Consider the following 72,089-nt stretch of genomic DNA (forward strand, 5'->3'; position numbering starts at 1 on the left):
GGTGAACAAACTTAGGCGGTGACACGTTTTAACCTTCCTTGAATAGGGTGGCCGAAAACGTGTGGACGCGGCGGCGGCGGTGGCACGGTCTAACCTTCCCTGAATAGGGTGGCCGAGAACGTGTGGACGCGGCGGCGGTTTAACGAGGGCGATCGTATAGTCTTCACTAATCTAGACCGAATGCTTGGTGATTCTAGCCTTCCGTAGAGGTGGCCGAGAAACACTTCGCACTAGCCATGCACTAGTGAAAACTAGTGGACTGTGTTTTCTGGGGACTGCCTAGCCCCCTTATATGTACCATGTCGGTTCTCCGTGCGTGTAGATTCGGTGGTACCTACTTATCATTTATCTTCATGGCCTTCGTGTAGGTCCGTATATTACTGTGTCGCTACAGCGCGCTCTATTGACCGCGAGTAGTGACTAGTATCGTGTTTTTAGTACAATGTTTAGTGGTTGGCGGGCGCGTCGATAGTCTGTTATTGTTGACGGGTCGTATTTGTTACAAGCGTAACTTCAACAACCTGGCAAACTCTCTAAAAAAATTCTTTCTAGTCACAAGCCAACTACCTTGCAAATTTGTCATCGAAAGACGGTAGCCTTTGGCTAGCCACAAAAAAGTCCCTGCAACATCAAGCTCCGAATACTAAGCTAATAAACCCGTCCGGTGGATTAGCATCTACAGACGCTGACAAAGCTGAATTGTTAAAAAATCACCTAGCAAAAATTTTCACGCCACATTCTGATATACTAATTCCTCAACACACAGCTTTAGTGCCAGGTCGGGGACCGAATGTGTTCACTGTTCAAGGGCAGGGATATTGGACAATAAGTAATGACTTGATCGGGAACGATCCTATCCAACGCAGATTCTGCCAGCTGTATTTCGTCGAATCCGGCGAGGCAAACCGGATTCGTAGGGACCAGCAGCAATTACTGCCTGCCGCACACCGTCTATTGCCAAGTGTACTCGAAGACTTAGACGGGCTGTTACGGGACATCAATCCATTCGCACAGGCTTTTGAGTAATATATTTAATTAATTTTACTGAACAATTCACATTTGCATTACACTACACTATAGACAAATCATGTTCACATTGACATTTAGTTTCTCAAAATCGGCTAGCAAGTACGCATGTCATTATTCCAATTACCAATTGTTATAATTAATTACACTATTTGATTAACCTTATGACAGTGTAGATTTACCTGCCTACTTAAACTATTAATTTATACATTTTTTACTTTGTTTGCATTCATACATTTTCAATTAGTTACAAATACTTACTTTAATAAGTAACTAGAAAGAGATAAATTCTTATTCGCAATCACAACACATTATTTCCTAAATATATTAACAATGTTCACAAATTAAAAGTTAATTTTATTTTGTTCATATTCAGTTACGGATACAGATTTATTTCTCTTAAAAGTATTGATATACTTGGTAGGTACACGCAAAATTCTTTACATACACTGCTTTTTAATATATACTATGCTACATAAGTTTCTGATTGATGTCAAGTGCTGGTTCTCTATCCCAATAATTGTTGGTCAGCAATTACATATACTAGCGTCATTACGCTTCAATGTATGACAAAACGTTGGTGTTATACACTACACTATTTGCATTGTCACAACTCATTTTTAACTAATCACTAACTTACAATTAACTTACTCGCTCATGCCACACTTACTTTATACTACATACTTACCATAGACACTACACTTTACATAATGTATAACTTATTTCAATTGCGTTACTGCTGTCTCTGATTAGATATTGGTTTTTTTCTATTTCATTTATAATACCTATGCTTACAGCTAATAATGTCTATACATTATTTTTATTTTTTTTTTTTTGTGCATTATGTGCGTACACTACTCCTATGTACAAAACTCAACTTCTACTTGAATATTTCTCATTTCATTTCAATTGAACACAAACACACGTACCTAGAGTTAGAGTTAATGAATTCTACGGATTACTTTTGTTTGTGTTTCTTATGTACTTAAATACACTTCAACTCAATGTATTTAAACAAAACACTTTGTATTCTACATTGTAATACATTTTGCATTATGCTACTCTTTTTCATTTTTTTACACCACCACATCACTCTTTGTTGACATTATGTGTGAGCATCAATTAAATAGGACTCTGTTGTTGACACTTCTGAGAACATCAACAATACACCAATATATGCGCTATAAACATGTACCTACACAAGGATTAATCAATTTCAATTTTGTAAAATAAATCATAAAACCGTGTTACTTTGTTACAGAACAATGCGAGAAGTGTGGGCTGCAGAAAACGCTCCCGGCAGAGATCCTCAGTTGCTTCCAATGAGAGTGAGAATGCATTTTGTCGCCGACGGAAATGTGGACAGGAGACGATACAACCCACCGCCTGAAAACGGTTAACGAAGTCGCAGTAGTGTTTGTCGGTGATGACGGTCAACCGCCAACAAACGTCGATCTGGTCATTCACGACCGGAATCCGATTGACCCACAACATCGTCGGCTACAGACCATACCAGCCGGCTCTTCAAACGCGGATCCAATGCTGTATCCCCTACTCTTTCCACGAGGAGAGCTCGGTTGGCATCAACGCTTGCTACAAGAGGGCCCTCGCCGTACCCCTGTTCGCAATCGGAACTGTATCAGGGAGTATACTTGCTATCGTCTTACTATTCGTTACAATGGCAACAACGACACAATCAACGATACTATGAGTTTATTACATAATGGTCGATTTCTGTTGCAACAGTTTGTGGGTGATCATTACGTTCGAATGGAAGCGAACAACTTACAGTACATTAGATGGCATCAAGCTGAGCTTTTCGCCGAATCGTATCAGGGACTTGTGGATCACATCAACCAACAGCTCCAACTCGACGCACCCATGGCGGGTGTCAGTCTTAGGATGATTTTGCCATCGTCGTTCACAGGCGGTCCCCGTTTCATGAAACAGTGTTATCATGACGCGATGGGCATTGTGTGTAAGTGTGGAAAGCCTAATCTTTTTATTACGTTTACGTGTAATCCTACCTGGCCGGAGATCACACAGAACCTACCGAGATGGGCCACGGCAAGCGACAGACCGGACCTGGTGTCCAGAGTGTTCAACGCGAAACTCAAGCAGCTGATGCGCGACATAACGGTGAACAATATATTTGGTAATGTCGATGCATATGTTTATACTGTCGAGTTTCAGAAACGAGGACTGCCGCACGCCCACATACTGATCATTCTGAGTGAGGGTAGCAAGTTGCTAACCGCTGACGATGTTGACAATGTAGTGTGCGCCTTTTTACCAGACCCGGTGATTGATCCGCGTCTATTCGATTGTGTGACGAGACACATGGTCCACGGGCCGTGTGGCACGCTAAACCCAAACAGCCCATGTATGGTGGACAACAGTTGTTCGAAAAAGTTTCCAAAAGAATTCAGCGAAGAGACTGTATACATTTCTGACGGTGGTTACCCGAAGTACCGCCGGCCAAACAACGGACCTGTGACCAGGGTCAGAAATCAAGAGGTCAGCAACGAGTTTGTCGTGCCTTACAATCCGTACCTGTTAGCAAAATATGATGCACACATTAACGTAGAGGTATGCTCTTCTGTGAAGAGTGTTCAGTATTTGTATAAATACGTATATAAAGGGCACGATGCTGCGACCATGGAAGTATGGAACGGAAATGAAATAGACAGGTATGTTATCAAAATTCATTTTTCTATAAGTTAACACATTTTATTCTTTCAACTATTGCATTTGTAAAGTTTTTTGGTGTCCTGGCCTCACTGTGACTTCCTAACCTAACGTACATTGTACTTGCAACTTATGTAAACTTCAATTATTGTACACAAACACAGCATAGAACAGGAGAGTATAAACTACTGGTGTTCATTAATTTAGAGTTGTTGGATATAACTTGATATTATGTTTAAAAAAAATTGTTTAGAGTATTAGCTTAAAACAACTGCCCACATAGTGCATGATTTCTATTATTTGATAGTCACTACAGTAGTATCAGCATGGCCAGTTGACAACTGTATATCACAATCATCATTCATATAATAATATTTACTCTTCAACCAATAACTGTATTCATTTAAAATTATTTTTCATTATTTCAATGCGCAAAATTACATATAATACTCAATCATCTCTATCTCATTTCAATAGTAAAGACATTTTAGGAAAGCCGTTCAGCATAATATAAATTATTAAAACCGGTATTTTGTATATTAGAAATTTCATATATATGTTATTCATTTGTTTCATTTGACAAGCATTTCTCTGTTCACACTACAATAACTTAACACTAACAGTATATTATTAAGAAATTAATTACATCATATTATTAACATTTGTAATACATTAAAGAAATAAATTAGATTTTTGAAAGCCATTTAACATTTATTAGACTAAGTCTTAATGTCTTAAGTTATGTACACAGAATATAATTGAAGGGGTGAGTGGATAAAGGTGTTAATTGACATTTTTCGAAAAGTGGTTTTTATTTTGTGGATGAAAGTGTTTGACTATTTTACACATTATAGCAAAATATTATATCAATTGGATCATTATTTACGTGGATTCACAATTGATGAAGGTGTTATCTAAACATTTTTATTACTGTGTAAAATGAATAAAAGTGTTAATGTCTTTTAACCCATTTTATGAAATATCATCAAAATATTTTACCAGATATTTTGTGTTATTGATACTTAACACTTTTATGCACTAAAATTAGTTTATTTTTAGGTAATTTATTTATAATTTTTTAGTCCTCAGAATACTTAGATACAGTGTTTTAATAAAATATAATATTATTGTGATATCAGTATGATAATTGATAATATCTAGATTTACTCTAGCTTTTAATTTATTATCTTTCTTTTCAGTTATCATGTTATCATGCTTGTATTTTAAAACAGAATATTATTTGTAATATTTTATTTTATTTGTTTAAAACTTAAACTTCACGTTAAGTTTATATTGTTAGTTGTTATTGTATAATAATATGATTTAATTTTAAAGTGTTGAAACATTTCGTCTCGTCCTAAATTAATAATAAATAGAGCTGTTAATAATAATTTGGCTGACCACACTACCAGTAAGATTAGTACCAGAAAACGAAAATGTACATTTTATGTGCCTGACTATGGTTTCAGTGATTCCGGTAATAATTTATCATGAAATAATATTACATATTATATTTTGGCAAGCATATACATCAATTCGTTATAATACTATGTTAAATATAACTTTAGGTTCATCTATTGACTATGCAAGTGATGAATCCTACAATCCAAATATAGATACTATTTTAAGTGGTATGTATTTAAACATAAAATATTAAATCTTATACATTTTATTGCATAGTAAAAAGTAAAATGTTATGATTAGGTATAAATAATACTGTTATAAAATACTATTTTATTTTAAAAGATTATTTTTTTTACAATTTAAAGATGACATTTTGGTACCTGATACCCCAGAACATAGGTATGATACCAATATTATAATTGAAGATGAGATCACTTTGATTCCTGAAAGCTCACAGACAGAAGCAAATTCTCATATTAGTACAGATATTTTTTATAAATCTTGTTCTACTGCACGGAAATTAAATTTTGATATCAATGAAATAATTAATCATTTAGGTAAAACCTATACTTTTAAATATAATATTATATATTATTATTAGGTTTAACAACCTAATATTTAAATGTAATATTGTATGAAAATTATACACCAATTTATGTTAAATTAATAATATTATTACAGATGAACTAGATTATACTAATTTAGTAGCAAGTTGCTTTGAAGAAGATGAAGTTGTTATTACAAACAATAATAATAGCATAGGTAAAAATATTTTAATTTATTAAGAAAAAATAAAGAATATTAATACCTACATACATATTTTTTTTTTAATATCTTAGTGTAATATAATAATATATTATAATATGTATACACCTACCTACTACCTATAGGTATTATTTTTTTTTTACAAATATTGAAATACAACTATACATATTATTTTAGAATTTATTTTATGAAATTGTATAATATTTATTACAGAAATTTTAAATGATACTGATTTAGCTGCTAGTCCAAATACTGATGGTCCATTTGCACAATATGAAATAATAACTCTTGACCAGCATAGTATTGATAATAATTCTCAGAATGAAAGTATAGGTAAAATAATAAAATACAATATCTGTTGCTTATAAATATTAAAATAATTATACTAATGATCAAATCTTTAAAAATAAAATATTTTCAAAAAATAGTGAAGTTTTTAATAATAATTGTAAAAAAAAGAAAAGTAGGAAAAAAAAAAAGAAATACAGAACAGTGGAAAAGAAATAAAGCAGCTGCACTAAGATCTAGGGGTAAAGAATATATGTCACAAAAAGGAGTGATTGTTCCAGCCAAATCAGTTAATTTAGGCCTACTATGTACAAAATCATGTCGTTTTAAATGTAGTACAACCAAGGTCATATCTGGGGGGGGGTCCAGGGTGTCTGGACCCCCCCACCCCCGAAATTTCTTCAATATTTTACAAATGTTTAAAATAATTATTTATTTTTATTACCAACATAAAAATATTTTCAGTAAAAAATGACTTAAGCTCCAATTAATCATTGACTGTTTTTAGTTTTATATCATAATATCATATGAAAATGTTATAGCGTCTAATAATAATAATCACAGACTTCTATACCAACGCGCGTATTCCATAGAAATCTGACGTCTATGCTAATAATAGATTGTTTATTATTGATGGACAACGACCGCTGTCGATGCCGGTCGGGGGTCAGCGACGATTAACAACAACAATATTAGATCTGTGTAAATTATAAATTATATTACTATTTATTATACCATTTTGTCGTCTGCAAGTTTGTGACAAACACGTCGAATCGTTTTCTAAATTCATCACAATGAGTAAACGAGAAAACAAAAATGTACTGTCAAATTATTTTTCTAAACTTCCAAAGGTACGTTATATTATTTCATGTGTTATGTATATTAATAATTTAATTACCAAAATGTTAATTCATAAACTTTATTTTAGACTGATAATGTTCCTATTATTCTACCACAAATAGACACGCCAGAGCCATCATGTAGTCATTCAACCACATATTTGCAAACAACCGAAAATAATATATTAAATTCGGACGCTGAGCAAATAGTTGAAGACAACGATATTGGCTACTGTTTTTGTAAAAATGTATGTGGTGAAATAAAATTTAAATTATTAACTGATCATTGGTCACCAGATGAAAATTACGAATTTCCAATACTACAAATCTAAAAAAAAATTTAAAGTTTCAATTAGGATGGATTAAGCGTTTTCCTTGGGTTGTTTATTCGAGAATTGATGAACAAGGTGCAGTTTGTAAATATTGTGCGATATTTGGTCGCGAATTTGGTGGCAAAGGCAGTCACCAGAAACTTAATACATTAGTTGTAAAACCTTTTAATAACTGGAAAAAAGTGATTGAGAAATTTAATGAACATAGTAAAACTGAATTTCACAAATGTAATGCCATGCGCGCAGATAATTTTGTAGCTGTTTATTCCAAAAACTGTCAAAATATTATTCAAAAATTAGATTCAGCGCGTGCTATTCAAATTGATCAAAATAGAAAGAGATTAATTCCTATTATTCAAACAATTATTATTTGTGGGCGTCAAGAAATAGCTTTACGCGGTACTAGCGATTACGGACCTCTCTCTTTAGACAATTCTGAACCTACTTACAATGATGGTAACTTCCGAGCATTATTGAGAATGCGCATTTCGTGTGAAGATAAAAATCTAACATATCACATTGAGAATCAAGCGTTAAATGCTTCGTATATAAGTCCTATGATTCAAAATAATTTTATAAATATATGTGGAAAAATTATACAAGACCAGTTGGTTAACAAAATTAATCAGGCAAAATGTTTTTCTGTATTAGTCGACGAGACAACTGACGTATAACGTGTTGAACAACTGTCATTGTGTGTACGTTATTTAGACAATAATTTAAATATTGAAAAAAATGAAATCAACAATTATGTATTGAAAGAAGACTTCTTACAATTTGTACCAGTAAATTCTACCAATGGTCAAAATTTGGCCTTTAAAATAATTGATCACAAGTTTCCTGAAGTGGGACATTCATATTTGGATTCTGATAGAGATTTTGGAAGAATTGAGAAAATTTTAAGAAAAAATCCGGTGCACCTAGAAAACTACGTGTACTTTGCGCGTGGACAAAAACTACAGGGGGTACAAAACCACGCTCTACCTCAAACAAAACACAGCGTTCTTCGCGCTCAACGAGGGAAACGTTGATGCCCGACAGTATCTGTACCACGAGATACCGATACATTACACTTGGCAAGCATCGTCAAAAGAGTGGAGACTGCGGTGTAAACAGGCACCTCGCGAGACGTTAGCTCGGATGTAGGTCGTCAACCCACTAGATAGAGACCGTTTTCATCTACGACTGCTACTCTTAAACAGAAGAGGCCCGCGGTCTTTCCGAGACTTGAAGACGGTAAACAGGGTCGTACATGCCACATACGCGGCCGCAGCCGTTGCGTTGGGATTGTTGGAAGACGACGAAGCGTGGCGGGCGTGCTTGACAGAATCATCGTCGTTGGACACAGCCACTCAACAGCGTTATCTATACGTCACGATACTATTGTTTTGCCATCCCGCGGACCCCACGGACCTGTACCGGCGGTTCGAAATTAAAATGATGGAAGACTTCAATCAGCGCTTCCAAAACGTCGGCCGCGCGAGGGCGGCATGTCTCAAAGCAATCGGAGACCTACTTCGTGCACGCGGAAAATCACTTAACGACTACGGTCTACCCAATCCAGACGACGATCTACTGGAACCGGATCAAGACGACCAAATGTTCGGTGCAATAGACGCGGTTGTTGCTTGGCAACAACGATTGCGGGACTTGAACGACGAACAGCGAACGGTGTACGATCGAGTGATGGCGGCCGTTGACGACAACCGCAACATCCAGAAAATGTTCTACGTCGACTGGCCAGGAGGCACGGGAAAAACGACTCTATACGGATGCCTAATATCGTCGCTTCGTAATAGACAACAAACGGTGTTGAGCGTGGCATACACTGGGATCGCCGCATCCCTCATGGAGGGCGGCATGACGGTGCGCCCGACTTTCGGATTGCCATTGGGAACACTGACCGAACAATCTACTTCGAGCATCATCATGCAGTCTTTGCGGGCGCAAAGGATACGTGAGGCTTCGCTGATTGTCTGGGACGAAGCGCCCATGTCCCCGGGCCTACAATTCACGGTGGTCGATCGTTTGCTCAAGGACATCATGGGATCGGCACTACCGTTTGGTGGTAAACCAATACTGTTAGCTGGCGACTTCAGGCAGATATTGCCCGTCGTTCGTCGGGGGAACAGGAGCTCCATCGTCATGTCATCTATCAAACGCCACTCATTGTGGAGAGAGTTTGAACAGTTTCGGCTGACGCGGAACATGCGCGCTGACAACGACGCCGACTTCGCTGCTTGGCTACTTCAGCTCGGCAACGGACAACTGCCGTCGGTCGACGGTATTCCGGACACTATCAACATCCTACCGCAACTGGTTTGCGACGTTGTGGATTTGACCGATTTCGTCTATCCGCAGCAAATGTTGTTGGCCAACGTCGACGAGTTCGCTCGGAGAATCATACACTGTGTCCCCGCAACGAGGAATGCCACCAAATTAATTCCACAGTGCTACGACGCGTAACGGGCACCGTAAGAACGTACTACGCCATAGACACAGTGATGATCGACGACGCCGATGAAGCGGCAAACTACCAGACAGAGTTCCTCTACGCTCTGCATCCGAACGGGCTTCCGCCGCACGAGTTGACGCTCAAGGTCGGTTCGATCGTCATGTTGCTGAGAAACATTGATCCGAAGCGACAACTGTGCAACGGGACGAGGTTGGTGGTCACCGAACTGCGGAGACACAACTTCAAGGCGAGGAGGTTGTCCGGCGCTGACGACGCGCAGGAGGACATCATCTTACCCGCTGTTTCGATGACTTCCGGTGAGGAAGACGATTTGCCTTTTCGAATGAAGCGGATTCAATTCCCGGTACGGTTGTCGTTTGCCATGACAATCAACAAGTCTCAGGGTCAAACGTTCGACCGAGTCGGTTTGCTCCTGCCGTCACCCGTCTTCAGCCATGGACAGTTGTACGTTGCGTTTTCAAGATTGAGGGACGCGCAATCAGTTAAAGTCGACATGTACTGCGATGGAAATGGTCGATTCGTCACCAAGAATATCGTGTATGCAGAAGTTCTCTGATGCGATTACAGGTAGCTATATAATTAATGTAATTATACAATATTCACCCAGGGAAAAATGTTATCCCCAAGGGGTCTATGTGACCTCCTCCGAATCTTTGTGAGCCCCCCCCCCCCCGGGTCTTTGTGACCCCCTTGGGGCTATGTGACTCTGTGCGGATAGAAAGTTTGACAACCTCCACGTGGTTTCTCTGGATGCGATTACACTCAACAGTGTATTCGTAACTAATGTCAAACGTTTGGTCAAAATTTTTGAAAAAATAAAAAAATTAGAATACTTAGGGCCTAGATTTTTGTATGTATTATTCTATACAACACACGTAGTGTTGCTTGTATTCCACCAGTTATTGCTATATACCATGTTACAAAATTGCCATTTGATTTGTAATTATAATCCTAATAATAATCAAAATACCTGTTAATTTATTTACACTTACACTGCCACAGCAATTCCATATAATATGATTTGTAACAATTTGTTTTTATATAGTAATTTAATTTGTATTCATTTTTTTTTCTATACATAAAAAATATACGCTACACACCCGTTTATATTCGTTATACAGTTTTATATTATAAAAAGTGTCATTCCAATATCTTTCTTAAACATTATATCCACAAGAATAACTTTAAAACACAATTCAACATGTAATAAATTAAATTTACACCTTTGTACTGTTAAGACAACTCATTAATTGTTTCTTTATTTACTATATACTACTAAAATATCAATAATATTTATATCTTTGTACAATTTAGATCCTATGCTATGCTAAGTAACATTTATTTGTATTCAGTTTGTATTTATTTTATTCTATACATTATACACTATATATACATGTAATGTGTTGTTTGTATTTAACTACCGACTATTGTTACATACATGTATCATACAATTAACATTGGATTTGTAATAAGTAACATTTTGTATATCTGTAATAATGTTATATAAATATGCATCAAATAACAAATACCTGGTAATTTATGTATTTATTTATTATTTATTATTATTATTATTATTATTATTATTCATATATTTATTTATTTATATGAGTATTTTAAACACAGATTTTAATGCCAGAACAATCTAAATAGTTTTTACTTTATCTACACTACTACTATACTACATCAGTAATAAATGTAATAATTCTATTACTCAGCTTTAGGTTTTTTTTTTTTTTAAAAGAGAACAATAAAGTTCACATAGTTTTCTACCACTTATTTTTACATTCAACTGTTGTGTGATTTAATAACTTCTTGACCACTTTATTGCAATGTTCTAAACCTCAATATCACCAATACCGAATCAGATATTACCGTCAAACGGGCCAACTTGGGACGTGTGTTTAACTCGGGCCAAAAATATTATCTTTTAGTTTTACCTCCATAACGGTATCTTATCAATTAATTAATGTAGTACAAAAATTCTGTTCAAAATCTTAACAATTTTAACAATATTAAAAATCACTTTGGCAGTGTTGCAGCATCAAATTTTGTACATAAGTATTCATTTTTATTAATTAGTTTTGTGTTTAATGTCTATCGTTTTGAAAAGGTCCGAAAACTTACACTAATACTCATTGATTTAGACGTTTTACATACAAATTGATAATAAAAAATATGTTCCGACATCTGTTAAATTTACTACTCTATATTGTAAATTATTAATTATAATCCTGCATACATTTCTGTAAATTACGTTTTACTTATTTAGTCCAACTTGAGCCACTGTTATTCAAACCCAGGTATTTTAATATTATTTACATATATAATTGGACAACCAACATTTTTTATTTATTTTTTAATGTTAATATTATAATATTAATAATATTTGAAAATTTAAAATATACCTATATATATATATTATATATATATAAATTATAAAATAGGTTTTTCATAAGAAAAACATTAGTGTCCCATGTTGTTGAAATTCAGTACAACCAGGGACATGCAGAAAAAAACAAAATAACATAGAAGGAATAATTTGTATGGTTCAAATGCAACAGAAATTAATAAATCAAACCTTAACTAAAAAAAAATGTTACATTGAAAATACCTCTAGATTCTTAGATTCTAGAATCTTAAAGTTATTTACAATAGAATTTCAAAACTGACCCAAGTTGGCCTGTTTGACGGTATACATTTCAAAACTTCACCATTTAAGTAGAGATATATCACCCATTATGTTATTGTATCTGTGTATAACCTGTTGTACCTTAGACTAGTGATGGGCAAAAGTGACTAATTACTACCGACTTAGTCGGTAGTACCATATGACTAATTTAGTTACTCGAACATTTTTATTATTCGACTGATTATTATTATTCGACTTATTTTATTATTCGACCTATTTTTATTATTCGAATGATTATTATTATTCGACTTATTTTTACTATTCGACTTATTTTTATTATTCGACTGATTATTATTATTCGACTTATTTTTATTATTCGACTGATTATTATTATTCGACTAATTATTATTATTCGATTTTTATTATTTAACTTATTATCGTTATTCAATTCGACTTTTTTTTATTATTCAACTGATTGCAAACTAGCATGAGTTACTAAAGTATTCAACAATATAACAAAAATAATAATAATATAACAAGAAACATAAACATTACTAGGAAAAATAAATACAAATTTACAACTGTTTTAAATTTTTGTTTAAAAATATTAACATATCTAAATTTTTTGGATGTGTTCTATTTCTTTTTGCTGACATGATTTCACCTGCTTTTGAAAAAATTCTCTCTGAAGGTACTGAGGTAGCAGGGATCACTAAATACTTCAATGCTAAGTTGAATAATTCGCCCAATAGTATTTTGTGTTTGATCCAAAAATCGATTGGCTTTGATTTCCTATTGGAGTGTGGTAGACTGAAATATTGTTTTAAAATGTTATCCGCAGTGCTTACTGATGTAACTTGAGTTCGTTCTGTATTCAGTTTATCATCCAAGAAACTCCATAAATCGACGGCTTCATTATTAGAGATGGTTTGAATTTCAGGGGTTTCAGAAATATTAGAATTTTTTTCTGTAATGTTAAAAAACATTTATTTTTATAATTAATCAAAATTTTTTATGTAAAAAAAATGTATTAATATTATTAATTCCTTACCATTCAAATTTTCACTGATAAGTAAAGATAGTTCATCTGTAATACTCTTTTCTACGTTTTCAGCATTAATTGTATGCTGAAATGCCAATTTTTTAAAACGAGGGTCAAGTAGAGTCGCTCTTGAAAACTCAGGTTTAGGATTTTGCTCTTCAATGAGTTTAAAATGACTGTTTAAATTTCCCAACAATTTTTGCTTGAGTAGCTGACCTAAGTATGTTCTCATTTGTTTTGATACTAGAGAAATGTGTAAACCTAAAAATATTTCTTTAATTATTTATTATTTATTTAATTTTTTTGAATTTCTTACTTACCTCTTACTAATGGAATAACCATTGCCAATGTCGGATAGTTCTCTCCTGATAACTCAGTAGTCATTACTTCAAATGGTTTTAATATGGGGATAACATCTTCTATTACTTCCCATTCTTGCGCATTTAACATTACAGGTCCATCCTTTAAGGAAAGCATAGCATAGGTCAATGGTTCTTTTAATTCGACCAGTCTTTCCAACATCAATAGGCTACTGTTCCATCTAGTTGACACGTCTTGTTTAAGTTTTAATTTTAAAGCTCCTAACTGTGTTAATTTTTCGGCTAATTTTCTATTTGCAACTTCACTTCTTTTAAAATATGTCACAATGGAACGACACTTCTTTAATAAATCATTTAGATTTTGACATTCATTAGGTTCTAAAGTATTATTGTCAGTATTGTCACCATATGGACTTATAAATACTAAAGCTTGGGTAACAATTAAATTTAATATGGTATGTGTGGTATTCGTAATTTGTTTACGGCAGATTTAATATTAGCCCCCGAATCTGTTACAATTGCTACAATTTTGTGTCTAATTCCCCATTCATTAAATATATTTTCCAACGTTTGACTAAGATATTCCCCTGTATGACTATTTTCCAATTTTAAAGTGCATAATACAAATGTTTTAAGAACGAAAGCACTATCAAACGTGTGGACAGTAATAGTCATAAACGAATCTGTATTTAATGATGTCCAAATATCCGAAGTAATGGAAATATAGCTTGATTTGTTCAAAATATCTTGTAGTTTATTTTTGGTAGTAGAGTATAGTTCAGGTAAGATGCTTCTTATTAGTGTTCGGCGACTTGGTTACTAAGTACCTCGAATCAAGCAATCGAATAACGTTTTGAAATCCACTATTTTCAACAAACGATAGTGGTTGCAAATCATCAGTTATCATTTCAACAATCGATCTTACAAAGTCTGTCTTTTGTTTTTCTGATGGAATACCAAATCTATAAAAATAATATTAATTAAAATGGGCAATATATAAAGAACTATCCGTTCTGTAGTTAAAAATGTATAAACAATTTTTTATTAAAAGATAAGAATTGAAAATTTAATACTAGGTTGTCTATAAGTTTAGCTTAGAATAATTATAAAAAAAATTGATGATTATTCAATTAAAAAAATTTTACGAGTGTTTAAATTTTCACGAAATCAAAATTCACTCGTTAAAATATAATAATAACAATATTTAAATATAATATATTATCCTAGACTGACAAATCATCTCCGTTCAGAATCGTTTTTCGTATACAATGAAACCTATTACCCACATAGCAATTTGAAAATATATAGATTTCCAAAATATTTGAAAAAGGTTTTACAGCCAATATTTGTTTTAAAATATTGTATCAATATTTTGTAAATATTTAATCTACAAATATTTTTACCCAAATATGATGAACGCATTTTGAAAACATGATACACCAAATGTTTTAAAATAGTGTTCCATTCAATGTTTTGAAAATGTTTTATTTGCAAATATGTACCCCCAAATATATTGAATGCATTTTGAAAACATGATATACCAAATATGTAAAAACAGTATTTCATTTAATGTTTTGAAAATGTTTAATTTACAAATATGTATTCCCAAATATAATTAAGCCATTTTGAAAACATGATATACCAAATATTTTAAAACAGTATTCCATTCTATGATTTTAAAAATGCCTAAAAATGTTAGTAGTGATGTACATACTAGGTACGACGTCGTATGCCATCTACCAGAAATCCCAAAATTAAAATAAAATGTATTATATCTGGATTCAGATTTGCATAATAATATAATATATGTTTATATTTATAGATAAGTAATAAAATATTTTTGTAATATAGATTAGAAACTTTGGGTACTTATTAAATTCATAAAATAAAAGTTTCGAAGGGTATAACCTTGGCTTGTCAAGGATTAATCTCAATAGATTATTTAAAGTGGTAATCAGAGCTTTTCATAAGTGCCACCAATATGGCAATATAAAAATTCCATAGGAGGAGATTGATTGAATTATAACGAAATAAATAGTTCTCATTAAATTGACATTTACAACATAAACATTTACAGTTAAAATATTAAAATATATTATATTTTAAATTTGTAATGTAGCTTCCTCAGTATCAATGATGATAATTCATTGTATATGTGTAGATCCCATTTAAGTCCTTTATCAATAACTATAAACCCAAGTATATATTTAACATGATCTACTTATGGATTTAGTATTGAATACAGTCACAGTTTTAGGTTTTGGTTATACAATTACAAGAATGAGTACATATATATGAACTTTATCAGAATTATCAACATAATATATAATTGTGTTTTTATTAAATTTAAAATATATATTATATAATTAGATTCATTTAAATTTAAATTTAAATTAGCGTATAATATATTAAATTATGAATTATAAATTAATTTATACTAAGGAAATTATTATCATACCATGATTTAACCATATAACTAGGCAAGTATTGGCATTTTCATATAACATGTGTGTTATTTTAAGAGCACACTAACTATAGAATAACAGTGTCATCTGCAAATATGTATATTTTTTCAGGTAGATTTGGAATATTTAGTAAACCATATTAACATACATATTAAATAAAATTGGGCCCAATACAGTTCCTTGATTAACACACCATATGTGATAATATATATTATAATATATTCAATGAGTTTATTATTTATTCTAACTTTGTGTATTCCATTTGTTATATAATATGATTTAAATAGTACAGCAAATGGAATATCTCTTAAAACCGCCAAGTCTTTTTTTTAAGCAGTATACATTTTGATTAATAGAGTCAATAAATATAGAAATAACTTTAATTTTGGTATCCATATATTTTCTATACATATATAAATATAGTTAACTAATTTTTAATTTAGTAACATATTGAATAATGCATCACTATGTATATATATATTTATAGTGGACAGTCCTGGTCGGAAACTAAATTGATTTGATGAACAAATTTATGTTTGTTCAAAAATATTGAAATAGTTCAATTAAAGCATAATTGCATGTATTATCTATACTAGCTGTTTACAGTTTTTCACCATGATTAAGTTAGCCGGTTGATTAAAATCGTTTTTGAGGAATCAACAAGGAAATGTTGGATGGTCAGGACTTGCTTTGATGACTTATAATAAATTGACTTTGATATTAAATTCTTAGTAAGATATAACATTACAATATATAAATAACACTATCAATATTTTTTACAAAAGAATCAAAAAATTAATTTTACATAATAATTAAATTGCGTAATTTTTATTTTTACTGTGTATGTCATAATTATAACCACCCAGCTCCCTAAAAAATGTATAGTTATAGCTATGTTAGTACCTACTTAGATCGTGCTATTCTTGACTATAGTGATAACTGATAATTTGGCCCATAGTTATTATAATAACAATTCATATGTACGCCACTGGGTATAGTTATAACTTTCTTTTTTTTTACCACAATTTTATTGATGGAATGATAATAGATTTTGAAATTGAGAAGGATATATATATACCAGCTTTAGTTAAAATGTTATTGAATATAATACTTATTATAGTGGGTAAGAAATGTCGTACCTACTGTGTATTTTAGGAACTTATTTGTTATCTTGTTTGTATAGAATGAGGATAATGATGATCTTTAAGTTTTATAATATAATTAGAAATTACGGTTTCAATTATTTGTAAGAAGGTGTAATTATTCTTAGGTGTAAGAAAAATTGATTACCTCATGTGACATTATAAGAATTTAAAAAATTCTCATCTTTTATAAAAAAATTTCTTTAAGGGTATTCGATACCGTGATTTCCTGTCTTTGTCTAACACACGCGCAACATATGAATTCAGACGTGTTTTTTGGCAAACGTACCGAATGATTATATATAGTATAATAGAATATGAATACATTAACAATTAATTGTTTAGAATAATATTCTACAATCTAAATCAATAACAATGCTAACTAATACGCGATTAATACGAACATTCAACATGCTTGTATTTTTGTTGGCTGGGCAATAACACGTAATGAGAAATCGTATAATAGACCTTATAAGTTATAGTACATATTATATTATATTATATAGCCCCGCCGTTCCAGCCAAGTCAAGAAAGTGATCGCCGCTAAAAATAGTTCACATATTGGTATAATTCCGTGAAATTACGTAATAATGTTATTTATCAGTGAATCCAAAGCGATAACGACCGCGCTTTTCAACGCCACCGCGCGCTGCTATCGCCACCGGGCCACCGCGGCATCCTACATTCCTACACTACACGACTACATACCGACATCGAATATTCGAATCGACCTGACTAAAATATTTAAATACTGATGTGAACAATTAATACGGGTCCTATAGAATTGCTAACATTATTATTATATATATTTATATTGCACACAATACGAATAGCGGCTGTTGTTTGTGACTTACTGCCTCGAAGTCAAAACTTTTGGAGAGCACGCTAGAGCAGATTAATAAAACGCGTAAGTACCTATTATAATTGTATTATACTTGTTCATTTTATTATAATCATCTACCTTCACATTACCTATTGTCTATTGACAATATTACAGTCTATCTAAATATTTAAATACTGATGTGAACAATTTAAACCGCGTGTTATATAACTGCTAACATTGTTATATATATTTATGTTGCACAGTGCACACATTACGAATAATTGCTGTTGCTTGTGACTGTGCCTTACTGCCTCGAAGTCTTTTGGAGAGCACGCTAGAGCAGAATAATAAAACGCGTAAGTGCCTGTATTTTATCATGATATACCGTTTTTATGATCTACCTAGGACCTAGCTATTAAAATGGTGTTTTTCCACCTTTGTCTCATGCTCAACAAAGGAATAAAAATACAAGTAGACCTAAAAGACTTAAATATAGAACTTAATTTATAGTTAGTATTAATATTTAGTCAAGAATTTTATATATTTACCTTACTAAATTAGGTTAATAAAATAACTTATTTGAATTAAACCTAAACAAAACCAATTATAATATGTATTATGAAATACAAAATAATTAGAATGATATAAATATTATAATGATCAATATAAACTACCTATATGTATATTTGTGCCTCGCTATAAAAAGTTTAATAACTGCTGTAAGTCCTTAACTGTTATTTATTAGAAAAAGTAAACAATATCAAAGATCTTGGGCTGTATTATGATAACAAATTTAAATGGAATAAACATAGGTATAAATGTTTTGTTAAAACCTATAAGAAAATTATTTTATATTTTGGAAAAAGTTAGATAAATATGTAATATTAAACTCAAACATACCTACTAGGTATTTATTTATCATTAATACAAACTAGGTATTAAATTTTGGCATTGCACTTCTACTAGTCACTTTAACATTATATTAAAAAGAATACTCAATAGACTAACAAATACATTGCAAATGATCCACCAATTAAATAATTATTTAATATTTAAGTACTATTATTGTGTTTTTTTGAATACATTCCAAACCGAACTCACGTCCACGCATTACAAGCAATAGCTATAGCTTACAGGGTATTAATTAATTTAAAAAATGTTTGTATATATATGTCATTGTTGGTTAGTAATTATTATATTGTTATTATTATTATTGTTATATTATAACTAGGTATATCATTCTAAATGTAAAATATTATGATTTATGACCATTACTTATATTTTTTATAAATAAAAATATTAATTTAACATTTTTTCTTTTTTAATTTATTGTTTACCTATATATTTTTAAATTTGATTAATGTTTTCAGTTTGTTTAAAATGAAAAAAGTATTTTGTACTAGAACAAAAAAAAGAAAAGTGCAAAGAGAGTTGGATGCTTTGGGTGATTGGTATACAGGTCATTTACCAGATGATTTAAATAGTACTTATGACATTTTACCCGTACAAGAAATATTACCTAACGCAACTCCTATTTCAAGTACTGTTAAAAGTACATTAAACATTTTTAACTCAGTTATGGGCCAGTCTGATCAGCTAATAGTAGAACGTAATAATATTTCAATTCCAAATATAGTTATTGAAAATGTACTAAAATCCAGCAATGATGAGTTTATAAATATTTATAAAAGTAAATATAACCGCCAGGAAGATATTTTACAATCATTGGCTCATTGGGCTGTAGATTATAATGTCCCTCAAAATACAATTAATAAACTTTTAGAAATTTTGAAATATAAAGCAGAACTTTCATTTGTACCTAGAGATTGTCGAACACTTCTTCATTCTAACTCTACAAAAGTATTGCATTTAAGAGAAGTACACCCAAATGGTATGTATTATCATTTTGGCTTACGTAATGGAATACTAAGGTTTTCATCAATTTTACCTTTGCAAGAGTCTATTCAAATTGCAGTTGGGATCGATGGGTTACCAATATCGAAAAGTAGCTCCAGTCAATTTTGGCCTATTTTGGCCTATATTATGCCCTATCATAAATATGTTTTTCCCGTTGGAATATTTCATGGAAATAAAAAACCATCAGATAGTAATAACTATCTTTCTGATTTTATTGCTGAAGTGTTAGAATTAAGTAGAAGTGGATTAATGGTGAACAATCAGCTTAGAAAAATTGAAATTAAAATGATTTGTTGTGATTCCCCTGCTAAGGCCTATATATTAAGAGTAAAAGGACATTCAGGTTACTTTTCGTGCACTAAATGTTTACATGAAGGTGAATATTGCATAAATCATGTTTGTTTTCCTTACAATGAAAATAGCAATGAAAAAAGAAATCATGAAGATTATGTTATGATGAAGAATGAGCAGTATCATGTTTCACCCACAATTTCATGTCTTGCATTGATTCCCAACATTAACATTGTTGATTTGTTTCCGTTGGATTATATGCACTTGGTGTGTCTAGGTGTCACAAAACGACTAATAACCTTATGGTTAAATAAGGGGCCATCTAATGTATGCTTACCAAGTTGGAAATCAAAAAAAATTACAACCAATCTTTTAAAAATAAAGACATGTATCACAAATGACTTTGCTAGAAAACCCAGGGGACTTGAAGAAGTGGGACGATTCAAAGCAACAGAATTCAGACAATTTTTATTATACACTGGTCCTATAGTATTAAAAAATGTTATATCTGAAGACTGTTACCTCAATTTTATGACCCTCAGTATTGCAATGAGAATTTTATTGAGTTCAGATCACTGTAAATATTTGGAGTATGCTCATCAACTTCTTGATTATTTTGTTAAAACTTTTCAACAAATTTATGGTATTGAATTTATGTCACACAATGTTCATGGATTACTGCATTTAGCTGATGACTATAAGATATATGGACCTCTAGATAGTTGCAGCTGCTTTTATTTTGAAAACTATATGAAATATTTGAAACGGATGCTACGAAAACATGATAAGCCTTTACAACAGGTGGTTAAACGATACAAAGAAATTTGTGATAGTGAAAATATCACATACGACAATCATCACGATCAATTAAATTTTTCAACACATGAGCCAGATTGTTTTATTCTTACAACAGGAGGGGAAATAGTTAAAATAATTGATATATTATCGCATATTAATATAATTATTGGTAGGAATTTTTTATATAAAGAAAATTTGTTCATTAAACCCTTAAAGTCATCGAAGTTAGATATTTGGATTGTTAAAAGTCTCTCAGAAACGACAAAAGAGTGGAAGATAACTGAAATAAAAAAAAAAGTTGTTATGATCAACTTTGATGATAATTTTATATCTATACCCATAATTAGATAAGTTATGATACATTTATTATGTAATTATGTAGATATCATATTTATATGTATAATATTTATTAAGTATTAGATTTAGTGCAGTAGAATGTGTAAAAAAATAAAACAACAGGTATTTTAAATTTGTATAAACATAATGTAAATAGTTTCTATATTTTATCATGTATATATTGTATATGTATTGTTTGTTTTGAAGGATGTGGATAGTTGTACTATTTGAAGCCGACAGCACATTAGCTGCTGTACCTGCATTTTGGTATAAAGATGGCCTCTGTGCATGGCCCAACAGCAAAATTAGTAGAAACATAGAAAAAAGAACTGCACCAAATGAGTTAGAATTCTCCAGTTATAAGGCAAAAATATTATATGAGCATGTTGGTAAGTATACAAAATAGTAAATAATAATAATATTCATGTAAATATCAAAATATGAAATGTTACCATAATTGCAATTACAATACCTATTTATGTTGCATTTAATATTTTTACTAAAAAAAGTACTATGTATTTAGGAAGTTATTTAGAAGCTCGTACCTTGGCTCAAGATAATTCAGAGGCATCATCATGCGATAACTTATTTGAAGATATGCGCTTAAAAAAGAAGAAAAACTCAAGATTTGTATCGTCTAAAAACCAAACAAGGCTTCTTTCTCCACCACTAATCGATTCTGAAGGTAAAATATTCTAACATTAGTAAAAGTTTGGTGTATGTATATTGTATATTGTATATTGTATATATCACTATAATAATGTTAAACATATTTTTGATAGTTATTACTAGTACCTACCTATAGTTATTACTTATTACAAGTACCTATATTTATCAAATATGTGGTAAAATTGGTAAATTTCTATTAAAAATTGATGTATAGTTGAATTTTAATACATTATTTAAAGAATATAAGTAATACATATTTTATTGTGTACTTAAATTAATTAATAATAAAATATCATGCCCAGAGCTCTTAAAAATAAGATAAACTTCAAACTTCCTGCTTTCAACTCTAGAAATAATCACTCACTTTCAGCGCCACAATGTTCTAATATAATAAGATTTAGTTCAGAGTACTTTATTCTAAATGCATTTAATATGGTGCCAAATTTTGATTTGTTCATTGATTCAAAACACTTTTAATAATAAATTAATTTCTGTTACAGATTCTGAGAATGATGTTGATAAAAATTATAAGCCTTTTTCAAATGATGATTTTACTCGTGAAATTTCATCTAGTTCATCAAAAAACAAAAAATTGAAAGTCTTTCACAAAACTGGATCATTTACAACTCATGACCAAAGTTCAACTTCCAAACTATCGCAGCATCAAACAACACCAACATATTATGTAAACCACTCACCTGAATCAAGATCGTATCAGTCTACACCAAAAGCTCAGTTAACTGAACCATTTAAAAATAAAGACAAACGTCATCAGGCATCTAATTTTGAATATGATAATGACCAAGGTAAATATAAAAATGTTGTTTTGAACATTTTATTTTAGTATTAAATATTACTTAAACATTTTGTTAAGGATTCAAAAAGTTTATATCGAGATCTATGACCAACATGAAGTACGAAATTGAATCTGTTAACAAGCGTCTTGATTCTTTTTACTCATTATTAGAAACAATTAATGATAAACTGAATAGCAATAATGCATTTTCTAATTTGGATAATGTATTTGATAATTATGAAAATGACATAATATGCATTGATAACAATGATGACCTAGAAAAAATGGAAGATAAATTAACCAATGACCGACAATATAAAGCTTATGTGGTAATTAAAATATTTTGAATCAACATAATAATATACTGCAGCAAGTTATTTATTTAATTATTTTATTACTTACAATATCTTCTATACTCTGTCTCAAAGTAGAATACACCGGTTTCGCGCATCGCGACTGACGGCCGCGGAAGCTCGTTGCCCGATTTTCCCCCACTATGAGACGAAATCGACAGCCGACGTAAACCGAATAGTCGACAACTTCCGACGGCAATACGAAAGCGGTAGCATACACCGAGTACAAATAATAAATAGAAAAATAATAAAACTATCGACGTCGGCCTGCATACGCCATACGTTGACAATGTGTGTACATAGAAGTACAAATATGAAGTTTCATAATTTATTTTTTCATTAAAAGGTATTTATAAAAATTGTTGTATAATGTTTAAAAATGCATAACTGTGTAATTTTTATATTTTTTCTGTAAAGTAACCTATAATATTTGAATTATTTCGAGAAAATATTTTTTCTTCAAATTCTACCATGTTCTGAACCATGTTGAAATACATTTTGTCGTCAAAAAATAACACTACAAGTATCAATAAATAAAAAAAAACAAAAAATTTGTGGTTTAAAAATGAATAAGAAACTTTATTATAGTTTTTTACCATAATTTTTATATTTAAACACCAGGTATAAAAAAAACATTTTTAGTGCAATTCATTTTAAATATACGTCTATATAAAATTATGCAACAAAAAATTGGTATTTTATTTACATTTATATTCACATGATTAATCAGAAAACAGTCTTTAAAAATTATACGTTATGCAAAAAAATAAATCTGAATAACATCTTCGTCAAATATAAATAAAAAAAAATTTACAGTTACTATATACACAATTAATCCAAATCAGAAAATGAATCATCGTCGTCGTCATCGCTCTGGCCGATCGTCATAACTAAATCTTGTCGTTCAGCCATTAACTCGTCCACAATCATATCGATGTTCCAAAATTTGTCCTCTTCATTTTCAGTGTGGCTTATAAAATTTCTCCACATTTCTTCAGTGACTTTATTTACGCCTTCAATCAAGAGCTTTTGGACATCTTTAAGCTTGAAAGTCTTGTTATTCGATTTTACGTGGTTTTTGATTACCGACCAAGCCATTTCAATCGGATTGAGTTCGCAGTGGTATGGAGGTAATCGTAGCACTGTTTTATTGTGTTGTGAAACTAGTTCATCGATTTCGTATTTGTCGTACAATGGTTTTAGTTGTTTCACAATATCCAATAATTCTGGTATAATCATAGTGCTATCAATTACCTCCCCTTTGCTTTGAAGCCATTCAATAATGTTCGCTTTCTTCCAATTTGTTGTTGGACATTTCTCTAATTTTACCGAATGGTAAGGAGCGTTATCCATAACGATTACCGCGTTATCTTTTAATTTCGGCAAAACACATAGTAACCAATCACGGAAACTTTGCCCATTCATTTCGTCATGATAGTCACTAGTGTTCTTTTTCGACTCGAACGACAATAATCCTCCAGGAACAAATCCATCTTCAGAGCCAATATGAACGACTATTAATCGTTTCCCCTTACCACTCGGATTTACGGGACCAGTTGAAAGGCCCTGGGAAAACGCATGTTGACTAGATTGGACAGTTTTGTCGACCCACACTTTGGTATTGACGTCTCCAGCATTAACCCACGTTTCGTCCAGATAGTAAATTGGACGACCTTCCTCACGATATTTTTTGATATTTCGCAAATATCTCCTCCGCCAAAGAATAAGTTCATTGGAGTCTAAAAGCGCACTGTTTCGTCCTCTTTTGGTGTAAACGAAATCCATCGATTTTAAAAGTCGATGTAATGTCGCTCGGGAAAAAGATGGTAGACTTTCATCTTCGTTGACGACCGAAAGTATTTTGTCAAGCGTGGGTAACTCACGATTTATCCATAAATTGTGAATTTTTCTTCTTATGGCATATTTATCAAAATCATCCGTCTTCGAAATCACATTTTTATGGATCCGTTCTTTATTTGGTGAACTGACGGTTTTAGTTTCACGGTATTCTTTTAATGTATTGGATATGGTTTTTTCTCCAATCCCCAATTCTTTTGAAATGATTGTCCGGGCTTCACGTATTGTGATTTTTGGGTTCGCTTGGACTTTGCTTTTGTAATGGTTGACAATCATTTCCTTCTGCTGTGAAGAAACCCACTAAAAAGAAAAAAGAAAAAAATGTGTTTAAGCATAGAATACTATTAGTTGAAAAATAAAAATGAGTAAAATCCTCGTAAGAAATTAATGCTTGTATTAATATAACGTATAAATGATGTTAAGCAATCAACTTTTAACATTAAATTATATAAATTACCATTAAAAGATAAAAAAAAAATTAAAAAAAAAATGAAAATCAGAAAAAATATTTTGTTTTTGTAAATAATATTACGAGTGTAACGAAATATTATTTTACTTGCAAAATTGTACAGGATATTTTTTTAGTATCGAATTATTAATATATATATAAAGACTTTTTTTATATTATAATATTTCATAACAATTTTCTTACCTTTCCTCTCTTATTTTTCTTCGCTGGTGATGTAAAATCTGAAACTTCGTTGTCCATGGCGTAAATATACTTAAAAAAACTATACACGGCAAAAATACAAAAAATACAAATCAAAATACGATTAGGTTATAGTGATAGTGCAAACGACGTGCAGAGCGAGACGTAGTCAATCGCAGACAGCAATAAAATATTTTGTGTACGGTGTATACTGTATAACGGTTGTTTAATTGGTATGTGGACGACCGCGTAGATCACCTGGCGCGCAAACTGGAGGGGAGCAGATGCGCATACCGAACGAAAACCGGTCGGCCGCCCGGTGTCTTCTACTTTGAGACAGACTATAGATTGTTTTGTTAACACGGTTGATGGGAGACAGTTTGTCGGAGTCCGTAAGAAAAATAATGCAAAAATTATTTACAGATAATTTTTTGGCAAACTACTCTTTTATAGGTTTTAAAGGCAAAAAAACATTTTCAAACCTTCAGCATTGTACAGTTATAATAGGCAAGTACTTTATTTGTATATAATAATGTGTGTATCATCTATACATAATATGTAGTTATTACATATACTATTCCTATAGTTGATCTATATAATATATATATCTTTTCTAATAAGTTTTTTTTAAGTGTAATAAAATATTTGGTAAACTATATACAAATAGTTATAGTATACATTAGTAAAAAACAGTTTACATAAAAACTATTTTTTGTAAATAAGCTATAGATATGTATTTATCTAAAAATTCTCTTACTGTTTTGATTTATATTATTAAAATTATTTATTTTAGTCTAAAATTTAAATAATTTTAATGATTCATAAAATAATTGTCAACAAATTTTATATTAATGTATTCTCATGTTTTTCATATTATTCTTGCAGATGCGATTTTAAAAATTGAAAAAATTTAAAGAAGTATCAATCAAAGAAATAGAAAAGCCAATAAAGAGTTGGATGGCACAAGCTCCTTCAAGGATAAAAAAAAATGCAGAAAAAACTGTTTAAATTATCAAAAGCTTTTTATTACTAATATTGTATAGTATGATTATTTTTTATCATAATTCTATTTTTATTTCTTTATTTTAATATATTATAAAATATTTGACAAGGGTGAATAAGTCAATAATTTTTTTTTATCATATTGTTTTGATTATTACAAGTCTTATATTAATATATAGACAAGATAAACTTTTTTATTATTATTATTTTTCTGTAAGACACAGTCAGATTTTTTTTTTAATATTATAATATAGGTACTACTTATTTTGTATAACTTTTATTCAATCGTTAACAAAAATATACATATAAGCGGTATCACTTTTTTTATGATTATTATTTTTAATACTGTATTTATATAATAAATATTATATTTGATGTTATATCATAATATTTAGTATCATTATTTTTCTGTAAGACACAGTCAGATTTTTTTTTTAACATGATAATATTATAATATGTACCACTTTTATTTTGTATAACTTTTTTTCATGTTAACAAAAATATACATGTAAGGTATCATAATAAAACGTAATTATTTTCATAATTATACTATCACCCATAATATTTTATTTGTTAATATATTGTTTTCAAACTAATGTAACCTATATATTTCATGAATATTGTCTACGAAATATTTTCAAAAGAATATCACCAATATATCTAGTAAACATTGTGTGCAAATCACTTTCAAAATATTATAAGAAATATATTTCACAATTATTGTATACGAAATATTTTTAAAATAATATCACCGAAATATTTCAAAAGCATTGCGTGCCAATCATTTTCAAAATATTATTGGCAACATATTTCATAATCATTGTATGTGACATATTTTCAAAATAACATCACTAACATATTATGTAAATATTGTCGTTAGATATATTTATAATATTTCATCATTGGACAAATGATGATCTAATAATATTGTGATAATATCTTAAAACTTTTTGACAACCATGAATGAATATATTGAAAACATTTAAATAATTTATAAAGTATTTTAATAATATTTTAAAAATATAATTTTGCTATGTGGGTACCTATCATTGCATTCAAATTTAACAAACACATTATAGTCACCTAGGTACTCTATGACTGAGGTCCATCCCACCTCCTAATGTACAACAGAGCGACATCCATTTATACGCTTTTTTTTTGTACTAAAATATGTAAATAAATCAAATAAAATTACCTTTTCGAAAGAAGTAATTGTTTTGTTTGTTTTTTTAATACAGGTACTTGAACGTCATTAATTGAATTGTTTGTCATTATAATAATAATAATAATAATAATAATAATGTTTAGTTTATTGTTATTTCAAAAATTACAATTTAAAAACATAATATATATAATGTGAAAAAATTTGTCTCCAAAAGCCGTAGCTTGTGGGGAGACAAGAGTTCATGCTTCTTAAGTTTATGAATTATCCTTAACAATACTATTTACTGATTTAAATACATTCAAGCATAAAAAACAAAAAATAAAGATAAAGATAAATAATAACATAGTGATATAAAGTAGTGTATTAAAAGACAAATTGTTAAAGTGTTAATATAAAAGTAACTAAAACTAATTTTATTAGTTTCTATTCAAATTGTGATATTGATACTTTATAGATAACATACTTTTTATAAAGGGTAAAATTATCAAAACTGTTAATATTGATACAAAGATAATTACAATAATATAAACTAATATAATATGGGTTTCTTTTACCGAATTCACTATTACATTTGAACATTTGAAAAGTATTGTTTATAATTTGGCGAGTATCATAATTGTGTTTAAAATTAAACTCTTTATGATTATATAAGTATAAATTGCATAAAACTTCTTTAATATATAGTTGTTTAAGGTTGAGTAAGTTATAAGTTTTATATATAATATCAGTATTTGTGCGAAAGGGTAATTTAAAGGAAATTCTAAGTAGCGAATTTATTGTCGATGTAAGTTTTTTAAGATGTGTAATATAAGCTCCTCCCCAAGCTGAAATCCCATAACTAAAAATAGATTGAGCAAGTGCACAAAAAACCATTCGCATGGTAACTGGCAATAAGATATTCTTTAGAGACTTGAATTTATAGAAAAGACTTCTAATTTTTTTTACAGTAATACCAATATGAGTATCCCATTTTAAGTACTTATCAAGAGTTACACCTAGGTATTTAATTGAGTCAACAGATTTAATATTAGTACAATTACAACTAAAGTTATCATTATTTGGAAATTTCACTTTAAAACAATTTAAAAGGTGTATTTTTATACCGTCTAACATTTGAGAGCTTTTTTTTGAAATCGCGAAAGAAATGCAACAAGTTTTTTCATAGTTTATTTCAAGAGAATTTAAACTAAACCATTTATTAACATCGGACATAATTTGTGTCGCTTTAGAAACTAGAGCGTCTTTATTTTTTTCATTGATTAATATAGTGGTATCATCAGCAAAATACGTAATCAATCCATCACAATTTAAATCTAGAAGATCATTAATATAAACAATGAATAGTAGAGGTCCCAGCACGGTTCCTTGTGGAACTCCGTAATTTAAAATGTTATAGTTGCTAAATGTATTATTTATTTTAACCCTTTGGTTACGATTTGTTAAAAAGCTTTTAATGAGATTGTTTGCAACACCACGAATTCCATAATTTTCTAGTTTTTTTAATAATAAATTATGATCTACAGAATCAAAAGCTTTTTTTACATCAAGAAAGATTCCAATTACAAAATCACCCTCATCAAGCTTTTTATGGATTTTGCTAATAATATGTTGTAACGCTTTAGATGTACCTTTATTTTTTCTGAAGCCAAATTGGTTTTCAGTGAAAATTTGTGACGCTTCAAGAAACTCATATAACCTTGATTTTATACATTTTTCAAGCACTTTAGCTAAAGTGTAAGTAAGAGATATTGGGCGATAGTTTGTACACATATTTTTATTTCCCTGTTTAAAGAGTGGAATTATAATAGTTTCCTTAAGTGCATTTGGGAAAATTCCAGAAGTTAATGACAAATTAAAAATATATTCTAAAGGTGTAATAATGTCATCGATAATATGCTTCAAAACAAAGTTTGTTAGACCATATATATAAAAAGAGTTGTGCTCTTTACTATTGAGGATATAATTTTTAATTTCATCTTTAGAGATAGGCCTAAGGAAAACAGAGTTTATATTAGTTTTGTAATTAGAATTGTTTATAGTGATATTTGATGTCGAAAGTAAATTAATTTTTTTGGCAATATTTTCACCTATATTTGTAAAAAAATTATTGAATTTATTGGCAATATCTTTGCTTTCATGAATAATATTATTATGATTATGTTCATCAATTAACGATTCAACATTAGTTATAGTTTTTTTATTATCTTTATTATTTATTGATTCCTTAATTAAATTCCATACCTTTTGTGTATTTCCTTGTGCTATAATTATTTCCTTAGAAAAAAATAAATCTTTAGCAGATTTAATAATTTTTGTTAGTAAGTTTCTATATATTTTGTAGCTATATTTGAGTTTAGTATTGAAAGGTTGTTGTTTAATTTTATTAAACATTTTATCTCTGTGCCGCATCGATACAATTATGCCTGTAGTGACCCATTTTTTAATTTTATATTTAAATTTAGGTTGGCGAAATTGTTTAGTAGTAATGGACAAATTAATTGCATTATTTATTTTATAAAAGAACGAATTTATTGCATTATTGATATCACTTGTATTAACAACATCATACCATGTTTCTTCTTTACATAATTTTTTAAGTAGATCAAAATTTATACGTTCGATTTTTTTATTTACAGCAATTTCACTAACGTTTATGTTTCCATTTTTAATTTTTTTTAAAGTGAAAATTACAGTATAATGGTCAGTAATAGTATTTTTACATACATATCCCTTAACATTATCAAGACCAAGACAATCTTTATAAAAAATATGGTCAATGCAAGATGACGAGCTATTTAATAAGTTGTATCTAGTAGTATTATTAATGCATGATTTAAAACCAAAAGTAGATAAGACATTAAGATAACTAACAGTATCAACGGTATCTAGCTGTAAATTAATATTTACGTCTCCACAAAATATAACTGTGTCTTTTGCAGTAAAATTGTTTAAGTAATTTTCTAAACTATCGATAAAAATATTTTGTGACAGACTTGGTGAACGATATACACATATTATATTGAATATAGAATTATTTTTTAATAAGTTAAAGTTTATAGAGCTACAATGATCAATTACACCGTAATTAATAGTATTTACATTTATTGTTTTTCTAATATAAATAGAGATACCATCAGATTTATTTAATTTCCTATAGTAGTTATAATTTATGTACCCTTCTATTTCAAACTCTAAAGAATTATCTTCTAGCCAAGTTTCAACCAAACAAATAACATCGAAGATAACTTCACAATCATTCAAGAATATAATAAATTCATCAAAATGTTTACAAATACTACGTATGTTCATGCACAGTAAAGAAAATTCATTAGTTTTATTATGAATATCATTTAAATTATTTATATTGTATGTACTATATTCTAAATTGGACTTAGTGTCTAAAAAATTAAAATCTAAATTATTAACCATGGATAAACAAAAAAATACTAATACATGTTATAAAAATATAGGTACTTATTAATCAATATTTTCCCAAAGAACTTTTACCTTTTGTTCTTCGTCCATTTTTCGTAGAATCTCTAAATTTGAAATTTTGAACGCTTGTCCATCAATTTGTTTTCTGATGAATATTCCTCCCGAGTTCGCCCAAGTGTATTTGAAGTTGTAGTTTTTTGCTACTTCCTTAGCAGTCCATAATAGCTTTTTGTTGTAATGAGTTAATTGATCATTTATGTAAATATTCGAATCATCAAAACTTGAATGGAGGTGCTTTGCGGTTACTGGGTTTTTATTTTTATGACGAAGTTTAATATTATTTAATAATGAATCTTTAACGGTTTTTGAGCAAAACTGCACAAAAATATTTCCATCTTTGTTTTTATATGATTTTCCTCTAAATGAATGTAAAATATCGCTAGGTATAATTTCATAGTTTAAAACGTTAGCTATTTTTTTTACAATTTCTGACACATTTTCATTTGCAGTTTTTGGAACTCCAGAAATTTCAATATTATTGATCATAGAAGCTTGTTCAGCATTACAAATATTGTATTATAATTGTTTCACTTGTTTCCCTAAAACTACGTTTGGATGTTGATGTTGATGCCTCTCCTAAATAAAATACAAAATTGAAATTGAATTAAAATATCAATTAAAAAAGTATACTATCACTTACCTTGTTGAAATCGCAAATCTAAATCTTTGTCCAATTCAAATTTAGACTTATCTGCGTCAAGTTTTGACTGATGTTTACGGCGCAAATGTTCGTGCAGATTTGATGTACCGTGACCATGTTTGTACACAGTATGACATAAATTACACTTAGCTTCGTCAGGTTTATTTACATTTTTAGTGAAATAGCACCACACGTTTGATGAATTTTTTTTACTCAACATTTTATACGAGTTTATGTATAACAGTTTAAACTCAATAGCCTATAGTCTATACCGCGTATGACTGTCGAATGATAACTAACTACTAAGGTACTTTGGGTATTAAATATTTACCTATCTAAATAAAATCAATGCAGAACACTGAAGAATAGACCTTACAATTTCTTAGAATTACCCATTTGTAAAAACCTAGCGGCTAGCACAACAATGGTCTCCTATGTAAACCTTTGTAGTGTGTGCGTCGTGCATGTCATTATCGGTATTTTTGTTTTGACTAGTTTTAAATAGAATTACGACAACAATTTAAATTTCTTAGAATTGCTTATCGATTTATCAGTTATTTTAGTCGAATAATTAGTTGACTAATTTCATTTATTCATATTAGTTGGTTGAAAAAAGTAGTCGAATAATTAGTCGACTAATTTCATTTATTCATATTAGTTGGTTGGGAAAAAATAGTCGACTAATTATTCAACTAATTTCTATGATTTGTATATAGCTGGTCGTGCAAATTATTAGTCGAATAATAGTCGGTAGTACGTGATGAAAACCGACTAATAGTCGGTAGTATCAAATAGTCGTTTCTGCCCATCACTACCTTAGACACAGGCAAGAAACTAACATATTAAAATAACAAGAAAAAATTTGGAAAAAAAAAGTTTTTATTCAGCTGAAAAATATAAAATAAAACAAATTAAATAAAATAAGTAACAAAACATGAAATTCAATGGATATTTTCCAACTGAAACTTACAACTTCCATTGCTCAGTGACATCGCCTACAATTCATAAAATTGGTATGATTAGTTTCTTCTCAAGCAGCTATTAGAAATGTATATTAATGCACTTAGATCGCTTACTTCTACCGATGCCATCGCCGCGGTCACCTGGACCACTTCGGGGTCGTCCGCCGGTAGTTCCCGCGGCGGTGGTGATGGAAGAAGTTCACTTTGCTGTGGCGGTGGTGGTGGCAGCCCTTGGAAGATAGGTGTAGGTGTATGAGAGGCTAAGAAAATTATAAAAATTAATAATAGAACACGGAATAACAGTGGTCGTGGTAGAACATAACACACACTCACCCGGGCAATCTTGTGCCCCTTCCTGTGGCATTTGAAGCAACCCGAAACACAAATTAGATGGTACACATATCATTATATTATTCTAGAATTTTATTTTTTATGCATCTACTCACGTCGCTTCTCAGTAATATTTTTCCTCTTATAACGCTTCCGGAACCCCCCGGAAGCGTTATAATTAATTAAATCTTGGGGACGCGAGTATACAGGTGCGTTAAACACCTGTATACCGCTCCCCGTGTACTTATGGACTATTTTGTTCACTTTCATTCTAAAAATCAACAATAAAACCAATTAATATTAAAAATAGTCATTTTTATAGACACTATTCTACTTTTGGGCCGTGATGGGTTGGCTATGCAAATTAATTATCAAAATGTCACGAGGCGGATTTCGAATATTGGTAATAGGTTAACGAATACAATTTTTTCCCTAAAAAATTAGTCATGCACTCAAACAAAATCAGAACACGCGGCCAACAGCAATTATTGAGTATAATTAGCCATTAGGTACCTATAGTGAATTCAACAAAAACTTGAGTTTTCAAGCACCTCATAATATTCTAGAAGTGTTCGGTGTTTCAGTTAAGAGGATACCCGCATAATATATTGTCTCCGTCTTAAGGTACGGTTTCCAAGGCGCGACCGGTCACGGCGGCTGATCGCCGCGGCTAGCCGCGACGACTGGCCGCTGGGACTCGATTGTTTTCCAAGATACGTCTTCGTCGTCGCAACTTTTCAAAAATATCTCATATTTTCAGTACGGACGAAAATAAAATTCAGTCTACACGTGTGTTGTAGTGTTGCACTGTCCTATCCGTATTTTAAATATTTAATTTACTAATACCATTATGGCTGAGTCGTTGTGTATATTGAATAATAATAGAGTAATACTGCAGTTATTAGAGGAGGAAGAGAAAGAATTTGAATTATTTTCTTCCCTACACTCACGTAAAAGAGAGCCTGTTGACAATACTTATAAATTTCGTGAAAGTGAAGGTGTTTTTTAAATTTTAGTTAACCATCATTTAAATAAAAATGAAACTAAGTTTCGAGAATTTTTTCGCATTAACTATAAACAGTCCGACTTTTTGTGTATATGCGTGCGGTATTCGTTGCGCGTTAGACCGGCTATCGTACCGACTAGCTGTGTTTCAGATAGCCCGGTATTGACGCGGCGCGCGAGTTGATTTTTTTGTGTCACGAACTCCATAAGCGATTGCGTTGGTGTTTGTCGGACGGATACTATCTCGGCCCGCAGCCGTGATTGTATTCCACGTTGTCGAATTTTTCTAAAAATTCGGCGTGGAACTCATCCCAGGTGAGGTCCAGTAGTCTGATGGTGTTTCACCATGTACTGGCTGCACCCTTCAGCTGCTGCGTGACAATATTTGTCCAGGCCGACCTATCTATGCGTGTTTGGTACAATATCGATTCCGCTTTGTGTATAATTTGTATAAATCGTACCGGATCCTCGGGGGTTGTTCCGAGGAACTCCGGCAGCGAATGTTTCGCTGCACATACGTCGTCGTATGGTATCAGCGTCGATTGTTGTGACGCATATATGTGTGTGGAGGAGGGGGCATGGTATAAATTTGGTGTGTCATCGAAACGTACCGAACGGTCGGCGTGCTGGTTACCCGCGGACGGCGGTTCGCGTGCCGCGGAGTACCTCGTGCCGTATTCCGTGTTGTTCGATGACACATTGTGGTGGGGGCGGGTCGGTGCTGTCCCTTCCGGTTGGTGTTCCGGTGCTTGGCGTGCCATACCCATTTCCAGGCGTCGCATTGTCTCTGCAATGCGGCGTTGGTCGTCGCCAAAGCGGGCCATGCAGTCCTCGAGCATGGTCAGTCGCGATTCCAGACTGTGCCCATGCGCCGAGTTTTCCGCCGCTTGCCGTACTTCCTTAATTATGGAACGACTCGCTTGACTCATGTCCATAGCCTGTTGGTGTGTGGGTGTGGGTGGTTTATTGGTGGTGATGTTCGGTGGCTGGGCGGGTGATGATTCGACCGGTTGGTTTTCCCTTTGTCCGGCGTCAAGCATCTGACCTGTTGGCAGGTTGTTTCCGGTATGTCCGGCGGGTTCCATAGGCGGAAACCGAACTTCGATGGCCTGTAGGTTCAGGTCCGTGAAATGTTGTATCAACCGGATTTCGAGATCATCCTTCGCGCCCGTATCCGACAACTCGCGCTGCCTACATTCGTAGCGCAACTCCGCGGCGGTCAACTCATTAATATATTTTCCCGGCATGACGTCTGGTTGTTTTTCCGGTGTTGTTTACGGGAAAATTTAAGACGTGGCTGTTGTCGATGGAACGGTCGTCGCGTTCCTTCGATCAGCTGTCTTGACCGTTTATCGGTGTTTATTTGCGTACAGAATGTAGGTCAGTGGGTTGTTATTGTTTTGTTATTACGCTTGCCGGGCGATCACAGTAACCGGTTTTCGCGGTGTGTTGTCACGGATGCGCGTGTGTGCGTTATCCGGCCCACTACTGCGATTAAGGAAGGCGGCGGCAGTCCGATTATGTGGTATTTCTGTCCCGGGTAATCGCGTGTTTTCGTTATCGGGTGGTGGTGCTGGGCGGTGGTGGTGTGACCCTCTCGCGCTCTTGCGTTCCTACCTGCCTACGTCGTGTGTGTTTGGACTTTGGAGCGTCGCGCGCGGTGTAGTCGGTGCGTCCGTAAATCGGGCGGCGCGGCTGGTCGTTACGTCCTTATGTAATATACGCCGGTTTTTCCGTTATCGCCAGCTAACCACGTTTTTGTCGGATCGCATCGGGGACTTTTTTCCACGTCGCGCAACGGGGGGGGAGGGGGTATATGATGGTGGTAGTAAGGGGCAAGTTAATAAATGTTTTCACTTACCGGTGATTCCTGTACGGGGAGCCAGTTGATGCGGTCCTGTGGGGGGCCGCAAGGATGGGATGGTGATGGGTCAGCTGACCAGGTGAATCACAAAAAAAAAAAAAAAACAAAATACGACACAAACGATTAATTGTTCTCGGTATTGACCGGTGCGTGTATTATTGTGTGTAAGAGCGCTTTCAGACGAGACACTTTGTGGCCGGCTACAAGAATCTTGCCACCGTACACAAAAATTAGACATTGCTTCACACGAGACACTTACCATACACTCGTGTCCGATTCACTATGTTGAAATGTAAAAATGTAAAAATGTAAAAATGTTTTCCAGATTCGTGGTGCGAGCTCTTGGTTCTTTGGCTCTTTAGTTTATTTAAAATACTTAAATACTAAAATACGTATACATTTTTTAATTAGTTAATTTTTTAAAATGGACGTAGATACAGCAATCATGCTTTATGCCCTAATAATTAAAAAACGAAACAAAAAAATTAAAAAACAAAGACTATTGTGGGTACATCCAATTGTCAGCCAAAGAAATGAAAAAGGACATTTTCAAAATTTATTTCCTGATCTCTTACAATACCCTTCAAAGTTTTTTAATTATTTTCGTATGTCGAGGAATTCGTTTTTTGAATTGCACGATGCTATAAAATATGATATCCGAAAAGAGGATACAAATATGCGCAAGTCGATAACTACGGAAGAACGATTAGCTGTAACATTAAGGTAAGTTTATTTTTTATCTATATAGATAATTAAGATATAAAACGTACTTTAATAAGTAACACTGAAATTTATTAGAGTTAAAATGATAAATATAACATCTAAATTTATATAAAAAGAAACTAAAACATACTAGTATAAAATATAAGAACAGTTGAAATAAAATAAAATAAAAAATAAACACCTTTGTAAAAATAATATTAAAATAAAATAATAATGATAAAACAACTTGCTATAAATCAACCAGAAATATAAAAATTAAAGAAATTACTTAAATAATAATAGATAAACAATTTTAATATTTAACTACTTTTACACTATTTATGTTATTAAAGTATCAATCATTAATATTGTAATCATTTATATATGTTACTAAATTTGGTTCATTTGATGACTGATTAGGATATGTTTCAATAGGAGAGACGTAGCTTTGTGACGATTCTGATAGAGAAGTTGACCTCGATGTTGATGAGTGATTAGAAAGATTAGATGAACAAGGGCTATGTTGTTGTTCCCCTGTTATCACTAATGGTTGTTGAAAGCTGGATTGTGGTCGGTGATATTGATTATTATATTGTGTATGATGAATTAAGGGTGACATGGGGATACTGTACTGCTTATTAAGTTGACAATATGGATCAAAATTCGCCGTCATAGCTGGAGGTTTTTGCATCTGCAATCCATTAGATATAGCTTGCATAATATTCGATTTTACTGACATTTTTAAATGGGCAGGTACTTGCTTAAGGTCATCAACAAGTGACAACATAAACAAGCGATCTGGATCTTCCATGTATACTTTTTCTCTGCGTTCCCTTTCTTGTAAACTTTTCGTTACAGAGTTGAAAAATTCATTTTCATATTCATTTTCAACAGTTTTTTGCTTTTTGACGGGCTTGTGACGTAAAACATTTTCTAAAACTTCTCCAGTAGTTTCATTCAAGTCGCTATTAACTTCTTCAATGTCATTTTCATTTTCATCTGGAGAATCATGTGATGAACTTAAATTTGAAGTTGTCAGTTTATTTGCTGCACAAGAAGAAAGAAACGATAATTGATTATAATAAACATATGTTTTCCATGTACTTCCTCCTGACCCAGATTTCAAATTCTTTCTTTTAGCCTGTTCTCTAGAAAATGAATTCCTTAAACTCTTCCATTTTCTTTGTAACTCTTGCACTACAGTGTAAAACATTTCATAATTTATATTTTATTTGTAAGTTAATTATTTTTATTGAATTATATAAATAAAATAATAATAAATTTAGTAGAAGTGTCTTAAGACATTTTTTGTTATTTGTCGAATATTCTTTATTTCCAGATATCTCGCGTCAGGATGTACATTAACAGAACTTCATTACGATTACAGAATTGGAGTATCTACATTGAGTAATATCATACAAGAGACTTGTGTTGCAATTTGGGATAATTTAAAAAATGCATATATGCCAGAGCCAACGGAAGAAAAATGGGTGGAAATTGCAGAACTCTATTGTAGCATTACAAATTTTCCTAACTGTATTGGCGCGATTGATGGAAAACACATCAGGGTAGTCAAACCAGCACATAGCGGCTCATTATACTACAACTATAAACATTTTTTTTCGATTGTTCTCTTAGCTGTTTGTGACGCAAATTATTGTTTTATCGCCGTAGATATCGGAGACTACGGAAAAAATAGCGATTCGTCAATTTTTAAAAACTCAAATTTTTACAAAAAAATGATTAAAAAAGAACTGTCCATTCCCGAAGATTCAGTACTTCCAGGAGCGAGTGACTATAAACTGCCTTACGTAATTGTGGGAGATGAAGCGTTTGGTTTAAGTCATAATGTAATGCGTCCATATGCCGGAAAAAATTTACCACTAAAGAAAAGAGTGTTTAACTATAGGCTTTCAAGAGCTCGTCGATTTATTGAGTGTGCTTTTGGTATTATGTCTAATAAATGGAGAATATTTCATAGGCCATTAAATGTATCCGAACCATTCGCTGAAAATATTATAAAAGCGTGTGTACTATTACACAATTTTGTTCGTGTTCGAGATAGTAATTCATTAAGGTTTGAAGACACATTATCATATGAAGGGTTTCAAGATGAAGATGAAAGAACAGACAACTATTCAGGAAAAACACCTACTACAATTCGTGATAAATTTGCTGATTACTTTATGGGTGAAGGAAGTGTTCCTTGGCAATTAGATAGCATAAATAAGTAAAAATATAATTTAATTTTAAGTGATCTGAGTAAAATAGTTAAGTAAAAAATAAATTAAACTATTAAAGTATAATATTATGTATGTATAGCCTATTTGTTTTGAATAAATTAATACTTTCTTAAAATATAATGTAAATGTGTTATATGAATACTTACAAATTTCTTTTTGTTGATTTGTTGCCATTGAGTCATATCCTTCATGGAATAATCGACATATTTCCAGCCATGAGTTTTGTTTAATTATTTTATTTGCATAATTAGGACTTGCTGTATCCCACAATTCTACACGCTTCTCAATTTCGATTATAAATTTGTCTGTATCGAGACTCATTGTACACAGTGTCATATTTTACATAAAACTATATAAGTTTTTCGAAAAATACTGTAATACGTTATATTATAACGTGTTCACTAATTAAAAAATAATTTTACGTAATTTAAAAATCTAAATAATCTGGAGTCCGCGTGTCTCGTCTGAACGTACTAATTTAATTTAATTTGTTATCAGTGGCTCGGACACAGACACAGTGTCCGGCGGCTAGAGAGGACGGGACACGCAACTTCGGTGGCGCGACACACACTCCGTGTCTGTGTCTCGTGTGTACGAGTGTATTTATAGCAATGTTATCTTAGTCGCGCAATTCTTTTCAGACACAAGTAGCCGGCCACAAAGTGTCTCGTCTGAAAGCGCTCTAAACACAAAAAAAAAAAACAAATAGTAAGCACACTATAATATAGTTATTATCCGTCGATTTTTTGGATGGGTGATGCGACTCGCGGGGACGTCGGTAGACCGTGTCGTACGGGTCGTCGGAAAACTAGTGACTTTACCAATCCGGTTCACCGAACGGCCGGCCGACGGTTCACGGCGCGGGTGTCGCGCGCCGGCTTCGTCCGTCGTCGGTTGGCGGTTTGTTTGAGAAGCGCTGCGTGGCTTTCCGCGTAAAAGGCTATTTTAATTCAAACAGCTATTACGCGGGACCGCGTCACTCTCATAATTTGTTTTTATAATGATTTCCACTATGTTTCAATATGTGGGAAATAATATTTGAAAATATCTTTTCTTCATCAGAATTATGGATTCTTCCAGATAATGTTTCTATAAGATCATAATTTATTTAGTCAATTAATATATTTATATCATAATATATAGGTACAATTGAATATTGATAGTAATTTTACAAAACCACAACTAGATAATTATCGTATAGATGGTTGATGAATTATGTATATTGTATATATTATATGATATGGATAAAAAAAAGGTAAATGGTTCATCACATTGATTTTCATCTAGCTGATCCGTATAATATACTTATAAACAATAAACATTAATAAAATCATTTTATTTTAAAAACTACAACAAAAACCTTCCGCTTTGAGGTGTACAATAAGTAAAATTAAAATCAAATTTATATTGAATAAGTGTAAGCCTAAAACAAAATGAGTACACGATCGATGTGCCCGTAGATTGTACGGAAAATTGGGAATCTTAGGGTATGGTCAGACTAGACCCGACATCGGCCGAATTAACGTTCTGCCGAATACGGACTGTAGTGATCCCTCACTGCTCGCTTATATTTTGAGTTCGTCGACGTTGATGGTTAATGTAGGAGAGAAGGTTGGAGAGAGACAAGTTGTATAAGTTATTTATAGTACTTTATTGTTAAGACAAAATAATAATAATTAAACATTTATAAAGAAATTAGATAAATTTGAGGACAGAGCGAAAAGCATCTGCCCGAGAAGTTAGTGACTGCGTGGTGCAGACTCTGTACTAAATCCTAATTTGCTATAGACTCTATCTTATATTTATATAAAATCTATATGTATAAAAAAAATGTACACGGTAGAGCCCAGGAGGTGGATATCTGAAAGGGAACCGGAGCTGGACGTTGTTATTGCAAAACAACCCGAATGTACGATTGGCACTCTTCTTTATTGGCACTTAAATTATTATAGGTTTGTTTTGCAGATATTTGATGTCGAAGTTTTAATTACGTCGTAAAACTCTAGGTACGTACATGTACGCGATTCTTGGAATCGAATAGTTGAAAGTTAATCTCCTTGTTGTTGTTGTCCTACCGCGGAAAGGTACTTAATATATTCGTAGAAACGCAGGTTTACTACATTCCTCCCCTCGAAGATGGAAGTCCCCGACTTCCACTAATTCAAGAATGTTCGCAGTGTTGGGTAGCCGGTAGGGCTGTTTCTTGGCGCGAGTGGAAACTCGACCATGTCGACTCCTCTTAATGACATCACTGGGTTTGCATTAAGTTCCTCTGTTTCTTCCTGTGACTGTGCTACTTCCGTGTGGTTTGTTACTGTTTTTGTTTTAACCATATTTATTATTTATATGATTACTGCCATAAAAATACTACTTGTTATTACATATAATATATAATCGTTGCGTTCTTGCGCGTCCTTTAGCTCGTCAATTTTGTTGTCGACTTTCCGTTGTTTTTCTAATTGCTTGTTTGACCCTGACACTTTATGTAGGTCCTCCATGTTATTTGTTTTAACATGGTAATCTTCCATTAAGTTGTTGTTGTCGGTGAACGGCATATCCTTTATGTGTTCTAAAACTGATTTCGGGTTGAAATCCATATATTCAGATTTGTAATCGACTTTCCCTGGTATGAGTACGTCTCTAGCGGCGTACGCTTTACAAGTTTCATTTAAACTTAAGATACCTACACCTCTTAGTGTATGGCTGGTGGATTCTTTATCTTCGTCGCAGGTGATGAATACTAAATCGTAGTTAGTGACGTAGATCCACTCGTTTTTGAATCGTTTTTTGTGAAAGATGGATGTACCCATTTGTACGTGCATGATTTCGCAGTTTGTTGGAACTTTTATAGGATCTTGGAGTAATTGTACTTCGCATGCTGGTCTACTAGCACGTGGATGTAAAGGATTACCCTCAGGACACAAAAGGAAGTCTCTAGCGTGTTTACAATGTGTGTAATACAATTCGTCATAAAGAGCATAGTGTTCTTTCGTTTTACTTATAGCTAGATACTTATTACTAGGTTTTATATAAAAACAATCGTTTCCGGTGCACACTGGCACAGGTATTAAATTATACAAACTAAAATCATTTTGATAAATTAAAGGTAAAGAAATTATAAACACTAAGTTGTCATTTGCATAGTATATAGTAATGTCTGAGAGCTTTATCAATTCGTAAATATTTTGTATGTCTAAATCAGTTGGTAAATCGGTGCCCCCAGGTAATGATACTTTAACGTCTTTAACGTGTTCTAATAACTCTTTTGGAGATATTAAACTTGGATGAATAATTCCCATTTTAGCTTGTTGTATTACCTCTAATAGTGTGTTTGTTTCTTCTATCTGTTTTGTAATTAATAAATTAACGTGTATAAAATGTTTTGTCAAATAATTTTTTATTTGTTGTTCCCTTGTACTGTTTGTCGTTTCGTTCACCATTAATGTTAAAGGTACCGAAGATATAATGTTGTGTGACACTATATTATTCTGTAGTTGTACTACTTTAATTTGTTCTTTTATTAGTTTAGATTGCGAAGTGCTTTGGCTTTTTGCTATATTAAAATTAAATTTTTGTATGCATTCTAAATTGCATATTCCGTATATTAATTTAGCTGCTTTTGTAACGAGTTTAGTTAAAGCATTACGTTTAGTAATTATGTGACCAATAGAATCTAAGACTTGTCTCTTTTTATTGTGTAAATTGTCAACTATAGCGGTGGCTGTTTTAAGTAAGTTGTTACAATTAAAGTTATTGGTAACTGGGTCGTGCATGTATGCAACACACAATTCGTTCGTTTTATCTATTACTTCGTTTATGTATTCGAATTCTTCGTTATATTTAGTAAGATTAATGTATGCAGTAAGATCCCATTGAGATGTTATGAGTTTCAAAGGTCCCCTGTTTTCGTAGTATAGACCAGAATGTTGTTTTAATGGTTCGTCAGCGTATCGAAAAGTTCCTGACGTGAATGGTATGATAAGTAGTATAAGTCTGAAAACCGTTTCAGCTTATTAGTTAAAATATAATTTTAAAATAAAATTCAGCTTAATAGTATTTAATATACCCGTTCCATTTCTTAGAAACTACTAATAAGAATTACTATAATGATAAAAATAAAAAAAATTGATAATAAAATAATATTGTAATTAATACAAAAATATCCCGTAACCCTCATAAATAAATTGATAAAAAAATCTTAATACTAATTGTATACTATAAATCATATTGGTGCGGGAAGAATATTCCTTTTCTTTTCTTGTTTCGCCCACACCGCTTCGTTAATGATATCCCTATGTTTTTTATATAGTTGCAAAAACAGGCACCTTGTCCATTGGACATCGGCTCGGGGGTCATGAGCTTCAAGCCCCCCGTGAAAATAAAGATCGCTACACATAAGGGTATGTGCCTCGTTGAGTTTAAGCGATCGCCCGTTTTTTCTGTATTTTCCTATCGGAATGGAAGCTATGGGTTGATTGTCCCCATAATCGGTTATTAGTAAAACAAAATTTCCGTCCATATGGAGATCCCACCCACGTAGTGAAAAAATGGGTTTGGTTATGTCAAGCAGCTGGAGGATTTGTTTATCTGTGCTACCCTCCCAGGTTAATATTGCGTCATATTTGTCTAGCTGTTGCTTAATTCGTGGTTGAGTAAGATTTGGTGAAACAGTGTGGTCAGAATCATAAAGTTGGGCAAGTACTGGATATAGTAAGTTAAGTTTGTCCTTAAATATATATTGCAAGTGTTTCACTAGGTGTTTCCACTCTTGATCGGTTACGGCTCGATTTTCCTGTAAGTGTAATGCGCGCCCCTCTAATTTTGTAATGATACCTGGCTGGTATCGCCCCATGATGGCGCCCGATATTAATATTAAGTGGTCCCGGTTGTAGCTGCAAAATTCGAAATCTACTGTCGCGTACTCGGGTATTTTACTGTAAAACAGATCGATTATATAAATAAAAAGGAAAGAGAAAAAAAACTTCATGCTTAACAACAGAACCGTATTAGTTATATTGTTAATTTAAATACGTACGTAATAGATATTTAGATCATTGACTGTTAGTGATTAACGGAGATAAAAAAAAATTAGTTTTGATTAATTTATGAAAACGTTAATCGTTTGTAAACGAGTAGGTCCGTTGGGTCCTCTGTGTTATCAATGAATTCCTTTAGTACTAGGCACATTGGTTTCCTAAGTGGTTGTTTTCCTTTCACCAGGTCATGCGAGAAGTGATTGAGCGTACGAGTAATTCCCAGTAATTCTGTGGGTGAGTACGGTTGAAGTAAGTTTTTGTTTGCTGTGTCGATATGACATATCAAACAACTTGGTATTTCGTCATGATATAAAGCGTTAGGATTATGTTGTTGGAACCTGATTACTGTGCTAAGTTCCTTAATGAAAATGTGTTGTTTTATTCTAAAACAGTAAAATAGAAATAGAAATAGAATATAGAAATTAGAGGCAAAGAAATTATAAAGACTTATGATTTATTTATTCATTATTGTCATCGTCGATATAACGTTTAACGTTCTTTTTTTTTTTTTTAGTATTACGCCAGTCGTGATTAAGTTTTAATCGTTTGAGAGTACGCGATACACCGGAGTGTCCGCCTAGAGGTGAGTTGTGATGCTCATAAATAATTTGTTGTTTTTCCTCGTCGGTAAAACGTTCACCTGTATATATTTTTATTACGATGTCGGTTTGTCGAAATACGTACCGAAACATCGTACGAATTCTCAAGAAATTTGTTAATGAGGTAGGTCCATTTAATTTGACCGTGGAAAAAGATTTAATTCGATTTGTCATACAATAGTCGCGTATATTTTGTAACGCTAGATAAATGGATTCCGCTTCAAGCGGTGTTGTATGTGTTTTGGTGATACCATAGAATATAATTAATTTTGATCCATTGGTGTGCGTATAGAACCGGTTTCCGTCGGTAAAATGTATTTCGTTAAAATCAACTTTTTTTATGATCTCGCGCACGACTGGATGTGTAATTATTTTATCTTCGGGAATCGTTACTATAATAGTTTCGCTTTCCGTGACCTTGTTAACGTCGCCTTCGATTTCGAGAATTTTAGAATTGAATATTGGCTTACTCTCAGCGGCACGGAATTCGTTGAACTCTGTATCGGCGCTAGTCGTATTCGTTTGTACTACTCGGATACGTGATAAACAATCGGCGTTCGAGTGTTCGGGCCCCGCCCTATACGTAATAGTGTAATCGTAATCCGCGAGCTGTAAACGCCAGCGCATAAGTTGCGACGACGCGTCCTTAATACCAAACAGGTATGTAAGAGGTCGATGATCGGTAATAATATTGAAATGACGTCCATATAGATATGGTCTAAAATATTTCACGGCCCATACGATGGCCAATAACTCTTTTTGAACTACGCTATAGTTACATTCGGCTTTATTTAATGTCCTACTTGCGTATGCGATAGGTTGGTCTTTGGGTACTGCCCCCTGTGATAAAACGGCCCCTATTGCATATTGACTCGCGTCGGTCATCAAGTTAAACTCCCCTTTTTCCCAATCCGGATAGACTAGTAATGGAGGGTTCATTAAAGCTTTCTTTAGTTCCTCAAAGCTATGTTCACAGTTATCGGTCCAGTTAAATGGTACGTCTTTTTTAAGTAAGTAAGTTAGCGGTTTCGCCGTTTTTGCAAAGTTATCGACAAAACGTCTGTAATAATTAAGAAGTCCTAGAAATGATTTAATGTCCTTTGCGTTTTTCGGTTTTGGGTATTCCCGAATGCATTTTAATTTACTAGGATCCGGCGATACCCCGTTTTCGTTAATAACATGTCCCAAATATGTGACCTCTTTCCGTAAGAAAGAGCACTTTTGGGGTTGTAATTTTAGTTTATGTACGCGTAACCTATTGAATACCTGTTCTAGTTTTTTCTGATGGTCATTTAAACTGGAACCGTGTACCACTATATCATCTAAATAGGCGGTGCACATTTCCTCAAGACCCATAAGAACAGATTTCATAGCGCGTGTAAATGTTGCTGGGGCTGAACTCAGCCCAAATGGCATACGTAAATATTCGTAATGACCGGATTTTGTAGAAAAGGCGGTTTTGTGGGTATCGGCTGGATTCACATGTAACTGATGATATCCATTTGCTAAATCTAGGGTAGTAAAGTATTTGGATGACCCTAGGGATTCTAGTATTTCAAGTATATTTGGAAGTCCATAGGCTTCATTTTCCGTTACTTCATTAAGTTTACGGAAATCTACGCAAACTCGTAATTTCGGTTTCCCTGTCGCGTCTAAATTTTTCTTTTTGACTACTACGAGTGGAAAGTTAAAAGGTGATTTGGAATCGCGTATAATGTTATTTCGTTTCATTTCTTTAATTTGTTTTTCAATTTCTTCCTGGTAAGCCCAAGGTAAACGATATGGTCGTATATTAATTGGTTTAGTGCAACGCGGTGTATTAATTTCGTGTGTCACGACGTCGGTGGCACTCAAATAGTCCCCCGGTAAATAAAATAAGTCCGCGTAACTACAACATAATTCTAGAATGCGTTCGCGCTCTTCGTGATTTAAATTGTCCGTGTTAATTTCGTTTTTTAATATGGTTATGCGATTGTTAATTTTCGTGTCTACAAAAGAAGCTGTTAAAGCTGTTTCAAGGTATGGTTCCCACTCGATATGTTGAGTGGTTAACTCGTCAATGACAAAAGGTTCCTCTGAAATATTTATTATGTTACTTATAATTGTGTCACTATTGACTGGGCTAATGCTGTTAGCTATAATAACGTTTTCGTTCACGTCTTGTTTTTTAATAGTTATATTTTTATGCGTGATGTGCTCATCGTTTTTAATTAATAGTACGCAGTTGCTACGAGGCGGTAATATAATTTCCCTCGAACTGGTTTGTTCGGGTATGGTCAATAAATTTCGACTATAGTCCATAATGACCTTGTTTTGTTTCAAGAAGTTACGTCCTATAATACCTGATTCTGTTATTGGAAAGTCGCCAAAAACGACGTCGAATTTTATGAGAACGTCTACTGCGTTAATTTGCATCGTCGTCACTATAGTTCCTATTGTAAATATAGGTATTTCGTTTATACCTTTAATTGTGCGTTTTTCGTGTTCATTTACGACTACCTGCCCGTTGAGTGCAGAAATCTTAATAAGATTCATTTCTGCCCCGGAGTCAATTAATAATTTAATGTTATGCGGTTCGAAATTGTGAGACCCACATATTATGTGTTCCTCTTGAAAGTCCGCTACCACTCGTACGTGATTCTGATTAATTTCGGCTACGGTACGGCTGGTGCTAGGACCTTCACCGTCCTTACTACTTGTTTTTTTACTTTCGTTATACATGCGCTTCCTACAATCTTTAATGTTGTGGTTAGTTTTTTTACAGTACGCGCAAAATCGAACTTGACCCTGATATTCGCGTTTGACTATACTAGTTTTGTCATCGCGGTTATTTATGGGATTTCTAAAAAATGTGTTGGACGAAGTACCGGTGTTACTGCGGCATTCATTTGCGTAATGTCCTAATTTACTACATTTATTGCATTTAATGTTTCTTTTATGGTTTGCATTGTTTTTTACATAATTTTTATCTGCGTTAAAACGACGGTTAATGTGTTGGAGGTCTTGTTCCTCCTCAATCGCGATAGTAATTGCTTTTTCGAGAGAATCTACGTCACGCGCCCTTAAAAATGACCTGATTGCTGGTTTTGCTCCGTTAACGAACGCAGTAAGTGCTCCTGTTTTATGGGATGTGGCTACCGCGGCGGCTGAGGCTGGCTCTAGTCCTAATGTTAACGCTCCTACCAATTCGTGATAGCATTTTTCGGTTCGTCCGGCGAAGCTACGTACGTCTTCGTCGGTACGTTGCCTAATGTTACTAAGTTGGGACTGTAAATAATTAATTGAATGTGGTGCCCCAAAAACGTTACGAAGGTGGTTTTTAAGCTCTGTCCAGTCTGTGAAGTTGCGGTAACGTGTAGCCTGATATGCGTCTCCCTTTAATTTAGCTAAAATATTTTGGAATACTACCGGTTTAATATTGTCATGGATATTGTCCATTACATAGTTACATTCTGTTATATATGAGGACAAATCTGCCTCAGTTCCCCCGTTAAAATTAGGTATGCCGCGCAAGGCGGTGTCTATTCCTAATGTTACACTCATTATGGTAGTATGTAAAGTTCGCGGGTTATATTTAACTACTTCCCAACACCTATTTGGACTCTCAGACATATACTAAATAATTTGCTTAAATAACAACTTACAATGTAGAATTCATTGCGATTTTTGTCTGGTCCTGTCTGCTCTGCGTGCTGGCGGCTCTGCTGGCTCGTCGTTGATGCTCCGCTTGGCTATGTTGAGTGTAGTTGGTGGCTTGGCTCGGTCGTTCCTTCCTTCCTAGGTTTCAGCAACGTAGTTGAACTCGAGGTCCGCTGATGTACTCGATTCTGGGTTGGATACCAAAATTCTTCATTCAGGTGACCCCACACCTGACACCAAAAGACGTGTAGTGATCCCTCACTGCTCGCTTATATTTTGAGTTCGTCGACGTTGATGGTTAATGTAGGAGAGAAGGTTGGAGAGAGACAAGTTGTATAAGTTATTTATAGTACTTTATTGTTAAGACAAAATAATAATAATTAAACATTTATAAAGAAATTAGATAAATTTGAGGACAGAGCGAAAAGCATCTGCCCGAGAAGTTAGTGACTGCGTGGTGCAGACTCTGTACTAAATCCTAATTTGCTATAGACTCTATCTTATATTTATATAAAATCTATATGTATAAAAAAAATGTACACGGTAGAGCCCAGGAGGTGGATATCTGAAAGGGAACCGGAGCTGGACGTTGTTATTGCAAAACAACCCGAATGTACGATTGGCACTCTTCTTTATTGGCACTTAAATAATTATAGGTTTGTTTTGCAGATATTTGATGTCGAAGTTTTAATTACGTCGTAAAACTCTAGGTACGTACATGTACGCGATTCTTGGAATCGAATAGTTGAAAGTTAATCTCCTTGTTGTTGTTGTCCTACCGCGGAAAGGTACTTAATATATTCGTAGAAACGCAGGTTTACTACAGGACGAAAACGTCCGAATAAAATAAAAGCATGAAATTAAATTGCACCGGTCACATTATATCCGATAAATACGGCCGTATACTGCCGACGCCGGACGAAAACAAAATATTTTGTTTTTTCCGGCCGAATTGGCCAGAAATAGTTTATTTAATTAAAATGAAAATATATAAATGTAGGTATATTATTTAATTATGGAAGTTTTAAAAATAAAAATAAATTGTATTGGATTTATTTTTATAAAAACATTGAATTATAATTTTTGTCATTTGCCTTTCGATATTTTCCTTGATCAGTAGTACGATTACATATTAATATAATACTATAAACTCAATACTGTCTACTCAACTACCTACGACATTATTAAGTTAATTAAGTTTAGTAAAGTAATTTAACATTATTAAGTAACTTGTCATAGTTTGTTAATACTATTTTGAATTATTTTAAATTTCATTATTCTGCCGTAAATATGGTTGACTGTGAAAAATTAATCAATTTAGTATTTGAAAAAGAGCCTTTGTGGAACATCAAATCAAAATGTTGCCACAACAGAGACGTTTGTAGAAAGTTGTGGAATGAAATTTCTGTAGAAATGGGAGTCAAAAGTACGTATTAAATCAATATTTATTTATACAATTACAATTTATATACATGACAACTGTATTTAATTCATAATAATATAATACATTTAATATTATGATTATTAATTATTATACAGTATTTTGTTATACAATTTGTAAAATGTAAATACATAGGTAATTTAGTTAAGGTTTGAATAAGTTGAATGAGTATTGAATAAGTGATAGAATATATAATCTACAAAAATACATAACTAAAATTAACATTTTTTTTTTATTTTCTGTAATCCTGAAAACTGACAGCACCAATATCATTAAAATATTCTTTAAATTTATCTCGTATAGTATACGCTTCTTGTTTTTAACGATTGTTACGTCTTGATGTATTATTGTGAACTAAATCTGGATTTGTTAAGTTCTGGTTTATTTTTGAAATTAATGTTTCGTCTACACCTTCTTGGTCTATAATAATATTATGAATCAAACAAATGGTCTTTAAGATTGTGTCAACATGTTTTGGATCAATTTGTATTTCAGTTTTTAAACACCTCCATTTTGATACTAAAATACCAAAAGTACATTCGATCATTCGTCTAGCACGACTTAAGCGGTAGTTGAAAATTGCTTTTGTTTTGTCCAAATTATTATCAAAAGGATAAGGTCTCATTAGGTATTCTTTTAATGGGTATCCTTGATCACCCAATAATACAAATGGCATAAGAAAAGTTGAATGAGGTAGTGTTTTTTTTGGTGGCAAGTTAAATGTATTTCCCTTCAAATGCTCATAAATATTACATACTGTGAAAACTCCACTATCGCTTTGTCTTCCGTATGCTCCAACATCTATAGCAATGAATTTATATTTAGCATCGCATATTCCCTGTAGATGGATAGAAAAATAGTGCTTATAATTATAGAACATGGAACCAGTGTTCTTTGGTTATTTTATACGAATATGCTTGCCGTCAATACAGCCCACACAATTAGGAAAGTTCCATAGCATCTCAAAGTCTTGAGCAATTTTGTAAAACATATCTGTAGTAGGGAATGGCATGTGAATGTTAGCAAAAAGTTTCCTAATAATATTGCACGTATCATAAATAATTTCTCCAATTGTATTATGAGCCATACGAAAAGAAAATGCTAAGGACCTATATGACATTCCAGTTGAAAGAAACCTAAAAATAATTGAAAAAGTCCGTAAACAGCAAATGTCAAAATACTTTGAAAATTTGTATTGTGTATAGAAAGTTATAATGTAAATACAGTTAGTGAAAATTTCATGTATCTACAACAGTCATCTGTTAAGAGTTATACCAAAAACTATATAGGAACAAATTTTTTACTTATAAAGTTTAAATGTCGAGAAAATTTGAAAAAAAATTTGAAAATTTGATTTTATTTATAAATCTCATTATATTAGTATTCTTTAAAAGTTTAAAGTTTCTACGTTTATAACTAGTTAACATACAATTTGCAAAAAAAAAAAATTATATCTTATCATCTTACGAAAATTCTTAAAAATATCATATATTGACAAAATAATATATTGTTACGTGCTGCCCCTTCAGGGATTCACTATGTAGATGATTTGGAAATAATGGTAGCCAAATTAGATTTATAATACAATGTTTTATTAGAACAAATATAAAATGTATAGTATCGTCGTGGTAATAGTAGTAGTAGTAGTCGTCGTCCTGTATGTGGCTAGTGGCGTGAAGTCGCTTCTGCGTTGCTGGTCCAGGTACATCTGTCTTTACTGTGTTTCCAGCCCTCCTATATATGATGTCGGTTCCTTTGATGGATCCTGCGCATGGACGGGGCGGTGTATGTAGCTGGTTCAATAAGTTGTTATTCTCGCAACCGCCGCTCGTGACTTGTTGTTGGCCGCTCCCCTTGATTAGTTTGCCAAAATAGGATATAGTTTCTAACTATGAGGTTACGTCTAGGAGACCATAACAACTCAAGGAGAACTGCCTCTCCGAGTATAATAATACTTATATACTAATACATGAATTGAGTGCGTAAAGCTATTCCTTTACACCTCCCTGCCAAAAAAAAGATTATTAGCCTGTAAGGTTAAGAATCTTTAACAATACTATTTAAGTTCAATAGTCGACAGTAGTTGATTTTACAATTTGGTATACATTTACATTTACAATTTGTTATAATTTTTACATTTCATTACAATCTTGTTTATAACAAGTTACAATAATTGATAGATATATATGTTTTACATTTACAATTTTGTTATAATAGGTTACAATTTGTTATACATATTTTATGACATTTTACATTTATAATGTAATTTACAATATTATTTAATTACATTGTGTTCTTTTTTTTTTTTTTACAATAAGATAAAATTTGAATACATAATAATATAAATTTTGATTACCTGAAATTATAATATTAGAAGTGTTAAAATGTTAGTTTATTATATAATATAAGTTTATATTTCCCCTTTTGAATACAATATTTGTTAGTTATAATAAATCTTCCACCAATTGATAAGTTATGTGAATAATATAATAAACTGTTACACATATATGTCAACATAATTTCATTTACTTAGGATATTCGAGTATATAGCTTGGATCTCTTGTTTTCTCTATTAATTTAAGTAATTCCTTACATTCTCCGTTACAATGGTCATTCATAAAGAGTTCAATATTTCTGGTTATCTTATTTAATTTTTTGAAATCATAACGTTCGTTTAATCTTTTGTTTGCTTTTAATATGTGCCAGTTAAAGCATACCGGTTCCATCTTATTTTCCTTAAGTTTATAAATATGTACTTCGGTGCTTAATATTTTTTTTAATTCTTCGATAAATCTAAAATAATATAACTCTGTTAAGTCTACGTAATTACCTTCACCGTGAAATTATCCTAAAAATCTCTATATATATTTTATTTTTTCCTATATTTTTCGTGACTACATAGTCAAAAACGCATTGGATCGTGACAATGCGTGATATGATGATTCGTATTGCACACCAATCCATGTGCTTCTAATAAGTTTAACATCCTGCCGTTTTTATTAAGTTTTCCTATGTACCCTGAATATAAGGTTTCTCTTGTTTCTATGTTAGTTAGTTTTAAATTAAATTCATTATTATTCCTATCACTGTACGCCGTTATATTTAAAAACGCTAAAATACCCCTTAACCTTAATCTTTTTACAATTGTTAGATCTGTCGTTCCGTTCCAAAAAACTATTATTGGCTCCCTGCTATCGATGTGCAAATATTTCTGTAGGTATACCGTTGACAAAGTCGACTCCCCCTGATGGTTTATACTTTTGTATAATTGGTCCAACAATGGTGTGGTCAAGTTTGGTTTACTCCGGAATACCCTTTTGATTGTTTGCACAACTTTTCCCAAGTCACGGCGCCGGAACCTCCTTAACTTATCGTCTTGTGTAAGTACAAGAGGATTCCCCTCCAGTTTCATCGGTTTATATTTTTCTAAACTGTTGGAGATGGCGCCGGATACCAATAATATTTCGGTCCTATTGATCATAGTGAATTCGAAATCCATTATGAAAAAACGGATTTGAGAGCTAGAATATATATATAAAATATTAAATTTATGTATATTATTATTACTATAGTTACATATTACTACTATATTTAATTTTCCTGTGTTGTTGTTATTATGTTTTACTCTTCGAATATATGGTCCGTGAAAATATACGTCGTGAAATTAGTTGCTCTAAAAGCATTCCGACTTCTACACAGATTGAACTATCCGCCCTAGGGTTAACAATTACTGCGTGTATAAATGCAGTTACCGGTACCATAGCTTGATTTAAAATACGTTGTGTAAACGGCATAGTCATTCTCATATTAGCCTCTATGACATGTCGTTTGAAACATCCTACACAAATCATATCCCCCCGGACGAACTGATTGTGCTGCCCGTTTAATAATTCGTTTTTCAGCTCTGAAAAATTCTATTGCTTGTAGTGTCAATGGTAGTTCTTCCGACAATGGTATGTTTTCGTTCATGTTTGTCTCTGTTAAAATCTTTATATATTAAACTTTTACGTGTATTTATATTTCGTTTCTTCTTATACTCTGAAATAGTTAAAATTTCATTATTTATTACGATAGTTACGTTAATATTACTACTATTCTAATTTCTGTTAATATTACTTATGAAATATTATTTTTACGTATTATATTTTCTATTTGTACGTATTTATAATTTATATTATTATTTATTTAATATTATTATTATTTATTTATTTTTATTTGATTTATTCTTATTTATTTATTTATTTATTATTATATATTTTTTTTATTTATATATATTTTCTATATATTATTCTCTTTTTTTTTTATTATCTTGGTGACGGTGGTGGAGTGAATGGTGTCTCTTCAAACCCCCTTATGTAGTCACTTCTGTTTGATGGTCTATATTTAACTATCCTTCTGGGTATATCTATTACTTGTTCATCACTAATATATTTGCATTTAATTAATATATATATTGCTATTATGAGTACGAGAGATAGTGCTGCTAATACTATTGTTACATATAGTAAGTTAGGCCGGGCGCACACTGATAGAGCAAAACTGTTTCGAGCTGCTTGGAGTAGCTCGGAGCTGTTTGTAGGCAATTATAACATATGTAAAGTAAGTGACGCGCGCACACTAATCAGTCAACATCAACACACGACAAGACAAAACGAAGCATGATCGGTCTTGTTCGGTCTGGTTCTATTTTTTCTCCAAGCAAAATACGAAAATGTTAAGTAATCGTATAAAATAGTTTATTATACGAATAGCTTACAACTGAACACTATCGTTATTTTGGTGTCACATAGATTTTTATGATTTTACTTGATACTTCTCATACTATACTTCATAAATATTTCATAATTATACTTCATAATTATTTTAAAATGGGATGCGATCCAGAAAAATTGATAAATTTTGTTTTTTTAAGAAGATCTATTTACGATTTTACCGATAAAGAGCATAGCAATAGAATCATCCAAGACAGATTATGGAATGAAATCAGCACAGAAATGGAAACATCAGGTTAGTTAATATAAATATAAAAATAAAATAATTTTACTTTTTACATGATGAGTACGTAGTGTATTTCTATATTTATGTATCTGTAATATAAATCAAAATTAAATCAATAGTCAAACTATTTATACATTTACATTTTTGAGCTATTTAAAATTATAGTATTATAATATTATAATATTCTAGTTGATTTATTTTAAAATTTAAAGAAATGTTATATTAAAACTTATAAATTGTACATATTTTGCCATGGAACTGCACCAATGTCTGAATTGAAATAATTCATGAACTTCTCTCGGATATCCATTGCTGCAGTCAGTAGATGCCCTATTAATTGGTCTTGATGTAATTTGACTTTGAGCAACCGTTTGGGTTGTTTGAAGTTGAAGTTCATCTTGGATTTCAGATGGAGCCCCTTCTTTATCCATTATTATGTTATGTAAAATACAACACGCCTTTGTGATAATAGTAGCTTTTTCAGGAAAAACTAACATTTTATTTTCTAGAACATTAAATCGTTTCACAAGAATCCCAAATGCACATTCTACTATTCTTCTGGCTCTCGATAAACGATAATTAAAAATTCTTTTTTCATTAGTTAAATTTCTTTTTGGAAAAGGTCTCATTAAGTTTGTTTGCAAAGGATATGCTTCGTCCCCAACAAATACAAACGGAAACTCGTCGTTAATTTGAGGATCAATTTTTTTTGGCTGCGGAATATTTAATTTATTGTTTTTTAATAATTTTCCAAAATTGGATTCTTTAAAAATACCACTATCACTATTTCGTCCATAATCACCGATATCTACAGCTATGAATTTAGCATTAGCATCAACGACAGCTTGAAGTACAATAGAATGAAATCCCTTATAATTATAATATTCTGAACCAGCATTAGGAGGGCATTGTATTGATATATGTTTTCCGTCAATCGCGCCAAGACAATTCGGAAAGTTCCACAGTTCTTCAAAAGCTTTTGCTACTTCTATCCAATGTTCAGTTGTAGGTGGTGGCATATAAGTAGGACATAAAATATCACATATGGCACAACATACGTCACTTATTATTTTTCCAATAGTTGAAGCGCCAAGACGAAAATGATAATGTAAGCGTTTAAAGTGTCCTCCAGAAGCTAAATAGCTGAAAAATAATTATTTATTCTATTATACCTATTTATTATACTAATTTTATTTCACATTTTTGGGAATTTTAGCCATAAATGCTTATTTTATTTTTTATGTCATTTTTAAATTCTGAACAGAGTGATGAATGTTTTGATTTTACAGAGATGTTTGTTTTTTATATGTATGTCCACGATTACTAATGAAAATAATGCTTCGATTTTAAATTTTAAATACTTTCTTACCTAAAATGTTCACCAAATATTTATTCGCATCATCTATACATAGTATAACTAAATTATATTATTTTATCAAACGATGAATAAAAAATCTTATTTGGTTAGGTTGAGGACAACAATTTATATTTTAATAAAAATATTAAATGAAAAAAAAATCATAATAGAATAAAAAAGTTAGATTTTTTATAAAAATTGGATATTTAAATTTATATATTTTTTTTTAAACCAATACATTCATCGCTCCGCTCAGTCTAAAATATCTATAGATTACAAGTTTTTTGAGATTTTGATGCAGTATATCAAAACTTTAAATGCATAAAACAATAATTAATTAAATATACATTTTCTAGTAGCAGAGTGTAAAACTAAGTGGGCGTGTCTTCGTAATAGTTTTGCAAGAGCTTTACGTGAAGAAAAATCAAAAATATCTGGTTCTGCTGCTTCGAGAAAAAAAAAGTGGTATTTATTCAATGAAATGTCGTTTTTGTCAAGTTTCATGTTGCAGCACAAGCAAACATCAAGTAATCTGGAAGCATCAGATGATGAAAGTGAGGCAACTGATGAGAAAGGTACAGAAAATCCAAATCTCAATGAGAGCGTAAGTGAAATTGAAAGTGAAGGTACAAATGCTACATGTTTAATTGACAGACAAGAGCTGAGAAGAGTATCTTCTGAACCTGTTTTTAAAAAACCAAAAAAAACCCAAGTTAAAAATTCGACTGTAGAACAAGTTGCAGGGCCTATGATCGAATTTTTACGTTCAAAAACAAATAAGTCAGCTGTAGAAGATGTTGATTTATTATTTTTTAAAAGTCTTTTGCCCGATTTCAAAAAATTAAATGGAAAAAACCAGCGCCAGTTTAAACAGTTTGTGTTAACAACTTTAAATACATACATAGACAGCCAAGAAGCTCAAGAATCAGTAGGTAATGATAAAGTATCATATGATAATACTACATCAAATGTACCAGTACAGGAATTTCAAAACTACAACTATACTTTCAGTCCACCCGGATATTCATCATCAAATAGCTCAACATACTGATTTTAAATACTTATTAAATTATTAATATTCATCGTATAAATTTAAAAATAAATAATACATTTTAAGTAAATAAATAAAAAATAAAATTTTTAAATAAAAAAAATAATAAATTGTATTGTATAAATTTGTTTTTCACCAACTTCACTTACTTACTTAAGTTTGATTAATAAATATTTCTAGTATATAATTATAGTATTATTATTTGAACTCACCTCAAGGTTACTAACAATTTTTCAGCAGGAGCTATACTTTGACGAAAATGTGTGTCTTGTGATCTTATTGCCTCTCCAATTTCATTTAATATAAAGTCAAAAGTAGTTGAACTCATGCGAGTGAAATTTTTAAATTTTAACTCATCTTTACGTAATTCAGCCAAAAAATTAAAAATTGTATTATTCTCTGTACGTTTTTTATTTATTTCGTGCACCCAAATTTTACGTTTACGTTTTTTTTCATTTATTTCACTATTTAACAAAAATTGCCACAAAAGCGGTATAACAACATCATCTTCATCAGAGCTCATCTTGACGACTGGTGTAAAACAAAAAATGAAACGGAAATTATTTTGTCTTGTTCGGTTTTGTTTTGTTAGTATGAATGAAATTTGTTCGGAGCGGTTTGAAACAAAATGTTTCGACTAGATCGAAACAGTTTTGCTCTATCAGTGTGCGCCCGGCCTTACTGTGTATAAACTGGTGTTTTTGGCTTTGTTCTCTTAAAACTTCTTGGTCTATCATTTGTTGTACTTCATCCAAGGACTTGGATACGCCGTGTAGATCCGTTAATTGTATATTTGGATTGTCTCCCCATTCTTTATTTACTTCGAATCTATGTATGTGTTCAGGTATCTTCTCTAAAATGCTTTTTATGTTAGTTGTAGGTATGAAATAGAACCACTTATTATATCATTTTCTGATGAAACTAATAGAATTACAATTAAATCTCCTTGTTATTATAAATTAGATGAAAAATAAAAAAATTATTTAGATTTTAATGGTAATATAGATTTTTCAATGACAAGTGAGAAAAAAATGTACTATCCTATTGTTGGTGAATATTATATAAATATTGAAAAAGAATGTGAATTTAGATTAGGTCGAAATGGTCAAATCCCACTAGGTACAATATTTATAGCTATTTATTCAATAGGCGAAATTGAAAATTTATTTAATTCATTCGGAACTAAATTTGTGGAAAATTTTCCTGAAATAAATATTGAAATAAATAAAAATTTATTAAAAATAACTGCTTCAATTGGTCTGTGCTTTGATGAATATTTATCAAATTGTTTAGGCTTTAATTTTATAAAACGTCTGATCCCTATTAATAAAACATGGCCTAAAGGGAAAGAAATAGAATTAGGTGTTGAGTATACACCACCAGATATTGTTTATACGGTAATAGGAATAAAAACTCCAACATTTTACACTCAAGGTTTCTTAAAAGAAATAAATGGCATTATTTCCAATGAAAATAGTAAAACAGAATTAAAAGGAAATTATTCAATTGAACATTTAAATAGTTTATTCAATTCGATTATGAAGTTTGAAAATAATGGTGATTACATTAAAATAACAACAAAAGATTATTTTTCATTTGATAAAGATTTAAATTTAAGTTTAGGAGTGATTGATACAATACATACACATTATGGAGAAAATTCATCATTAAATAATAACAACAAAATACTAGAAGTACATTGTAATATAATTGAAGAATCTATTACACATAATATTGATGAGGTATCTCATTATGATGAAGTTTTATTTTTATTTCAATATAATTCTAATAGTGCTTTGATTAAACCTCATAAAATGATATATAGACCAGTGAGTAAAAATCGGATTCAAAAAATAGAAATTTATATTTTAGACTTGAAAGGTAATATTGTTAATTTTGATGAAGAATTTATTGGTGTTCTTGATCTAATCAAAAAATAAATATGAAAAGTTTTTTTTCAAGATAAAATATCTTGAAAAATTAAAGTATGGAACGATTTTTTTATAAAATTTCATCAACTATTCCTCTTTCAATATCAAACGTATACACTGAACTAGAAATTAAACAAACATAACAAATTGTGTTATCAGGTAAATTTTGACTGAAATCTACGTTTAAAATTACTGTACAGTCGGAGATCGCAATTTGACTTTGGTGTCTACTCATGTTAACAACAAAAAATGGTCTCTTTCTAAACATTTGTTTATCTAAATACATTAATGGATTTTCTTCATGTGATTTATAATAGGTTTTTTTATAACTCATATGATCTTCATATGCTTGACAAAATTTCATATCATTAAAATCAAGATTTTGCCATTCATTAGGATATTTTTTTCCATTAACTTTAAAAGAATAATTTACAACATTACAATCATCAAAAAAAGCAGCATTACTATCTTGATTGTCTAGTCTATTTTTTTGTAAAATGAACATACCAAACAATGGTTGTTTACTTTTTCGATGTTGAGATGATAAATCGCATCTTATATTTTTTCCAGGAAGATTTCTTATTTCAATTAATTGCAATGTTTTAAAATCTAAAATAAACGGTTTCTTAATTAATTCATCAACTATTTGAATTTTTGTTATTTCATCATATTCTATTGTTTGCATTTGAACTTTTAATTCTAAAATATTAATTTTACCCTTTTTTGGTTTAATATTTTTTGTATCTTCTGTAGCTTCAGTGTTTGTTTCTAGAATCAATGCATCATCATCAGTATTTCTTGTAAAAATTATTTCAAATCTAGCATTGTAAATTTGTTTTATATCTTTCATTGACCCTAAACCTAAGTGTGATAAAGGAATGATGAGCTCAACACTTCCTCCTCCTTGAGATGTAGATTGAAATCCTGAATTTTGTGTAGGACCATTTCCATCAACAGCATAACTAAAATAACCTTTTAGTGTACTTAGTCTTCCAGTATTCTCACTTTCATCTATAATTTTATTATTTAATTTAATTGTAACTTTTTGAAACACATGTGCTCCACTATTATCAGATAACATAACATTAGATTTTGCTGGATATTTAGTACCATCTTCTTGTACATATTCAAATAATAAATAAAGTTTTGAATTTTTAACATTCAGAAATTTATCTTTACCATTTACTACAACTATTGTATTTCGGTTAGGTTTATTTAATTCTGTTGTGATTTGAGGTATATAACTTTCATATTGGTTATTTATTATATAGTTATCATACTTATTTAAATTATTTTCCATTTCTTATTTATATTACCAAATATATATATATATATTTTTTTTTAAATAAATGGATAAAGTAAAAGTAAAATTTTTTATTGAAGATGAAAATAAAAAAAAATCTTTATTTGAATTACCTTCACGTGTTTTAATTATAGGACCATCTGGTTGTGGTAAAACAACCTTGTTGTATAATCTGATTATAAATTATTGGATTCCTTATTTAAATCTATATATTTTTACAAAAAATATTGAGCAACCAGTCTATAAAAAAATAAAAAAAATATTTGATGATATACCTTCTATAAACACACATTTTTCTAATGATGAAAAAATATCTGTAGATAATTGTGAACCAAATAGTTTAGTGATTTTTGATGATTTTCTAAAAGAAAAACAAGACATGATAATTGAATATTTTATAAGATCAAGATCAAAGAATATTAGTGTTATTTATTTAACACAAAGTTATACTTCAGTAGATATAAAAACAATAAGAAATAATTTGAATGTTTTAATTGTTTTTAATCAATCAAATTATTATATTGAAAAAATATGGTCCGATTTGATTAGTGAAGATGTAGCTTTAGAAAAATTTAAAAAAATTAATAGTATTTATTGTAAAAAATATGATAAAAAAAGTAAAATAAAAACATATGGTTTCATAACAATAGACTTGATAAAAAATGTAATCTATGACAATAAAGGTAATACGATTTTATATATCGATGAATGATTATGTTTTATTTTAATTTTGTATAATAAATGGAAATTAAACAAATTCAAAAATAATTAAAAAAAATGTTACATTTGAAGATCAAACACAAAACAATTCCAAGGTAGGAAATAATTTAAAAAACACATCAAATGTAAAGATTCAGACAATAATAATTAATACTAAAAAAAAATTATAAAATAGGTTTAAAGATAAATTTTTAAAACCTAATGAAAAAGAGACTGTTATTATAAAAAAAGGTGATGAAGATGAAGATGAAGATAATATTAAAAAAGAAAAAAAAACAACATAAATCTACAGATGTAAATAAAATAATTAATCTTAAAAAAGATTTACAGGATAGATTTAGAAATACTGTTGTAAAACAAAAACATGTAATTGAAGAACAACAAAAAAAGTTTGGACCAATAATAAACGCATTAACAAATGTTTATACAACAATGAATGCAGTTAAAGATGTTGCTATTAAAACTGAAGGAGACATTCAAAAATTAAATAAACCCTATTATTATCAACCTAGAAATCCAGAATTAAAACGATTAACAAGTTCAGAAGAGACTTTTGGAACTCCAAAATATTCTAGTCAAAAATCAACAAGTAATTCTCCATTACCTAAAAATGTTATAAACTTAGGTGCTATTGCGACAAGATATTTACCAACTGTAAAAGATACTAATTCTTTTGGAATATATTATAAAGAAGAAGATGATATTCATATGATTTGAAAAGATAAAATAAATTTTGAAAATGATAATATAATTTTAAATGGAAAAACATATACAGGAACTCTAGGTTTGTGGAGATTATTAACTCATGTAGATACTACCAATCCGAAATTTTATACAGATGATGATTTTAATATTTATAAAAATATATTAATTGAAACTAATTCTATATATCAAAACAATGATCATTCAACGAAAAGAGCTAAATCATGTCGTGGTGAAAAATATAATGATATGATTAAAAACATTTGGAGAGAAATGAATGGAATTAAAACGAATGAAAATAATGAAGAAACTATGGATAATAAAAAGAAAGAAACTACTGATAATAAAAAAAATAATAAAAAATTAATAAAAAGAAAGAAAATAATGAAGATAATGAAATATTAGCTGATGATAATCAAATAGTGGAGGGTTTAAAGAAATACACAGAAAATCGTATTGAATATCGTAATATTAGTAATGTAAACCAAGTTATAGATAATTTACAGTTTATTTCTGCAGAGGAAAGAGCTGGAAATAATAATTTTAAAAACGAAAAACTTGGTATTCTTCATTTGTTTAAAATAATTATGGAAAACCATATTGATACTCCTGAAGGTATTGAATATTTACTAAAATATGTAACTTGTTTACCAAAGGAAGTGAAAAATATATCAAAAGAAAAAATAATTAAAAATATACAATATATATCAATTGAAGAAAGTAAAGGGAATAATATTTATCATAATGAAAAACTTGATATTTTTAATATTTGTATTAGAGAAATGGAAAAATTAATTGATATACCTATTTATGGTGCAGATTATTTATCATCATATGTTTCATGCTTACCAAAGAAAATTATTACAGGTTCAGGAATTGTTAATTTTCTTTTGAATTGTTCAAGTTTACCTCAAATACATTGGCCTGGTTATAATTATTTAGGACCGGGAACAAAGTTAGAAAAAAATAAAAAACCTAAAAACAAATTAGATGAAGCTGCGAGAGAACATGATTATTTTTATAAAGATAATAAAGATACTAAAACAAGACATATTGCTGATAACATTTTAGAACAAAAAGCAATGGAAAGATTTTATGATCCTCACAGTTCTATAGGTGAAAAAACTGCAGCCATTTTTATAGCAAATGTAATGAATGTTAAAAGACGATTTGGAATGAATTTAATTTAATTTTTTTTTTTTGTATTATAAAGTGAATCTAAATTTAAATAAAAATCAATTAAAGAAAATATTGAAAGCTCATAATAGTAAGAAAGATGTATCAATTCTAATTGAAAATAATCAAATTGATAGTGGAAAACATAAATATATTCTTGAGCCAGAACAAATAAGAAAATTAAAAAACGCTAAAAAAAATAATACCAGATCAAGATTAGAACTTAAACATGTTCAAATTAAAAAAGGTGGATTTTTACCAATAGCTATTGCTGTGATTGAAGGTGTAAGTGCTTTGGCTGCAGGTGCAAGTGCAGTTTATACTGCAATAACTGATGCTAAACATAAAAAAAAATTGGAACAAGAAACAATTCGACATAATAAAGAGATGGAAAAAATTAGATCACAAGGTTCTGGTTTGAAAAAAAAAAAAATATTGAAAAAAAAATTTAAAAAATGAATAAATTTTAAATAAAAACATTTAGAAATAATATTGAAAAATTTGAAGGTATTTATACACGGTTTTGGATTAAAGAAAATAATATAAAAATTGATCCATTGAGTAATATAGATATAAATTATTTTGGAAATAAAATAAAAAATTATAGAGGGTGTTTTATGTTAAATGAATTACCTACAACACCACGGAAAAATGAATGTGGAGTATTTAATTTAAATGATTCTACTCAAAATAGTTCTCATTGGGTTGCATGGAAAAAAATAAACAATACATTTAAAATATATTTTGATCCATTTGGTCATATAGTTGGTGAGCCACCAAAAGAACTTTTAAAATATTTGGGTAAAGATAATCTTTTTTGTACTGTTTCCCAATTTCAATATTATAATGATCCACCTATATGTGGTCATTTATGTTTAGAATTTATTGAAAATTATAAAAAATTAATTTAATTATCATATTTTTTTTAATAGAAATATTTCTATTAAAAAATAACGACTCGTTTAATATGTTTTAAATTATATTTATTTCTAAATAACATAACAATATATATTTAACAACGAGTCAACGAGTCGTTGTTTTTTTTACGTTAACGAATCGTTGTTATGTTAACGAGTCGTTGTTTTTTTACGTTAACGTTGACATTGTTTTTTACGTTAACGTAAACGTTGATGTTAACGAGTTGTTGATGTACTCATATGTATGTTTTAATAATTCGATGTTAAAAAAATATATTTCTATTATAATAAATAATGGAAATTAGACATAATCAAAATCTAACATATTTAAATATCGTTAATGAAATTGAAAATGAACTACAACAACCTATGAATGATCCTGTGGAAGACCGTGATGATGATAAATATTTTTATTATGAAAATGAATGTCGTTATGAAAATGTTATAAGATATGTTCAATATAAAAAAAAAATCAATTATTAAGACTACAAAACCATGTAATAAATAAATGTTGTTTCGTAAATATTATAAAATTTATGCATTGCAAAACACTTAATGAACAATTAAAAAAATTTAAACGACTAGAAAGAATTAAAAAACATAAATAATAATTATTTTTTAAACATCGAAAATGTAAATCGAATATAATACTTACGAAGTATTATATATTTATATATTATAGTACCTATACAGTGCTGTATAATAATAATAATAATAATAATAATAATAATATATATATGAACGTTAGACTGATTATTTTTAACATCCTGTTGTAGAATGTTATCTGCTGACTACTATACAGTGTGAAGTATACAGCGTGGTATAATTATACTAGTTTAATTTTATTTAAATAGTGTTACATAGTATACATTACATATCTAAGCATTGTGGCGCGGTGGTTAAAGCGTGTGCTTTGAGAACAACCGCATTGGGTTCAAATCTGCCTGACAATTTTTGTAGCGCTGCATTAATTGTTATGTGATTTGTTCCTACTGTGTTTGTTCTCGTAGTGGGATTTGAAATTAGGTGGGGGGCATTATAAAGCCGGCAATTGTAGCGCTTCGGGCGATTGGTGATTTACATGCGAATGTAAGTTGTCACGTGGTGCGGCCTACGTTGTCACCTTGATTTGTATCTACCTCAGTCTTGTTCCAAGGCTGACGTATACATATAATGTCCACCTCTGACCTTTAAATTCTACAAATAAATACATGTCTAACCCACCGCGCCACAATGCTTAGGTAAAAATAAAAATATCTCTGTTGTACAGACAACCAGTTAAAAAAAAATAAAATAAAAAAATAAAAAAAGTGAGAGGTGGCCACCGTTGTGGATGTCTGTACAACGCAGATATTTTGCAAATTTTTTGCATTTTTTTAAGAGTTAAATATTACAAGTCCTATATTTCATTTATTATTTGATATTTTCAAGTCGGATCAACACAGATATGTTTTATATGCTTATCTACACTACATATTAAAAGTTTACCCCCCGCTTCATATTTTTCATTTAAGTATAACTCCGGGAATATTTATGTTAAAATGTTTATTTTTACGTCAAACATTTTTGATTTTAATTCTTTATAAGTCCCCCTCATAGTAACATAGTGTAAAATCGTTTTCAAAGATTTTTGGAATTTAATAACGCGCGCCCCATTTGGGTGAGCGTTAAATATCAAACATTTTTTAATAGAACAATTCTATTAAAAATTAAATTAATAATATATAATTATATTCTAAGCATTTTGTGATCGGAATCTGTACCTCCCATGTTAAGACAACATATTTTAATATTTCCTAAATCTTGAACAAGACAAATATCATGGAGATATTTGAAAAAATAAGTATCGGTTGTATTTATTAAATCATTAGCTATTTTACAAATTTCAAGCCATGTTGGCGATTCTAGTATTTTAGAAGCATAAGGTTTTCCATTTCCAGAAATATTGTGCCCATGATCGACAATTAAAATATTTCCTTTAATTGGAATTGTATTTAGATTATATTTCATTATTTTAATATATTTTTTATTATTATTATTAGTATTATAGTATTCATATTTACAGAACTTAACTAAGATTTCATTATTTAATATTGATTTTTCTATTTCTTTTTGCATTTCATTTATTTGTAATTTATTAAAAATTTTGATAGTTGTTTCCATTATTTTATTATTTATTATATTTTTAATTTTTAAATTAATTTTTTAAATTTCTTTTTAATACATTTTGCAATTAAATATGCTATTTCGATTTTTATTTTTAATAGAACAATTCTATTAAAAAATATTCTGGGGATTTTGCAAAAAAATATTTCAATTATTAATAATATAAGTTTTGAGAAAAATATTTCAATTATTATTGCATTTCGTTTTTCTAACCTTTTTGCACATTGTTTTCTTTGTGATCTTTTACTGATGTTATAATAATTATTTAATTTCTGATGTTATTATGAACTTATATAACTTATTTAATTTCTGATGTTATTCTGAACTTATATAAGTTATTTTATTTCTGATGTTATTCTGAACTATTATGAAAGTGTGATCTTATTCTGATTTATTTCATTTTATGATCTTATTCTGATAATTATGAAAGTGTCCTGAAGTGCCCCATATACTACTAATAACATTTTTTTTAAGCCTAAATGAATATATGACCCTGGGTTTATACTAATCAATATGTTATTATATATGTTATATTATTATGATATAATAAATTATATCATGAGACCTTGGAGTATGCATCAATGTCCGAACATCTAATGGTAAATCTAATCCCTCAGATCTTAAAATTTTCAATAAACTGTTCACACTATTTTTCGAAACATTGTAATCTAGAACCCACTGTTGAAGTTTATCTTTAATTTTAGGATTATCATTATATGATTAAACATGTGGATTTAATGTATTAGCTGTATTGAATTCTAATCTTAAATCATGTATTGAATTAATTTCATTATTATTATATATTTTAGATATAGGCTGTTGTTTTTTATTTGAGTTTTCATTTACTTTAATAGAGGCTATTTCAATGGTGTTAATAGTGTTGGCAGAATTTGAACAATTATTTGATGATACACTACATACCTCCTCAACTTGGGGGGTTACTTCTGGTGTTTTTAAAATAGAAAATTGACGTTTGAAATGTCGAAGGGACATATTTTCAATTGCTTTGCGTTTTCGACGTGGAATCTATAGTAACAAAAAATATAAATTATAAATTATAAAACAATATAGAACTGTAACTAACAATTTTGTTCATAAACATTTCATATCATTATTTAGAGCATGAGAATTGTTATTTGAATAATGTAATATTTAATAGAAAATATTAATTGCATGATTATATTTCTATCAGTAGGAGCATAGTTTTACTAAAAATCATTATTTTTTATTTTTTAATAGATTTAACAGGGAATGTAAGTAATTCTTGACTGTTTTAAAATGACAACCCTAAATTATATAAATTTAATTTTTTCGAAACACCCAAAAATACTTTTCTTACATTATATACATTATCTTAGCATAGGTTACAAGATGTCTTAGGGACAATAAATAATTATAGTTAAAAATGTAAAAAGGTGTTGTGACCACAAAGTTGAAAATTTCTCGTAGTATAACAAAAAGCTGGTTATTACTATATATCATAAGTCATAATACATATTACCTGTAGTAGTTTCTTTTTTTAAACGCTGAGCCCCATGCCTGAACCAATCCTTTACATACATTTTAAATATGTTTTCATCATTTTGGTAAAGTTCATGTGAAATTTATAAAAATAAATACATAGCTAATGTAGTAATATAATAAAATAAATATTAACTAGTATAGATTATTAACTAAGTATTTGATATTAAATACTTACTTTTCATGATTTTTATAATTTGGTGGTCAACAAGGCGATGGTTATTTTTTTGTCCTGTCCAAGAACAGAGTGTGACCAATTTATTTGAAAATAATTTATTGAGTACTCTTTTAACAAAATGTTTTGTACCAGAGCCACCAATAGATTTAATTAAATTAATCTAAAAAATAAATAAACAATAGTTATTGTTTATTTATTTTATGAATTTTTTATTTTATGAATTACCTATATTATTAGGTAATTCAAATAATAACCAAGTACAAACAGGTAAAAAAATATTAGTAACTGATGTCAAAATAACTATACAATGGGGCATATTTTATAATTAAATCTATAATTCAACATAATAATATGTTTACATAATATATTATTTCATACTAATATTATTTTTCTATTACTAGTGGAATACTTTTCCAATATTTCTGAAGAAGTAATTTTATTAACAATATCTCTTTCAATATTTAATATTGCTAAATCTGTAAAACGCTGTTGCTCCATACTTGCCCTTAGCCAGTTTTTTAGACGACGCATTGACGAAAAGCTTCTCTCACACGTAGCAGAACTCACCGGAATTGTAAGAGCCACTTGTACCATTTTATACACGTTTGGAAATGTAGCCCACATTTTACCTTGCAAATATCTTTAAGAATATCATGATTATAATTGGAAGGTAAGCAGTTCTTTAAAACAAGCATTTCTGATTTCAAAAAATTCAAATTGATATTCATAACAACCTTAAATTAAATAATATATTATTATAATGAATTACATACAAAAATCACTTGCATTGTGATATAACACACTTTATAATGGTTTATGAAGTATTGACTCTTTTCATAGTCCATTTCCATAAAACAATCAATTGAAGAAGTTTTTTTACTTTTGTATTAATATTATAATATTATACCTTGGTTTAAAGAATCACATTTCTCAGAGTGTCCGCGAAATGCTACACCTTGTTTACCAAGATATAAAACAATTTCAATTAATTGGGCCATATAAGCCCTATTTTCTGCAATTTGATTGCGGTGAGCATCTGATAATTTGGCCATTATGGAACCAGATTGTTTGTTTGTTTTATATTCAACCATTTTTGTTAAGTTTGTTTTATGAACATCAGAGTTTTGATGTTTACCTATTTTTACAATGAACTGATAAAGACATTATAATTAATTTAACTAACAAAAAAGAAGTTTATTCCTTAACACACTAAAATGCGGGTACCTATAATTATTATTTTATTTTTAAATTAAACTTTAATACATCAAAAAAAAAAAAATAATATATAATATTATAATAAAATATACTATTTTATAGGTACCCTCATTTGTTAGATTAAATAATAGCTTACTTTTTGCCAATTGTTACATCCAGTTTTTGTCCATATATATATCTTATATATATATTATATATATATCTTCAACACTGCTAGTATCAAAAATCCGGCAAACAAAACAAAACGCAGCATTCTTTTTGATGCTGTACTCTAACCATTCATAATTTTTAAACCATTTACTTTGAAATGATCTATACTGCTTTCCAAATTTGGTTTTTGTGTAAGTCTAAGATAAAAATAAACTTATCAGGACCATAAGAAGGAATAAATATCTTTAATTTTTATTGTATTTTAAAGTTAAATAAATATTTAGCTTGAAAGTCAATAAAAAGAAACTTACAGACAGAACAGGGCGACGTAGTCCAATGAACCTAAGTCAGCTAAATCAGAAGACAACCCAATGTTTAAACTTAACTGTGGCAATTCATCATGTTCTTCAAAATAAAACATTTGAAAAAAACTTGTTAATTATAAAATTCTAACAAATAAAGTGGCCTATTCCATTAAAACTAAAAAATGTAGTAGTTAATTAGTATTATTTATAGTAAATATAAATCATAAATGCTAAATTGACTTACTTTGGTATACATTTTTTTCAATAAAAATAAAAATGTATTCCCTCTAATGTTTTTATGAAATAGGCCTTTATTGTGCAGAGCGCCTCAATTATTTTACTATATTATAGGTACCTGGAAGCGCTGCTGTAATAATTAATTCACAAGATGAACTTTGACAAGAGGTTCCCGGGTCATCAATATTTTCATCTTCTGTAGAGTGATTATTTTTTTGGGGTTTCTTTTTATTCATATTAAAAATATTAAACATTTTAAAATTTATAATACTTAACACACTTCACAGTTCACATTAACATAAGGGAACGAAATATTTATTAAAATCATAGAAATGCGTATACACTATATAATATGAGTTTGATAAACAAAATATGGCGTTTGTGTGTATCAATCGAACAATAACATTTGGCGGCTGATCGAATAAACTACTAAGTGACAATATTCTATAAATAAACTACTGGGTTTATCGTCTTATCACTTATCTGTTATCTAAAACCTTTATATTTTTAAATGATATCAAAATTACAGACGGCTGACTGAATAATTTGTTATCTAATCTATGACTGAAACGATTTTCGATTCACGGCTATAGATACTGTCTAGTATATAATATCTATTGCCGTGTCCGTGTGTCGATTACATACCTACCTAATATTTCATATAACCAATTATAATTATAATCATCATAAACAATTTGTGTTTCCGTTAAAAACGTCAAATAAATAATGTTTTACAACATATCCAACTTTTTTTCATACGATTTTTCCAATTTTGGTGTTTTTGATCTGGGGGTGCTAAATTAAAGGCTGGGGGTGCTGAAGCACCCCCAAGCACCCCCCTAGTTGCGCCTATATATTGCAACACATATTTGCCACCCCCCCCCAGTAAAAAAAAAATATTGTTACTAATTGTTATTATTTATTAAAACCTCTTTTAACTGCTAGGTATACAATATAAATACAAAATTTAAAACTTTTTCTTCCTATAGGTATATTTATATTTACTAGTATTTTAATTTACATAATATTCAGACCATAGGTTAACTTATAAGTATAATTATTATGTGAATAAAATATAATAACTCATAATGATGATTGTATTTACACGTATTTCAATAGATAGGTAATTTTCAATTACCTACTTTTTACTAGTCGGTTGGCCAAAATTACTAATTTAAAACTGTAATATTACATTCAACATGACTTACGAGTGAAAAAATATAGTAAATAAAATAGTAAATCTTTCAAAATAAATGTGTGACGACGGACGGATAATTTGTTTGATTTTTGAAGAAAAATAATTTGCATAAAAGTACTTATTTGATTTTCAAACACAAATTCAAAATATATCAAAGACTGTATTTCAAATACTTAATTCAAAAAGTACTTAAAAGTATACTAAATACTATAAAAGCGTTTAAATACATTTACTCAAATACATTAAAAGACTGATGTATAAATAATAAATATATAATATAGGTATAATATAATATAATATATAATATAGGTATCTAGCAATATTTAGCAATAGTTTAATTATTATTAAAATATACAGTGTACCTACCTAGCTAAAGAGTATAGTTAATAAGACAATTTATTATTATGTGTTTAAAATTTAAATAATAATTTGTATTCATATTTGTCATTTGATAACTAATAATTCAATTTGCTATTTGAAAAGCTTAAAAACATTTTTTTTTTTTTTTTTTTTTAAAGTGTAACTTTTGAAAATGAATATTGCATGCAAGAATATTAGGCAAACAAAATCAAAAATTAACTAAAAATATTTGACGGCCAGTTTGGTATTAAAAATATTTATAGTTATTACCTAGTTACTAGTTACCTCTTACCTACTGGTTTACTAAATACTAAGTAGTAAGTACTAACCGAGGATAGCGTTTGATTGCGTAATTGGACTCTGTGAAGCTTGTGAAAAAAACTTGTTTATTTTGTCTGTTTTTTTCATTACAGAGGCATACTCTAAAGCTTTTGCTGCGGCCTTTTTTCTGTACCCTGATCCGCTAAGCCTTGACCTAGGACCCATGACTAAAATGAAATCTTACAGTAGCCAGTCACTTTGCACATATGATCTTTACGAGACAAAAGCACTGAGAGACACGACTACACGATACTA

At 30.5% G+C, this 72,089-nt stretch overlaps 6 protein-coding genes and 1 pseudogene across 6 annotated transcripts; 3 read left to right on the forward strand and 4 right to left on the reverse strand.

The window, feature by feature from the left end:
• The first annotated feature begins 3,366 nt into the window (after positions 1-3,366).
• Positions 3,367-5,113, forward strand: LOC132934332 (uncharacterized). Its single transcript, XM_061000630.1, has 2 exons — positions 3,367-3,716; positions 5,050-5,113. The coding sequence occupies exons 1-2, from the start codon at positions 3,367-3,369 to the stop codon at positions 5,078-5,080; spliced, it is 381 nt and encodes a 126-aa protein (XP_060856613.1). The 3' UTR covers positions 5,081-5,113.
• Positions 5,114-9,550: 4,437 nt separating this feature from the next.
• Positions 9,551-10,374, forward strand: LOC132932938 (ATP-dependent DNA helicase PIF1-like; annotated as a pseudogene).
• Positions 10,375-11,261: 887 nt separating this feature from the next.
• On the reverse strand, positions 11,262-13,966 carry LOC132932939 (E3 SUMO-protein ligase ZBED1-like). Its single transcript, XM_060999282.1, has 4 exons — positions 13,810-13,966; positions 13,499-13,750; positions 13,296-13,414; positions 11,262-11,306 (listed from the first exon to the last, which is right to left on the reverse strand). The coding sequence occupies exons 1-4, from the start codon at positions 13,964-13,966 to the stop codon at positions 11,262-11,264; spliced, it is 573 nt and encodes a 190-aa protein (XP_060855265.1).
• Positions 13,967-18,232: 4,266 nt separating this feature from the next.
• Positions 18,233-26,864, forward strand: LOC132935339 (uncharacterized). Its single transcript, XM_061001862.1, has 8 exons — positions 18,233-18,323; positions 18,503-18,595; positions 21,789-21,970; positions 22,105-22,266; positions 22,751-23,056; positions 23,125-23,375; positions 26,253-26,412; positions 26,791-26,864. Exons 3-8 carry the CDS (start codon positions 21,790-21,792, stop codon positions 26,817-26,819), a joined length of 1,089 nt encoding a protein of 362 aa, XP_060857845.1. The 5' UTR covers positions 18,233-18,323; positions 18,503-18,595; position 21,789; the 3' UTR covers positions 26,820-26,864.
• Positions 26,865-37,425: 10,561 nt separating this feature from the next.
• LOC132935376 (uncharacterized) lies at positions 37,426-39,259 on the reverse strand. Its single transcript, XM_061001909.1, has one exon. The coding sequence runs from the start codon at positions 38,281-38,283 to the stop codon at positions 37,426-37,428; it is 858 nt and encodes a 285-aa protein (XP_060857892.1). The 5' UTR covers positions 38,284-39,259.
• Positions 39,260-50,347: 11,088 nt separating this feature from the next.
• Positions 50,348-52,754, reverse strand: LOC132932940 (uncharacterized). Its single transcript, XM_060999283.1, has 3 exons — positions 52,558-52,754; positions 50,966-51,164; positions 50,348-50,866 (listed from the first exon to the last, which is right to left on the reverse strand). The coding sequence occupies exons 1-3, from the start codon at positions 52,752-52,754 to the stop codon at positions 50,348-50,350; spliced, it is 915 nt and encodes a 304-aa protein (XP_060855266.1).
• A 176-nt stretch (positions 52,755-52,930) lies between these two features.
• Positions 52,931-53,541, reverse strand: LOC132932941 (uncharacterized). The gene has a single exon (XM_060999284.1). The coding sequence runs from the start codon at positions 53,525-53,527 to the stop codon at positions 52,931-52,933; it is 597 nt and encodes a 198-aa protein (XP_060855267.1). The 5' UTR covers positions 53,528-53,541.
• Positions 53,542-72,089: the final 18,548 nt, after the last annotated feature.

This window comes from Metopolophium dirhodum, chromosome 1 (assembly GCF_019925205.1).
Source record: "Metopolophium dirhodum isolate CAU chromosome 1, ASM1992520v1, whole genome shotgun sequence".
Classification (NCBI taxonomy): domain Eukaryota; kingdom Metazoa; phylum Arthropoda; class Insecta; order Hemiptera; family Aphididae; genus Metopolophium; species Metopolophium dirhodum.

Excerpts from the sequence above, each read along its gene's own strand:
- LOC132935376 (XM_061001909.1), bottom strand. The coding sequence starts at position 38,283 with ATGTTTTACACTGTAGTGCAAGAGTTACAAAGAAAATGGAAGAGTTTA.
- LOC132934332 (XM_061000630.1), top strand. The coding sequence starts at position 3,367 with ATGGTCCACGGGCCGTGTGGCACGCTAAACCCAAACAGCCCATGTATG. Across the intron at positions 3,717-5,049 it reads AACGGAAATGAAATAGACAG|TGTTGAAACATTTCGTCTCG; the intron begins GTATGTTATCAA and ends TTAATTTTAAAG.
- LOC132935339 (XM_061001862.1), top strand. The coding sequence starts at position 21,790 with ATGTGGATAGTTGTACTATTTGAAGCCGACAGCACATTAGCTGCTGTA. Across the intron at positions 21,971-22,104 it reads AATATTATATGAGCATGTTG|GAAGTTATTTAGAAGCTCGT; the intron begins GTAAGTATACAA and ends CTATGTATTTAG. Across the intron at positions 22,267-22,750 it reads ACCACTAATCGATTCTGAAG|ATTCTGAGAATGATGTTGAT; the intron begins GTAAAATATTCT and ends TTTCTGTTACAG.
- LOC132932941 (XM_060999284.1), bottom strand. The coding sequence starts at position 53,527 with ATGGATTTCGAATTCACTATGATCAATAGGACCGAAATATTATTGGTA.
- LOC132932940 (XM_060999283.1), bottom strand. The coding sequence starts at position 52,754 with ATGGAACCGGTATGCTTTAACTGGCACATATTAAAAGCAAACAAAAGA. Across the intron at positions 51,165-52,557 it reads TATATACTCGAATATCCTAA|GTTTCTTTCAACTGGAATGT; the intron begins GTAAATGAAATT and ends AATTATTTTTAG. Across the intron at positions 50,867-50,965 it reads TATGGAACTTTCCTAATTGT|GGAATATGCGATGCTAAATA; the intron begins GTGGGCTGTATT and ends ATCCATCTACAG.
- LOC132932939 (XM_060999282.1), bottom strand. The coding sequence starts at position 13,966 with ATGCTTTCCTTAAAGGATGGACCTGTAATGTTAAATGCGCAAGAATGG. Across the intron at positions 13,751-13,809 it reads GGTTATTCCATTAGTAAGAG|GTTTACACATTTCTCTAGTA; the intron begins GTAAGTAAGAAA and ends AAATATTTTTAG. Across the intron at positions 13,415-13,498 it reads TATCAGTGAAAATTTGAATG|AAAAAAATTCTAATATTTCT; the intron begins GTAAGGAATTAA and ends TTAACATTACAG.